The sequence below is a fragment of the Carassius carassius genome, chromosome 4 (genome assembly GCF_963082965.1).
Source record: "Carassius carassius chromosome 4, fCarCar2.1, whole genome shotgun sequence".
Taxonomy (NCBI): domain Eukaryota; kingdom Metazoa; phylum Chordata; class Actinopteri; order Cypriniformes; family Cyprinidae; genus Carassius; species Carassius carassius.
The window spans coordinates 5,426,873-5,498,961 of NC_081758.1; the positions used below are offsets into that span (position 1 = coordinate 5,426,873).

A 72,089-nucleotide genomic window follows, 5' to 3' on the forward strand; every position below is an offset into this window, starting at 1 on the left:
GGGAGGAGTTTCAAGGCAGATGGTGTCATGCCATTATTAGGTCTGGTTTTCTGTCAGGGTATAAACAAGGCTGAAGACAGGAATTGGTGTACCCAAGCAGGTATTTATTGAACAGCTGTTTAAATGGAGAAATGCAGGTAAATAATGGCACTAAAAAGTCTTACGGACTAGAAGGAGCATTGATACCGTTTTTTGAAGGTACTGAATGATGGGACTGGACACACAGAAGACAGACAGGACGTGGTACACACACCACTAAAGTCAGGTAAATGTCAGGTCTTATACCCACCTACAGGTGGAAACTGAAATCTGCTTTATCTGTATTAAGGACTGTTAAAAGATGGACGAATGAAGCAGAGTGGATTTAAAAGCCTGTTTCAACTTCAATGACTGGAGTGTTTCTGAAGCTGCTGCCACCGAACTGGATGAGCTCATGGAGACTGTAACATCATAAATCAGTTTTTCAGGTCTCATCTAACATTCAACAATGATAAGCTATGGTTTACAGCAAAACTCAGACATCTTTGTCAGGCCAAAGAGGATGCCTACAGAAATGGAGACAGGTTGTTCAATCAGGCCAGGAACACACTGAATAAGGAGATTCAGCACAGATGGCGCAGCACGTATGCACAGCGCATGAGCCTCTGAGATATGCTAGTATCGTGAGTTTATTTATAGGAGCAAATGAAGTTTCCTTAATTTAGCAAAGGAAAACCAGTCTCCTCTTGGTTTATATCAAAATCCTCCTTTATTTTCTTTGCAAATCCTCAGTTTGTACTTATAATTATTGACCAACGTTTTGTTTTGTTTTCTCTCTGCATTTTGACACTAATCACGCAACACCGATGGTCTACAACATCCGCCAGAACGACATCTGCATATGACAGATAACAGAAGTGAGAGAAAGTGTTTATTACGTTTAAAATATGGATATTTTTCTTACAAAAACACATCCATTCACTACAGAAGGCCTTTATTCACCCCCCGGAGCATGTGTGCAGCACTTGAGGGTGAGTAAAAACAAGCTAACTTTCATTTTAGGATGAACTAACCCTTTAAGATGGCTGAATACCTAGTGACACCACCAACGACACCACATATGTCCACTTTTGGACACTGATAGTAGACAAATTGAAGAGTTTAGTGATGTGTGTTTTAAAGTGTTTTAAATGAGTTTAAAGTGAGTTTCAGTTTCTACTGAAAAAGATGACTGGTTAATATAATTTTCATCAGTTTTATTAAAAGCAAGGGATCCATTCCCAAATTGATAAACATAAAATAAATATAAAACTGTTATGTACATTGGGGCAGTGGCTTTTCAAAGGCTTTCAGAGATAACATGTTATTACAGCACATTGAAGGCAAACCATAATACAGGAGGAAATAGTTGATTCAGATGGATTTACAGTCTATCTGAATCAACTATTTCCTCCTGTATTATGAAATATCGGTTAAACCATGACAAAATTAATATATATTTTTAAACAGTTTACTAATACAGTTTCATAGTTAACCTCATCACATCATATCACTATAAATCTATCACATATGTCATGTTTTATTGATCAGAAGTCAGTAAGCTGAAGATTTCATCACTGTAGTAAGAAAGTCATGTTAGAAATTAGGGTTAGTTATAAGCATCATGCATCAGTCGCAAACATATTCTTCAATATGAAACAGGTGTTTAAAACAAAAGTAACTTCACAGATTTCTAGGAATGATACATAATGCATAACACTTTCTTGAGCTAACAAAAAATAATATTTTTATGGCCTTTGCTTATTTTTACCACAAGATGGCAGTGAATTGACACAAAATATTAATTCCCTCCAATAATAATTGCTCCAAAAAGAAAAGAAAAAAAAAAGCTCAAAAATTTGCTCTCATTGCTCTACTTTCAAAATACTGCAGATTTACATTTCAACAAGACTTTTTAAAGCTTCTACATGAAACTGCCATCAGTTTGAATGAGCCATTACACTGCTGTTCAGTCAGCCGCAAATGACTAACATATTGAACAACTAAACCAATTTAATCAATGTCCAAACTGCTCTATTCAGTGATTCGGAGAAAATTATGGAAAACCCCCTAATCACTTATTTGATTTTAAACCTAAAAGCACCCTCAGTCAATTCAGTCAAAAAATGCAATGAAGCATTAAAATGGTGGCTTAAATTAGCTTTTGTGCACATTCACATATTTCCACACAATTAACAACACTTAAAATGAATTTTCACAGTCTCTTTTTTGTTTGTTTGTACAGATTTCTTAACACTTTCAATAAATACATCTGTGGAGTTAGCATAGCATCTTCAAATTCAAAAGAAGCAGAGAAATGTAAATAAAAGCAGCCCTAACGTCTTCATTTATATTACAGTGCTGTCAGCAGCTAAATGAAAATGCAATATAAAACTTAACCAAAATGCACTAAGAATTAAGAATGTCAAAGACACAGTGCCAGCTGTGCAACTCTGTCAATGAACATGGACCAAATACTGATAAAGACTTAAGAAAACACAATATCAAAGAATACAAATTCAGGGTCTGCGGGTCCAATTAAGGCAGTAGATGAGGAATACATGACAATGAGAAGCTTGATCTGAACGTCTGGCATGGGAAACAATAGGGAAAATTCACAAAACGCCTGCGCCACATTAGCATCACACTGCATTATCTACCTGCAGTCCAACTTAATCTGGTGCTAATATGAAGCTTATTATTGAATCAACCAGATTCAAAGGTCAGTAGCATTCCCCTGATACAATTAACACCGAGCTGTTATTGCCTGCAGAAAGCAGTCCTTCGGTGGAGCTTAAAGGTATAGTTCACCCAAAAACCAACATTTGCTGTTAATTTGCTCATCCAAGATGTAGGTGACTTTTTTCTTCAGTAGAACAGTAAAGACAGTTTAAGCTGAAACTGTGGTGATTCATAAAATTAAAATCAATAGCTACTGTCACTTAAAAGCCCATATAAAAGTATAAAAGCATACTTAATTTTTGTACGCATACACTAAACATGCAGCCTTTAAAAGTATAGTCCATTTGAGGTGAACGCAAACGCAGATGGTCGACACATGCTCTCCAGAGAGCTTCATCAACCACCTTATACAAGCACTTGTCAGTGCAGGCGTCTGTTGTTGTTGTTCTGTATCTTTATGGCTCATTTTCACAGAGATTCAGTACAGTACAGTACGCATTTTTTTTCCATTTCCATTGTCAGAAGTTGTGAATGGTACCAAAATAGCAAACCATACATACAATTTTTTGGGACCCTTCCATTGGGATACCTAGCAGAGTAGTCCAATACCTAATGGGTGGAGCTAGACTAGACTAGATGGTAGAGCATTGATTGGTTGACAGAGAATCATCACTTGTGCATTCTACAAGGCATCTCCTTCACTCTTTCCGTCATGCTGCTCGTGCGTATTGGGCTTGTTATAGTCCGCAAACAAAAAATATAACAGTTTATTTTATCATTTTGTATTTTCACATGCATACACAGACAATGTCACACTTTCTTCTTCGTGCAAGAATGATGTCAATTGTTACTTTACGGCATACACCACACCTATCAGGCAAGGTTACTGTTGGCCAAAAAATCAAGCTGGATCAGGGTGAATTGTCCCGACTCATACCGTACCGTACTGTACTGTAATGAACTGTACACTCGTTGGAAATGAACCATTAGCTTCATTTTCTATTTTGAAACAGCAGTCCAGGTCAGTGCTGCCACCTTTTGGAACAACTGATAACTGGAAAACCAAGTCAATTCAACGTGTGACCTGTGTTAGAAAGATCGGAGGCCGCACGTACAGTACATGCATACTATTCTGGTGATGAAATTTGTGTCAAGTGCATATAATGTCGTATGCATATAAAACAATACTAAGAAAAATACTAAGAAACATCATAGTACACGATTTGGGAAGAATATTTTGGGCTTAAAAGTAAAAAAAAAAAAAAAAATCATATCAGGCAATACAAAATTAATAACCGTGGTATTAATTTATACCACAGTTATACCACGATGATATATTGTGGTCTTTTGAAGCAAAACAATTTTTCTGTGCAACAAGCTGGACATTATTTACAACATTACTACCTGTAATCGAGCCTCAGGCCAACAGGGAGATCTGATTATTTTCCGTGAGCTTGTTCTTTCAGACAATGACATCATAATCACACAATGACATCATATATATATATATATATATATATATATATAAACGCAAATATATTATTAAAGTACCCAAGCTCATCAGTCTTCTGTCCGAATCAAATTATTTCATCAGTTCAGTGACTGTTGGAAGAACTGGAGCTCTGAAAGAGTTCATTCATCATAGGATCAGATACACCAGTATTTCCAATCAGAGTGACTGTCAGGCGAGGGAGTAGCTTTTAGATCTGTGCTATTTCAGACTATCTGAACTAGTTCATAAAAAAGAAAAAGAAAACGTTCAAAATAATGATTTGTTCACAAACTGGACACCACTCCGTAGCGTTTGCCTGTGGATTACAGGTAATAAAGTTGCAAATAATGTTCAGCTTCTTGCACAGGCTGATCATTTTGTTTCATAACACCTCAATATATCACCAGGAGCCATGTGTATTAATTTTGTGTTGCCTGATATGCGTTTTTTTTTTTACTCTCAAAGTAACGGTAGACTTGCCTTTTATGAATGATCATGGTTTCAGCTAAGAATCTCTTTACTGTTCTCCTGATAAAAAAAAACTAAAAGCACATTTTCCTTTCTGGGTGAACTATTACTATAATCTGTAGATAATGTAATGTTTTTTGCTTTTGTTCTTCTTTTGCAAGTCACTTTGGGAAAAGCATTTGCTATATGCATAAATGATCAAATGGTTATAACTGGCTGTACTTTCAGATGCAGACATTTTAAAGTGCCACTTCAGGTGTCTGGATGCTGAACCATCTCTGTAAATGACATCATGCTCTCCTACTGTTTATATATTTTACTGAAAATTTTTTTTTTTTTTTTTTTTGCAGTGTTTGCACCTGATTTGTAAAGTTTCTTTTGTTGATCAGGTGCTAAAACAGTGCAGGCAGTGTTTGCAAATGAACAACACAATCACTGATTCAGAGATGCGTCCCAATGCATCATTATAAACTCTATCAAACTTCATGTATCATTGGCTGTAAAGCACATGAGGCGTAAAACTGCACCGTATACTGAGATGGCACTTGTGATTTCTCTTTGTGCACATTTCCTCATCTCATGAAAAAGTCCATCCAAAACGTTCCCCATGAAACGTCCTTTCTCTCTTTTGTCATTTGGCCGCGGGTTTCCTCAGGAGTCTGCGACCCCTGGCTCTCTCTCGTCCTCGTCCTCGTCCAGCTCCTGTTCGTCAGAAGGGAGATGAACACGTTGCTCGTCCATTCGTTTGGCCTGAACTCTCTGTATTAGGCTGAAGAAATCCTCGTCTGGGACGGTTGGGGCCCGTGGACCCCCTTCAGGAGGAGAGCAGCGCTGGTCATCTATCCTGGATGACTGAACACATGCACAGTGAAACAATCAGTTCACTAGGTAGAATAGAGCTCTTTTTATTTAACTATTTTCACATGAGCAGTGCTGAGAAGTAACCATAAGTAGTGATGCCACCTATTTGTCCTTTGATTTTGCATAAAGTATATGATGTTATTTATATACTATTATATTAATATTAGTATTCATTAATATTTTGAATAAGCTTTTAATTTCCTATTTGCAGTTTTCATTTAAATTAAAATTGTAATCATTTTGTTATGTGCTTTAGCCATTTTTAATATTATTTTAGTATTATTTATATACTGTTATAGTTTTTATGTATTATTTTCAATTAGCTTTTATTTTTCTGTTTCCAGATACTGTTTTAATTTGACTTTTTGTATGTATATATATATATATATATATATATATATATATATATATATATATATTATATACACGTCAGTGATGCGCGGTTGATCCAAAATGAGCGGCTGCCTGCTGGTGCCTGCGGTCACCTGCGGTTACGAGTCATCCAAAAATATTTTTAATGATATTCGGGTTGTGGTTGGTCGGGTCGTTTGAAATAAAAATGCCAATTAAACCTTTGTCTTTTATATAGTACTAGACACATTTTTGAAATACATAGGCCTACACTTTATTGTCTGAATAACTGGCATGAAGATGACGCACAAGCTCAGTCTGCACGTAGAGATGGAGGCGGCAAAGAAGACATGGTAAAACATGATTTTTGGTAAAACATGATTTTGACGACTTCATTAAGCTTTGTTTTATAGAAAACTTTTTAAAAGATTTTAGTTTTGTATAAATTGTATCTTAATTTTGATCAATGTTTTATCAATCAGTTGCCCGTATTTAATAAATAAGAAGCAAATATATAGCCTAGCAGACAATGTAATAAGACGCCGGCACGATCACTTGCATTGCATGTGAACTAAACTCAGCATGTGCCTCACAGATTTGAGAAATATAGGCTATATATTACAGAAAGCTTGAAATGTCTTCTATTAAACTAAAATATTGAAACCAAAATAAATGGGCTACTCTCTGATGATGTAATCCATATGAAATGTGCATTTCTCTCTGGCGTTCATGGCGAGTCTGCATCGTCAACTTCATCTTCGCAGCAACACAGAAAACACCAGTTTATTACTAAACAATTGAATGACTCCTTGCATATTTTCGAACCAGCAGGCCATTCTGGGTTGAGCGAGACCCCAAGGAATGAGCGAGCGGATCGGGATATTCAGAAATGCACTCTCCGCTCACGAGCTCTGATCGGAACAAACCCGATGCCTCAATGTCTGCTGACCTTGCAGAAACATACAAATAGACATAGCCAGACTAGACTATTTTAGTACAAAATATGAGCTTACTGACAATTTTTTATAATTCTTGACAAAATTATAATATATTAAGTTTTATTGTTGTTTTTTTTTTTTTTGGCCTAGTTAGTTTTGCCTACGTTCCTATGGCCCAATGATGCTACGATGAGCATTTACTGCTTTTTAAAAATGCGGGTCAGGAAGCGGTACAATATTTTATTTTTTCATGGTCCGAGTTGCGGGCGGGTTAGTTGAAAACGTCGGTCGGGTGCGGGTTATTAATACATTGACCCGCGCATCACTGTATATATATTTATATATATATATAGCTTTATTTTAGTTTAGCTTTAGAAATGTAACTTAAACTTAAAACTTAAACTTAAATTAGAAATGCTGATATAGTAATAAATAAAATAAGTTTAAATTGAAATCTAAAACTGAAACAAATTGAGCTAAATAGAAATGTAAAACTTTATGACAAAAGCACAAAACAAAATTACAAAAATGTAAATTAAAGAATTTTTAAAAAATTAAGTTTTAGTTTTGGTAATAATCAACAAAGTTATTTTATTTCAGTTAGTTCAGTCAGTTCAGTTAATTTAAAATTTACAAATATTGTTTTTTATTTTTTTATCGTTTTAGTTCACAGCCTTCACATTGGGAGCACACTCATAATATAGAGCGACATATTTTTAAGCAGCTCAGAACAGAGTTTAGAACAGAACTACCGTCACTGTGAGATAAAACACACCAGACATGTTTAGTCTCAATATATCTGCATATGATTGAAGGATTTCTGATTCACCTGGCACTTTATGAGCATGTTGAAGAAGTCATCGCTGGGCTCCTGAGGGTCGCTGTCTCCACACAGGTGGCCCAGGTTATTGTGGGTAATTCTGAGTCCAGGCAGGTTACTGACGCTCACCCTCTGATCATCCAGACGGCGGCTCTGAGAGCTGGCAATCAAATCGAACAGTTCTTCGGTCTGAGGAGACGTCAGCAGACTGGCATCTGAGAAACAACACTAACAACTCAACCTTTATGATATTAATCGGTGATCATTTCACACTGATGATGAGCAATATATTGACTCTACAGTAAAGTGCCATTTGTTGACATTAATTAATGCATTAACTAACAATGATCAATATACTTGTAACTGCATGTATTAATCTTAGTTAATGTTATTTAACTTAAAATACAACTGTTTATTTTGAGCAGTTATCATGTTAGTTAATGTCCATTAAGATAATATGAACAGACTCAATCTTTGTTTTTTAAAATGTATGAATAAATGTTGAAAATAATTAATAAATGCTTTAGCTAACTGTATTAGTTAACATTAACTAACAAAAAAAAAAAAAAAAGAATTCTAATGTTTAAGGGGTCCTACTATGCTATTTTACAAAGCCTTGATTTTGTTTTGGGGGTGTACTAGAACATGCTTTCATTCTTGGTGGTTCAAAGAAACGCATTATTTTTCACATAATTTACTTCATTAAAATACCTTTCTCCCCAGCCTGGCAAAAACATTTTGGTTAGTTCTGGGTTTGATGAAGGCCCGCCTTCCGAAAAATAAAATGTGTTGTGATTGGTTAACTGTCCCAGTGCATTGTGATTGGCAAGCAGCTTATACTGTGTGTCAGTACTGCCATGCCCCTTGCCAAAGCAGCAAGTTCCGTCTGTTCCGGTATAATTAAGGATTGCGTCAATATTGCCATATCATTTTGAGCCGTGATTCATACCCCGAGAATACTGAACAAGAGGATCGCGCAGAACCTATTGCAAAACAGATTAGAGGGGTAACATTATTGTTTTTTTTTATTGTTTTTTTATACGATTGATACATTTTAGATACGATGTCAACAATCGCTTAATGCTCAGAACAGAGTTAAAAATAAATTACAAATAAATTAGTTTCTTCAACATGGCGAAAAATTGATGCTACAGCAACACTTCTTTGTCATCGTTGTCCTGTCTGATGCACTCAACCAAGTGTTCTCACCACAACCTAGCTCCACCCCACACGCAAACCATTCCAATTTCCAAAGGCGGGAATTATTTTAATGATATTCCAATGGGCCACTTTGTGACATCACAAAACCCCTGAAAACAACGCTGTAGTCCAAACAAGCCATTTGTTGTAGTTCTTCACAGTAAAAAAATGTTGGGTTGTTTTTTTAACCTAACCGTTGGGTTACACATATTGGGTCAATGTGTTGGGTTATCTTAAAATTTGTTGGGTCATTTTTTTTCGTCGTTGGGTTATTTTGAGTTTTAACCCAACTGTTGGGTTAAACATGTTTCCCGCTTCACTCTGGTTCAAATTTTAACGGTCATCAGTGGCAGCCTGCATGATTATTAAGGGTAAGTAACTGTTAATATAATCGTATTATGTATTTAACTGTTATAAGATTAAGTAATATGTCTGATACGTTAATTATTATTTTTTTATACGTTAAAAAAGTTTTTATTCCCTTTAGTCCGTTTGTTTTCCCCAGAGAATCAGATCGATTGCATTAATACATTAAAAGACAAGTATTACTAAAAGTTAATAAAAATGAATGAACCTGCAATTTTCTGTTATAAAAGTTCAAAACCTCACACGAAAGAAAAGCGCGTAATCGTGAGGCAATCCGCTCTTTCAGCGGAAATTTATACAAGTGCCCCAAATTTACATAACGTTACTCCTACAACCAACCTTTAAGAGGGGAGCATAAAACAGAAGCCATAATTTGTCTTAGCGCACCAGCACTAATTAATTGTACAGTAAAAGTGTTTTTATGGTTTATTCGTACTGAATATTGTCATGCATCTATCAGAATACCCTATAATTACAGCAATTTCTCTTATGAAGCTAGATTGATTGACATGGTTTTTAAATGTGTTGTACTAAATGTTTTTATACTTATGTTTTAGACAATGGACTTTTTTGTGAAGGAAAAATTTCAACAATAGAATTCCTGCCTGTTAATTTAAACATTTCAAGGTAAGTAACCTATTTAAATTCGGAAGCACGCGCAGCGGTTCCTTCCCCCTCTGTGAACTCACAGCTGCAACTACTTATCTCCGAGGAGATTAATATTGTTTGTGTGACTAAGCGGCTTGCGTGTTGCCGAGGCAACGTGTGTATTACATCATTTTCAGTTTTGATGTGAATCTTACCAAAACCAGACCGTCTTTACTCGTCTGATTGGTTAACTGCCTTAATTCTGAGGAATTAAATTCAGTATCTATCTGACTATGAGAAGTTAGATATGAATTATACCAACAATGCAGACCATGTTTACTCGTCTGATTGTTTGTTTGCATTAAATTCTGAGGAATATAATGACATTCATCTCAATCTGAGAAATTATATATACTGGAGGGGCTGCTGGGCATTGCCGCCCGCACTCCCCCTGCGTCGGGACCGGAGGCTGAAGCAACGCTCTGAACCAAGGTTTTCTCAGCCTAAGTCGGATCTGAGGGCCGTACTTCAGGCTGAGAGGCTCTCGATTAAGAAGTCCTGACACGTATTCGGTCACGACTGCAGACGGCGGCCCCTACTGGGGTAGAGCGGTATACACCGCATTACACGGTGCCCATCTCGCCTCAGCGCCCTCTGGGGGCCGGTCTGCCAACCCTGCCAGAGTTCCAGAGCGCAGCGGCCTCCAGCGAGCAATGTTCTCAGTATTTTCCGCCCGCGTGCGTAGCGGAGCGGAGATGCTCGACGCCCCTTCGGGGCCTCTTACACCAGAGGTCAGTTTCGAGAGACTGATTCCCTTAGTAGATTATTTAGCAGCGTGGAAAATACTGCCAAATGTATCTCAATGGGTCCTGCATACAGTAGATAAAGGCTACCGTATTCGGTTCGGCTCTGCACCGCCGAGATTCAACGGGGTCATTCCGACGATAGTCGGCCCCAGGCAGGGTCTGGTTATGTAACAGGAAGTGAAAACCCTATTAGAGAAGGAGGCCATCGAGGTGGTCATAGTTCATAGTTCCAAAGAAGGATGGGGGGTTGCGTCCGATTATAGACTTGAGGGTCTTAAATCATTCAGTTATGAGATTGAAGTTCAAAATGCTCACGATCAAGCATGTTGTAGCTCAGATCAGGTCCGAGGACTGGTTTGTCACAATAGATCTCAAAGATGCATACTTCCACATATCCATCCTTCCACAACACAGGAAGTTTCTGAGGTTCGCTTTCGGGGGCGAAGCCTACCAATATCGAGTACTTCCTTTCGGCCTTGCACACTCACCCCGCACGTTCACAAAATGTGTAGACGCGGCTCTGGTTCCCCTGCGCATGCAGGGCATCCGCATTCTCAACTTTATCGATGATTGGTTGATTTTAGCTTAGTCAGAGCAGGTTGCGGCTCGGCATCGAGATGTCGTTCTCGCACATATGGGGGAGCTGGGTTTGAGACTGAACGCCAAGAAGAGTGTACTTTTTCCGGTTCAGAGAACCAGCTATCTAGGCGTAGTATGGGATTCGACCGCGATGCAGGCACGATTGTCCCCCGCTCGTATCGAGTCGATCCTCATTTCAGTCTAGAGAGTCAGAGAATTCCAGCCACTCACTGTCAAACAATTTCAAAGATTGTTGGGTCTGATGGCAGCTGCGTCCAACGTGATACCTCTTGGCCTGCTGTACATGAGACCCCTACAGTGGTGGCTCAAGACCAAGGGATTTTCCCCGAGGGGCAATCCACTTCGCACATATCAAGGTCACACGGCGCTGCCTCCGTGCCTTAGACATGTGGAAGAAACCTTGGTTCTTGAATCGGGGCCCGGTGCTGGGAGCTCCTTGTCGCCGTGTAATACTAGCGACGGATGCATCCCTCACTGGCTGGGGTGCAGTCATGAGTGGCCACCCTGCCCGTGTTCTGTGGAGCGGTCGCCATCTGACATGGCATATCAATTTTCTAGAAATGCTAGCAGTTTATCGTGCACTGAAGCACTTCCTCCCAGACCTAAGGGGTCACCATGTGTTGGTGCGCACTGACAACACATCGGTGGTCTCTTACATCAACCACCAGGGAGGTCTGCGTTCGCGCCCCTTGTACAAGCTGGCGCACCAGATCCTTGTGTGGTCCCAGAGCAAACTCCTCTCATTAAGAGCAGTATATATTCCTGGGAAACTAAATAAGGGAGCAGACATACTGTCGAGGCAGGGGCCGAGGCCCGGGGAATGGAGGCTTCACCCCGAGGTGGTGAAGCAGATATGGAGAGTTTTTGGCAGGGCTCAAGTAGACCTTTTTGCGACTCAAGAGACATCTCAATGTCCCCTTTGGTTCTCTCTAGTTCATCCAGCTCCTCTGGGACTGTACACTATGGTACAGACCTGGCAGAGGCTTCGTCTGTACGCCTTTCCCCCTATTGCTCTGCTCCCGGGAGTTCTACCGAGAGTACGCCGGGACGGGGTCTGTCTGTTATTAGTAGCCCCGTTCTGGCCGGGCCGAGTATGGTTCGCAGACCTGGTCTCGCTACTCGACGGCTCTCCATGGGAGATACCGATCAGGACAGACCTACTCTCACAGGCGCAGGGCACGATAATTCACCCTCACCCGGAGTTGTGGAAGCTGTGGGTGTGGCCCCTGAGGGGGCACAACTATTAGCAGCTGGTCTCTCAACCGAGGTTGTTGAGACCCTCCTCCAATCCAGAGCTCCCTCAACAAGGAAACTGTACGCCCTGAGGTGGAAACTCTTCACCTCATGGTGCAGAGACTGCCAGCTAGACCCAGCAAACTGCCCAGTTGGTACAGTTCTGGAGTTTCTACAGGCCAGGCTCTCTGCAGGGTTGACCCACTCCACGCTGAAGGTTTACGTGGCGGCCATTGCGGCCTACCACGCCCTTCTCGATGGCCAGTCTTTGGGAAGACACCCCTTAGTTACACGTTTCCTCCGCGGTGTGCTGAGGCTGAGACCTCCAGTACGGTCCCGTGTTCCCCCCTGGGACTTGGGTGTGGTGTTAGAGGCTCTTTGAAAATCTCCATTCAAACCGATTCAAGATATCTCAGACAGACATCTGACTCTTAAAACCGCCTTTCTGTTGGCCATTACCTCTCTGAGGAGAGTAGGAGATTTACAGGCCCTCTCAGTGGCCCCTACCTATCTTGATGTTGCACCTGGCATGACCAAAGTGTTTATATACCCTCGAGCGGGATATGTTCCTAAGGTGCCCTCTATCACACCACAACCTGTAGTGCTGCAGGCCTTCTGTCCTCCTCCCTTTCGGGAGCCCGACCAAGAGAAGCTAAATTGTGTGTGTCCAGCTCGAGCTGGATGCATACATCCACAGAGCTGCCTGTGGAGAAAAATGGACCAATTGCTTGTATGCTAAGCCCCCCCCAAGAGGGGTTTTCCTGCTTCTAAGCAGACTATTAGTCGTTGGATAGTTGACGCCACTTTGAGTCCTCTGGTCGTCCCCCGCTGTCGGGAGCCAAGGCTCACTCTACACGGGGTATGGCGGGCTCCAAGGCCTTTCTAGCAGGTGTGTCCATGCTGGACATCTGCAAATGCTGCGGGGTGGTCCACGCCTTCTACTTTTGCAAGATTCTATGGCTTAGACATGCCAGTCACTCCAGGCATTTCAGTCCTCTCGTCCTAAGCTGTGCTCTTCGGATAGACACTAGGCAGGAGTTTGGTAGTCTGGCAGCGTTGGTACTCGTTCCCCAAAGCGTTTTAGACACAGCTCGAGTTCCTGAAGAGGAACGTCTCTAGGTTACGTATGTAACCCTAGTTCCTCGAGGGAACGAGACGCTGCGTCTCGAGGCCATACCCCCGGCACCCCTGCCGGCGCTTGCTGGTACTCGAAGCTGAAGCCAGCTGCGCGGCTCGTGCCTTTATAGCTTTCTGGTCGCTTACGTCACCCCGCCCGTGACGTCACGCTCTTCTATAAGACAGATTAGATATGATATTCAGAGTCGCTCACGCTAAACGCGTTCCCCATAGCGTTTTCGACGCAGCGTCTCGTTCCCTCGAGGAACTATGGTTACATACGTAACCTAGAGACGTTTTCAATTTTACTTAGACCTATGACTTCAAAAAATTATGAAAAAAGGCAAATGAGGTGAAATAAGTGTATTGCCGCATTCTGTCCAACAAAGGTTCCTTTCATTTACAGTGTACTTTTGTTCGTCCCTACAAGTCCAAATCAGTTAAAGGGTAAATGGTGGTAAAATGTACTCACATTAGCCGCAAATATTGCCACACATTTTCTGGAGGGAGTGAAAACTGGTTTAGTCTGTCTCTTAGTGCAAATGATAGTAGATCCCCACAAAGACTGTAAAATTGTAAACTGTAAGCTTAGTTTTTTTTTTTTTTTTTTACTTGTGCTTTTTCTGTACTTTTGTCATTTAAAGGCCTTCGTGCAGAAATTGTCTTTAAAACCTCTCCTGCCATCTGCACCATACCACACAAATGGAAAAATGGAGTGCACATCATACACTGAAATGAAGCGGTCCTTCATTGACATTCAACCTGTAAGTAAAAGCAACACTTAAAATTACAGTGCCCTGTGTAGTCAAGTCACCTTTATTTATTTTGTATAAGACACACGTTGTACAATACAAATCGTTCCAAGAAGATATTTTGAAAAAAATGATGACAGAATTAAAATTTTGGGGTGAATTATCACTTCAACCAATTTAAATTCGCTATAACTTTTAACTCCTTTAAATTCACTAATTTGTAAAGTGAGTGTATCAATTAAATATCATCACAATGCATGTTAACTGAACTTTTTTTAAATTCTTTTAAGGTTGGAACTAATTCGTGCTGTACTTGAATCACGAGACAAGCCAGAATCCACATGTCCTGGTGCTTGGTGACAGGGAAAACTCCTCCCAAGTTTTTATTATTTTAAACGGGGAGGCGATGGAACAGAAGACTATACTACAAGCAGTCGATCTGTGTTTCAAACTTTTCTTTGTATATGACATCTACTACCTAAAGCCCTCTACTCCCATTTGAGAGTTTTTGGAACACACAGTCGTTAATGGTTTCTTCTGCACACTGTCTCCTCCTTAAAAATTTTGTATTTAGTAATCAGTAAAAAACTTTTTTATTTAATTGATCATCAGTAGGTCCAGCAGCTGGTATATATATATATATTTTTATTACTTGATTTTATGATTATTTTTTGTTTTATTATTATGTTATTTTCATTTTATTTGAAAGTCGTAATATTTGCCAAGTATGGTAACCCATACTCAGAATTGGTGCTCTGCATTTAACCAATCCAAGTGCACACACACAGCAGTGAGAAGTGAACACACCCCCAGAGCAGTGGGCAGCCATATCCAGCACCTGGGGAGCAACTGGGGATTCAGTGCCTTGCTCAAGGGCACTTCAGCCATGGGTATTGAGGGTGGGAGAGAGCACTGTTCATTCACTCCCTCCCATTTACAACTCCTGCCAGCATCGAGACTCGAACCTGCAACCTTCGGGGTTACAGGTCGAACTCTCTTAACATTATTTAGGCCACAGCTGTGAACTGTATTTGCACATTTGTGTGTTTTGATATAAATATGAATTGACACATTTGTACATCTTGAAAATGTCAGTTGTATGCTTACATTCTTGTACATTTAAATAAAATATTTTAAAATATATTTGTAAATGTGTTATTTGCATATTAAAATAAAATCTGTAATTTATAACAAAGTAGTTTCAAAATATGGTTGTATTAAGTCATTTTTAATAAAAATACTGATGTTAATTAATATAAATAATTAACTCAACTGTTGGGTAACTTTTAACCCAACAGGATTTCAACCCAATGGGATGAGTTGAAATAACCCACAGATGGGAAGGTGCTATACCAACCCATAGTTGGGTTACAGGTTGGGTTATTTTTAACCCAAAATTTTTTAGTGTGTAAAAAAACAAAACAAAAAAAAAACACTTAAATGGATTTTGAGATTTGTAACTTTGTAGATCTTTTTTATGCCCAAATATACACACTGACTAAAATTCAAAAAGTGAAAAGCATAATAGGACTCCTTTAACAAACATTATTGTAAAATGTTTTCATCATAAATTTGCCTTAATTTGCATCATAAATCTCATAAAACTTTTACTTTATGTACATAAAGCAGTGTTAACATTCTTCAAAATATCTCAAAAATCTTTTTTCGTTTGAAACAACAATAAGGCAAGTTAAGGTGAGTTAAACAGCACGGCGATCTCTTTTCCTTTAATGACCAGTGAATCTTCAGCAGATTCTGTGCGATCTTACGTTGTGACTGAACAATCATGTCATTCAGTGTGTTTCGATCTGCTCCTCCTGTGTTCTCTCCATCGGACGGCTCGTCCAGCTGACAGCGCTGGTCATCCATACGGCTGCTCTGAAACTTACTCAACAGGTCAAAGAAACAGTCCTCATCTGATGCGTCACGAGCCAGTTTCTGCAGAAAACCGCAGAACATTAGCTTATTCTTATTACAAAGTCAGCTGGAAGCAAACCCTGCAGAAACAGTAATCAGACCGGTTTCATTCACAGCATCACATCAGTGTGCAGCATTCAAAAGATAATGTAACATTCATCCATCGCTCTTACAACCTTTAAACTTTGAATTAAAAGACCCTGAATCACATTACACTACAATGTAATGTGACACATTTAGTGACAATGCAGTATTAGAGATTAATGCAATTCGGGTTCCTTGGTCATGTGTTGGTGTATTCTGTCCTGACTAGTGAGCGCTCATGTGAGCTCTTATCTACATCTCCACAGCCCTGTGTGTGTGTGTCATGATGACCTTTCAGTGGTCAGATACACATACACACATTTAAACACTCTCCACAGTGGGGTAGAGAAGCTAAGACCAAAGCAATACATTTACAGGTCTTAATAATTTCCTAACAAAAATCAAACAGTGGTTTAAATATACTGAATAAAATACATAAACACACATCTTAGTCTTCTTCATTTGAATGTCACCTTAAAAATACAAATATTCCGTTTGATTCAGTGAACTGGGATCAGTCAATAGCAGCGTGAAATGAGGCTGCGAGTGACCTAGCCCTTCCACAAACCAGACGCATATAACGGCACATTCCACCATAACAGCGCTGTCCTGTATCAGCATGCATACTAAGAACATTCGACCACTATAACCTATGATGACAAAGCTTAATCATCACATCCCAACTCATCCAACAACACCAGACCAAGTTCAGGCTCAAGTATCCTGACACCACAATCTTGACAATGCAACGCAATACAACGCCAGCAGATCTTATAATATGATAAATATATACTTATGGTTCGATTAATTAATCCACAGCCTGATCATCCAATCATAGACACATCTCTCTCTATTCCATCAGTGTGCGTCCTATCTTTCTCTCTGTTTCCATCTTTGTGTCTCACTGTGGGAAAACAACTCATTAATTTGGCTCTGATTATGGGACGGTCAGGGGGGGGTGGGTGGATGGTGGATTTAGGGTCAGTAATGAACAGCGACTGTTAAGACTACTACATACTGCTAAAACACAATCACATACAAATATATGCAAATACAAAATCATGCACAGGAAATCCTCACATGTCTGTCCTCCGTCTGTGTCTGGTCTCTGCTACACCTTCCCTTCACAGCTTGTCTGTCTCTGTTCAGCAATCACAGCTGTTCGTGCATTTAATTCAATAATTCCGTTACACCCAGGGTGAGATACAGAGAGAGAGAGAGAGAGTGGATGGACCGTGAAAGGTCTCTGTCCAAATAACATAATCACGGTTTCCATAGAAACCCCTGACCTTGGTGTCACGGTATTTGGTCATGCACATAAACCCTAAAACACTCGCTGACTCCTTGTGTGTGTGTGCGTGTTGAAGGTAAAAATTTTTCCTAAAATTAATGATACTCCCACGTGACAATTGATCACACTCTGCAAAATTACTGCTTTTGTGTTGTAAGGATGTTGGGGGATGAAATTGCATAATATATGAAGAAGCTTTAATTATGAACAAACCAAAGAATCAAGCAGCCACAATACAATCTAAATAGTAGTCAAAGTCTATATACTGTATCTGTCTTCTGAAACATCTGAAACTGGGAAAGTCACATGCACACAGATGCATTAGCAGCCACACAGCTGGTGTGTATTGATTAACAGAGGAACACAGGGAGCCATTGCTATCAAGTGAAACCTTTAGTGCAGCACTTTAAAGCGTAGAGTGAATTAACACCCTCAGACAGATACATCTGCACGCTTACACTGTACTATTACTGTCAGAAAAAAATAACTATTCATCTCATTAAAACACCTCACCTCAGCAGTATATATCTAATAGATAGATAGATAGATAGAGACTCACTGGAGGTGTGACGTGAACAGTGATGTCATCCATGTCCACAGGTGAGTCGAGCCACTGTCTTTCATCTGACGACTGACTGTCCGCGTAACTTTTGCTTCTGCTGGACTGAAACAGCTGGTTCCTCGACCTCCTTGAAACACCATCAACATCTGGAGCATCTCCATTCTGCCACACAAAAGCAGCACAAATCAGCATCACAGCAGCAAAGATGTGGAACATTTCTCAAACTTTCTAGAAAATTTGGAAACTTTCCATGATTTTTGGAAAATTTCGGAAAATTTCAGGGTTTTCAGAAACCTTTGGAACGTTTCTGGAAATTATCCACCCCTTTACAACCTTACATCACCATCACATGTATGTAAGATTCTGGTAGTAAAATATCCAAAAAACACTTGAACATTTTTATATATTTCATGCAGTTGTGTACTTATGTAAATCCAGAGAAATTCTAATTTTAAATAAATTATGGCTGGTTCCGGTTTATTGTCGCCTATTAATGACGTAATATCCTTGTAGAAACTAAGGCAACACACGTGCACAAAAATGCTGCATTTAAACTAAATCCATTACGGCTGACTGCAGCATTAAATTTAGATTAAACTTTAGATTCTTTTTCTGCCATTTTGTTGAAAGACTAAAATATAAATATAAAAATATTTTGATTCAGGTTCATGTCCTGCATGGCAAAATCCTGGTACCCCAGTTAGATGTTGAGCATGCTGATCACCTTTTCAGAGCTGTATTTCCACAAGTCAACACTGTCCATGCTATTCTTCTTGGTGAACTTGGGTCTGGCTCCTGTTGCAGAAAACAAGTAAAAGTTGATGACATTATTATTATTATTATTATTAGAACATTATCATTTGTTGTGTAACAAGTGAACAGTGAAATTATACAGACATGCACAAAGTCAGGAGTCACTATTTGACGAAAAAGGTTGAACTCTGCTGTCTGGTTGGGTCAAGTTGTCTGTTTATATTTGGGCAACATGAAATTTGACTCATATCATTCATTATTTGTTCATCATCAATTGCTGTTAGTCTAAAAAATGGTTAGATATTTGTTGTATATTACCTTTCACAGTTTTGCTATTAAAGGGTTAGTTCACCCAAATATTAAAATTATGTCATTAATAACTCACCCTCATGCCGTTCCAAACCCGTGAGACCTCCGTTCATCTTCGGAACACAGTTTACACGGAACACAATGGAGCTCTCTGTCCCTCCATTGAAACTGTGTGTACGGTATACTGTCCATGTCCAGAAAGGTAAGAAAAACATATTCAAAGTAGTCCATGTTACATCAGAGGGTCAGTTAGAATTTTTTGAAGCATCAAAAATACATTTTGTAAATCGAAATGTAAGTCGAGAACGAGTCAATCTTTCGTTCGTTATCTGGCTCGGCTCGGTGGTCATCTTCAGTTCTCTCTTCACAACAGTTCAGTCAGTGTACTGTTTGAGTACATGAATTACTCCGGGATATTGGTTTATTTTGACTCCAAGGGAGTGTCAGCCACATTAAAAAAGTTAACAGCTTAAGTCATTTGTGGATTAATGCATATTGGAGACGCGAACAGTTTAAAACGATTCAGTTCGATTTGGTGAACTGGTTCAAAAAGATCCGGTTACATCGAGTGATTCGTTCGCGAACCGGATATCACTACACTGCAGTGAACGTGCTCACAACAGACCCGAAAGAGAAGTCAGTGCTGAATAAAGTTGAAGCTATTTTTGGACCAAAATGTATTTTCGATGCTTCAACAAATTCTAACTGACCCTCTGATGTCACATGGACTACTTTGAAGATGTTTTTATTACCTTTCTGGACATGGACAGCATACTGTACATACATTTCAATGGAGTAACAGAAAGCTTTCGGACTAAATCTAAAATATCTTAAACTGTGTTCCGAAGATGAACGGAGGTCTCACGGGTTTGGAACGACATGAGGGTGAGTCATTAATGACATCATTTTAATATTTGGGTGAACTAACCCTTTAATTAATAGTTTTGTGTTTCTGCATTGATTGACTGTTTAAATGTCTCTGAAAAGACATTTTTAACAGAGAAATGCTGTTAAAGATGGCTCTGTTCAGTATGTCTTATTTAAAACAAAAGTATTCTTTTAAAATGATTAAAAAAATGAGCAGATCAGGCAAGTAGTGTTACTATGAAACATTGTTTCTGCCACTGAATAAAAATTGTAATGGGGGGGGGGGGGGTAACTGCAGGTACTTTTACACAACAATGGTGTAGTCAAAAACTGAAAGGTTTTTCCCTTGCGTTTTAAAAAAGTTTCACGCATACACCACAGCCCTTTCAAAAAGTTTTTATAGTTTTGTTATGTGTACACTGCAGGATGGATGAAGTGTTTTATATGGATGTAGTATACTTGTCATCTGCAGATACGAATCATCTGAGAGTCTGTTACCCTGCACTTTAAACTCAGATTCAGACGGTGAGAGATCGGCGTCCTTCACCCCGAGAGCCTCCATCAGCTCCTCCACATTCATCCTGGCCGTCATCTCTCCATTCCTGTCCCCGATCTGAGAAATCAAAGCACACAGTTACACACAAGCAAAGCAGGAGATTTGCTGCTGGACATGGAATCTGTCTGACCTCTCTGGAGATGTCCAGGTGTTTCCGAGTGTAGTGCAGAGCCTGACGGTAGTTTTCCAATGACACGTAAGCGTTGCCCAAACTCCAGCAGGCCCGGCCCTCCCCGACCCTACCAAACACACAGAACACTTTACTAATTAAGAGTGGCGCTGATGTGAAGGTGAGTCTGTGTTTGTGTGTTTTCATGGTTCACACCTGTCACTGAGCTCCTGAGCGATGAGCAGGTGTTTGAGGTGATAATCTATGGCTCGTCCATACTCCTGCAGCAGCGTGTACGTGTTTCCCAGACTGTAACATGCTTGAGCTTCCATCACCTGATCCTTCAGCTGCCGAGAGAGCTGCAGAGTTTTCCTGAACAACAGAGCAAACCTCTATGAAAGAAGTCTCTTCTGCTCACCACGACTGCAAATTCTGAAATATTATTAGAATTCAAAATATCTGATTTCTATGTCTTTCAAAGCTAAATTCCCCGTATCATTACCCCAGTCTCAGTGTCAAATGATCCTTCAGAAATCATTCTTATTCACTGATTTGATGCTCAAGAATTTTCTGGTCAGGATTCACAAATGAATAAAAAGCTCAAAAGAACAGCATTTATTTACATTTTTACTGTCTCTTTTAAAAAAAATTATTGTGTCCTTGCTGAATAAAAACACTTTAACTGACCCCAAACTTTAAATCAGTAACCTAAAAAAAATAGTAATAGTAGAAAAAAAAATAGTTCTCAAATCTTGTCCTGCAGAGTTTAGCTCCAACCCTGATCAAACTCATCTACCTGTGATTCTCTAATGATCCTGAAGACACTGATTAGCATGCTCAGGTGTGTTTGATTAATGTTAGAGCTAAACTCTGCAGGAAAGTGGATCTCATGGGTCAGATTTGAGGATCCCTGCTATAGATGTACCAATCTAAAACAGTTAATTTTCCCCCAACAAAACTAGTTTTAATGAGTAAAATAAATAAATAAATAAAAAAGTTAAGAATTGCAGCTAACCACTTTTTACAGTGTGTGTATCCTATTGTCTAGATAAGCAACATCTCACCTCTTCTCAATAAGCCTTATTATTAACATATTTTTATGTAAACTACAACTGTGATGCAGCTATTTACTTTTATTTTCATTATTGTATTCATTCATTCATTTTGCTTATCTATCTTTTGAGTGTGTGCTTATTTTTGTTTGTCAAAAGTAAAATTTTCAGCCAATGCTTTTTAATGTTCTCCTGTTTTTTTTATATCATCACCTTTCCTTAAATAAAAAGGCTGGTCACACGTGACTCATCCTCTAGATGGTGCTGTAGTCATGGTTACCTGTAATAGTCTGTGGCTGCATTGAACTGGCCAAGGAAAATGAGAGCGTTGCCTAGGTTACTGTATGCTCTGCGCTCAGCAGCCTTGTCGCCAAACTCCTTTGCAATGGAGAGACGCTGGAAAAACAAGGAGGGATTGTGTGTTACTCTGAATCACAGATGCCTGTTATCCTGAGCTGCTCTCTCAGCCGCAGCAGAGAAACTGGGAGCAAAATCCCAGTTAGGTGAGTGAATGAGCCGATGGTCAGTGCTGATTGGTTCGTACCTCTCTGTGGAACTTGATGGCCTCAACGAAATTACCCAGCAGGTAATGAGTGTTGCCGAGGTTACCGAAGGCTCTTCCCTGCGCTGCTCGGTCTCCCAACTCCTTTACCAGAGAGAGATTCATCCTGAAACAGACAAAAACAGACTCATTTGCAATTCTCTTCATTCAAGTTAAAAACACATTCAAATACAGTATGGAGTTTCAATAGAAATTACATTAAAGTAAGGCCTTATTGAAGTAAGATTTATAAAAATATATGCATATAAAATGACCAACCGTCTGGTTTATAGTTTTAACATAAACGAATAAACCTAAAGTGATGCATATCTGTTTTTGATTTTGGAAGAGCACTTGTCCTTGTTCTCCATGTTTTCCTAGTAAATGGACACACAGAGGGAGCTACTAATGACTATTTGAGGCCGTTTGTCCTCCGTCTGACACATCTGGTCTCTCAGCGTCTCATTTATGTTGCATTTAATCTTCTGTATCTGCTAAGTGTTGCTGTTAATAATGAGCCGCGCTGCAGTCGGGCAAACAGGTCTCGGTGGGTTCTGCGTACTGATGCTCAGATGCTTCAGTAAACTCTCCATTGCTCGTGTGTGTGCGTGTGTGTGTGTGTGTGTGTGGGTGTGTGTGTGTGTGTGTGTGTGTGTGTGTGTGTGTGTGGGTGTGTGTGTGTGTGTGTGTGTGTGTGCTGGACTCACTCATAGAAAGCCGTGGCTCGCTGCAGCGTGTCTCTGACGTCAGGAGGAAGCTCTCCAGGGTCCTGTGAGATGCCCCACAGCTGCTGCTTTCCTTTGGCATGAAACACGTTCCCCATGTTATACAGAGCCCTGGCCTCGCCGACCTGCACACAGAGGCCATTTGTACACTGCTTATTGCTGGTTTACATTTGCGTGTATTTTTATTTCAACTGACCTCCAGACTCAACAGTACAGAAACCTTTGAGAAACATCACACTGGCTTTGCTCTGAAATCAAGTGTGCCACCTGCCTAGACAGCAATTTATAATCAACGAGATAAATCACATTAAAGAGGTGCAATGGCTTGCAAACGCTGCATTGTAACCTTGTGTATAATTGTACTAAATGTACTTAAAATCTGAAAAAAGTATACTTTTAAGTATTATTATGGCAATCATAGTTGCTCCAAACTAAGATATGTTGCAAAACGTGTATTATTCATGGTCAAGGCAATCCCAGAAGGTTTGTGTTTACATTTGCATTGCATTTTCCAGACGCTTTTATCCGAAGTGAGTTATCAGCTCATGCATTCCCTGAGAATACAATTGCAAATCATATTTGCGATTTTGTTTGGTTATCAAATCCATCAGTGTGTGCTCCAGTAACATATACAGTCTCCATTCAATGAGTTTCTCATCACTTACTCCGATCTAAAGAATTACTGATGGTGGTTTTCTCACCTTGTCTCCTTGTTCTTGAGAAATGTCTAGGTGTCTCTGACAGCACACAACTGCTTCATCATACCGGCCCAAAACCTTCAGAGTGTTTCCCAGATTCCCGCTGGCTTTCCCCTCCCCGATCCGGTCCCCGATTGTCCTGAATTACAATGCAACTCAATTTATTTTCCTTGGACACAAACTTGCATGAAACTGAAGTGGCTATGAATGACAGTCAAGAGTCAGTGTTCTCACCGGGCGAGCGTGAGGTCGTGCCGATGGTACTCCAGGGCTTTGCCATACTCCTTCAGGTAGAAGTAAGCGTTACCCAGCTGGCTGTAAATGGCACTGAGAGTCTTGAGATCTTCTGTTCCCACCTGAACAGCAGCTTCAAAGAAGGCTGTACCGCCTTTAAAATCTCCAGCTTTACACAGTCTCTCCCCTTCCAGCGCCAGCTCCAGACAAGATGCCTCCATCCTGCAAACACAAGGGATTAATCGATGAAGCTGACAGGCTTTCTCTGAAAAAATGCCATAATGTGGTCAAGTTTGGTGTAAAGCTGAAGACTGAATTGCACACTAACATGGCTGGACTTATTAAGACTGTTGGATTTATTATTGACAGCTGGTGTTGATCATCACCAAAAAGCAAATGAACATGCATGATTGATACACATCAAAAACTGTCTGTTTTCAGAGACATTTTGAATAATGAATAGATATTATATGGAATCGAGCAACTACATAGATTCAAAGCCAATATGCTTGTCTATCTTCTATGAAACGTTTCAGGAAATATATGTTTTAGGCTTACAATTAGGGTTAGGTGCTTCTACAGCCTTTTTAATCAGCTATAATTTTCCACTGATTTGGGGAATAAATTATGGTTAGGGGTCGGTTTAGGGGTAGGGATTGGGTTAAGTCTATATTTTTGGACAATAATGTTGATCCAGGATCATCAAAAGATGTTGATCCAGGAACATGTCGTACTTGGCAAAATCACGGGTGACCTGCACCGAGCACAAAAAAAAGATGGAATCGTATCTTTTCAGTTCCTATTTGTGCCACTTCCATATTTGGTACTAAATCCGATACAGGTCAGATGTTTTACAATGCGATTGCTGATTGTGAACAGTCATATCGGAATTCATTCAACTTTTCCGTCACTCTAGACCGACATTTGTCATAATTCTGCACCATGGGAGTCACTTCAATGATTTGCAAACCCAAAGATATCAAGACAAGTTACAAAAGGTATAGTCAGTGGAAGAAAAGTGCCATGGGATGGCCTTCAAATCCGTGGGTTAAAGCGATCCTGCTAACACAATATTAACTCCACATTAACAGTAAAAAAAAATCTGAGCAATATCGAAACTGACGAGACTGACCTTTAACATTGAAATATGGCTGAAACAATGTTGATACAATGTTTAATGCTGAACGGTTTCAATCAGTCTTCATTCTCATTATAGTTCAACACAATAGGGCTGCACGATTATGACAAAAATCATAATTGTCGATTATTCCCTTGAAATTGTAATTTACAATTTTTAATTACGATTATAAAAAATTAACATTGAATGATGTTTATACCATTGTTTGACGCAACTGCATGCCGTATTTTTATATGAAAACAAAAAAGCTGAAAACACTTAACTGAAAAATGTTTAGTGCTTTTCTATAGTATTAAGCCTCAGATGTCAACTATACATTGGATTGGTTTCTTCTTTAAATTATTAAAATAAAAATATGAATGGTATTATAATATTATGCTAAAACTAAAATTAAAATAATGGGAAAAACCCTTAAGATAACACAAAAAGAAAAAAAATGCATCTCAAGCACTCAGAATAACATATATGGACTTTGAACGATTAATTGAACCTTTGAACGATTACATAATGCTGGCATCCATAATTGTAATGGCTGTTAGAAATTTGATTATCTGTGCACCCCTAAAACATTTCCTCTCTCTCTCTCAAAGCCTCACAGCTTCAATGGTCTGAAAGCAATTATATCTAGCCATACTTTGACAAGCTGCTCACTGGTTTTGCTTCTTTTCCATTAATGTCTGAAACAGTCCTGCTGGCTTGGCTACTGTAGAACAAGAGAGAGAGATTTATTGTGCGTTGCGGTCAGGAAAGTATTTTAGCTGGCGCAGTAAATGGGCTCACATCCAGCTTTGCTTTGTTTTTTTTTCCTCTCTGGATTAATCTGCAATAAAAATAACACTTTAAAGAAAGAAACACCCCGTGATTTTTACATTTTCTGAAATCAAATAAGTGGTTTTTGACTTTTCATAAGTCGACACCATGACAGTGTGTCACTATGCGGTTGCTAGGGCTGGATTGGGTGGATACTAAGTGGTATAAAAAGAGACCTGCGCCCTGTGTCTCAGTGATCTTCTGCTCTATAGATATGGCCAGGGTTCGTACACATCTTTACCAATAAATTTCCATGACTTTTGAGACAATATTCATGACCTAATCTAGAAGAAAAATCTTAATTCAAATTTATCAAATTAATGACTATTAATCCTACTTACTTACTTTAAATTGTTTTAATAATAGGTACAAGCTACGACTGTGCCAGAGGTTACTCCACACAGAGAACATATCACGTCACTGAATATTGTAATGTATTTAACCAATATTAACCAATGTTATCAGCTTATAATATTATCAACTCAGGACCTGAATTCCATTTAGGAGGCCATTTAGGTCTAAACAAGTAGCCTAGTATTGACCATATGCATGGTTACTTTCTGGTTTTAGATAAACCAAAATTGCACGAGATAAATTGCACCAGTGAATCCGCTAAATTTTTCTGCGACTCTTTGCTATGATTAACAGTGATAATGGAATGAAACGAAAAAGTTGATGTCAAAATAATTTAGAAATATAAATTATATATATAATGAGTGATCCTCTTTTACTGGTTTTAATTATAATTTCATGTAATTTTCATCTTAAAAGTCTTTGTTTTCCAGCAGGAGATTTTGGCATTTTTTCAAGAAATCATCATGAATGAAAAGTGAATCTGTGATTTTTACTGCATAGCTGTAGATTTGAGAAATAATAAAAATGTTCTGAAACATATTATAAGTGGTTAAAAATGTATTAATGGCTATGAAGGTAAGTTATTGATTATCAAGAAAACCATTATGATGTCATTTAAGAGATAGTATTGCTAGCTAGCTTACGTTAGCCTAAGCAGTTATGAGTTGTAAGCATTAAATGACATGTCATGGTACTCTCCTGGGATTACCAGGCTCTGCATATAAAATTATATGTTGTTAAATAACATGAAACTGTATGTTAATGCCGCTATCATTATTTGCGGTGTTGCAATTTTTTTCTTTCTCAGTTTCTGACGAGAACAAGGCATGAGTGGTTTATGTGAGGGTCTCAAGAGTCTGTACCTATAGGGCCTATATACCACAACATCAAATGATGTTTCACTGGTTCATCTTTGGAACACAATTTAAGATATTTTGGATGAAAACCAGGAGTGCCAAGTTATATATACTGTCAAGAAGTGATGCCGGTAACGCGTTACTTAGTAATGCGTTACTCTAATCTGAACACTTTTTTCAGTAACGAGTAATCTAACGCATTACTATTTCCAAACCAGTAATCAGATTAAGGTTACTTAACCAAGTCACTGTAAGTTACTATTTTCGTCATTTTCCTTAATAAAAATATATATTTATTTCTTCTTGCATCTCAGGGAGTGAAGTCACGTATGCGACAGGTCACCTTTTCAGCATGCATGAAGTTCACGTCAATTGTACGTACCACCCAGTGACACAAATGGCGAGAGGCGAGAGATGTGCGCTTTCTAGATGGAAAGACAGTCACTATTTTGAGTTTGTGTCAGCTAAAGATGACAACATTAAGGTCCGTTGTACACTCTGTGCTGGCGGCGACAAAGTGTTATCTAGCTACAAAAACACTATGTCGAATTTGAAAAAACATTTGGAGTCGCATCACTGCAGTCAAACAGCAAGTCACACCAGGTGATGAGAAGCAGAGAGCAGGAGGTCCCCGACCACCCAAACAACAAAAGCTGGACTTCGGTGCAAAACCAGTAAGTGAGGGAGAGTTGAAGAAGTTAGTCGGGCAGTTTGTTGTGGAGGAAATGCTGCCATTAAATACGGTTGACTCGCCATCGTTTCGTGCCATAATAAACAAGATCCCTACCACTGTCAATGCCGCGCTGCCTCACAGAACAGCTTTTTCTTCTTACATGGAGGAGGAGTATGCAGTGATGGAGAAAAATCTAATTTTTTTATTAAAACAAGTATTTATGTTGAGTCAAGAAAGACTACCTTTATTTTTTATCAAAACAAGTATTTATGTTAAGTCAAGAAAGACAGCCTTTATTTTTTGTAAAAACATGTAGTTTTTCATGAAATAGTTTTTAAGTTCAATTTTAATTGTCAGGAGATAGAAAAAATAGACTTCCGATAAAGTGAGTGTTGGCAAAACCGATTTTCATTTGTTATGTTGTCGGCAGCTACTGAATGTAACTAATAAAGTAACTTGTAAAGTAACTTAGTTACTTTTAAAATCAAGTAATCTGTAAAGTAACTAAGTTACTTTTTCAAAGTAACTGTGGCAACTCTGCTGTCAAGTAAAAAGTATTATATAGAAAAGTATGAAAGGCATCGTCAGAATAGTCCATCTGCCATCAGTGGTTCAAGCATAACCACTTATGAAGTAATACAGAGCAATACCCCCAGAGTCACCCGAGAGGGGGGGGAGGATGAGAGACTCGTCACGACAGACACAACGGTAACGGCCAGGAATGAAATACGGACACAGAGACGGCTCACCCAAACAACTTTAACCGGGAGGGCATTGGAAGTAAAGTGTCATTGCGGAAAGACCTGCAAGAACAAAAGAGGGCTTAAGATACACCAAAGCCGAACCAACTGTGGAAAAGAGGGATCACAGGAGCAGCGCACAGCGGTAGCACCTGGTGAGACGCAGGAGAGCTCCAGGCAGGAAGCACCCCACAGTACTGGAGATCTCTTAGCACCTGTGTCACCTCAAGGGAGCCACCCCCACCCTGCGAGGGAACAGATCAACTGGCCCAAGATGAGCGATAACAAAGAGTGGTACCAACTAGACCAAGACCTTGACAAAGTGCTAGAAGCCACACTGGCAGGGACGGCTGAGCAGAAAGTCAATACTCTCACAACAATAACCTATAACCTGGCAAGGGAGCGTTTTGGAATTCAGGAGAAGAAAATCAACATCAAGTCTGTACATCAGCCAAACAGAAGAGAGAGGGAAATTCATCGACTAAGGGGAGAAATCAAGACTCTCACCAAGCAGTTCAAAAGAGCCCTTGCTGATGAAAGGGAAGGCATCAAGGACCTGACGAGTCAACTCCGGGAGCGCCTCTGCAGACTCCGAAAAGCAGAAAGCACTCGGAAGAAGAGGAAGGATAGGGAGAACAAAAGATCTCAGTTCACCAAAGACCCTTTCAGATTCACCAGAACACTGTTGGGAGAAGCAAAATCTGGAAGGCTGACCAGCCCCAAAGGAGATGTGGAGGCGTTCTTGAGGGAGACCCACAATGACACCTCCAGAAACCAGGCCCTGGACGCCAACCCAAGCATCAGCAGTATAAAGATCCCAGAAAAAGAGCTCAACGTCAGTGAACCATCCTGGAGGGAAGTCCAAGAGGTGGTGAAGAAGGCCAGAACAGGGTCTGCCCCCGGCCCAAGCTGTATACCCTACAAGGTATATAAGAAATGTCCAATGCTTCTCCGGAGGCTGTGGAAGCTGTTCCGGAGGATCCGGAGAAAAGGTACCATTCCATCAGGCTGGAAGAAGGCAGAGGGCTGTTTTGTGCCAAAGGAAGAGAACTCCTCAACCATTGACCAATTCAGAACAATCTCACTGCTAAGTGTAGAAGGCAAGATCTTCTTTTCTGTATTGGTCAAGAGGATGACCTCGTACATGACAGAGAATGGATACATCAACACTGCCATCCGGAAAGGTGGAATTCCAGGCTTCTCTGGATGCCTGGAACACACCGGAGTTCTCAGTCAGATGATCCGTGAGGCTAAAGCCAGCAAGGACAACCTGACTGTTGTCTGGTTGGATTTGGCCAATGCCTATGGATCAATCCCGCACGCCCTCATCCATACAGCATTAGACCATTACCACATCCCGCAGCACATCAAAAGAATGATCGCCAGCTACTTTGGTGGAATCCAGCTACGATTAAAGGCGGCCAATTTTACAACTCAGTGGCAAAGCCTGGAAAAAGTTATCGTAACTGGCTGTACAATCTCCCCTATCCTCTTCATCATGGGAATGAACCTCCTAATAACAGCTGCGGAGAAGGAAGCACGGGGTCCTAAAATGGAGTCAGGAATCCGACAACCCCCAATAAGAGGTTACATGGACGACCTTACCGTGACAACCACAACCCATATGGAGGCGAGGTGGGTGCTAACTGTTCTGGGCCACATGGCAACGTGGGCCAGAATGAAGTTTAAGCCAAAGAAATCCAGGAGTTTGGTGATCAGGAACGGGAAGTTGACCAACAGGTTCAAGATGCATGTGCAAGGGGAAGTGATTCCATCAATAGAGGAGAATCCAATCAAGTGCCTCGGAAAGTGGTGCGATGACTCACTTACTGACAGGAATAACATAGCCAGTACGGAAAAGCAGATGGAGGAATGGCTGAGGAGGATCGAAAAATCAGGGCTCCCTGGGAAGTTTAAAGCTTGGCTCTATCAACACGGACTGTTGCCAAGAATCATGTGGTTGCTGACTGTGTATGAGGTCCCGATGACATGCGTTGAAGGAGTGGAGAGGAAGATCAATAAGTACATCCGAAAGTGGTTGGGAATCCCTCCAAGCTTCACTTCAGTAGGCCTCTACATAAGATCAGGGCAGCTCCAACTTCCTCTGTCATCTGTAGTTGAGGAATTTAAAGTCGCAAAGTGCAGAGTCGTAATGACATATAGAGACTCACAGGATGAACAAGTCAGACATGCAGGCGTCATCACAAGATCAGGTCGCAAGTGGGCAGCTGATTCGTCTGTTGCACAAGCTGAGAGCATGCTGAAGCTACGTGATGTCATTGGAGCACCATGCTCTGGAAGACAGGGTCTTGGAACCTCACATTTTCAACAGTGGAGGAAGGCAGGAACCAGTGAAAGAAGAGCCATGATTCAATAGGAGGTAAGGGACCTGGAAGAGAAAGGACGAAGATCAAGGGCAGTGGACCTAGCTTCTCAAGGGGCCTGGACCAGATGGGATTTTCCCAAGAGGAAGATTACCTGGGCGCACCTATGGAGACTGGAACCGTTCCGAATCTCCTTCCTGCTGAGGTCAGTGTATGACACACTCCCAACCCCAACAAACTTGCACAAGTGGGGCATGAGAGAGGACCCATTGTGCAAGCTTTGTGGGGAGAGGGGCACCATGGCACACATCCTGGCCGGGTGTAAAAAAGCACTCACCCAGGGAAGGTACAGGTGGCGCCACGATAGGGTGCTCACGACACTCGCCCACACCTTAGAGCAGGAGAGGAAAAAGAAATGCCAGCCTCTTCGGAAAACAACTTCAATCCAGTTTGTAAGAGAGGGGGAAAAGCCACCAACCACAGCAACAACAAGAACCAGTCTGCTACAAAAGGCCCAGTCATGGGAAATGAAGGTCGATCTGAGAGAAAGGCTGCAATTCCCCCAGTTTGTCCAGACAACCCTGAGGCCAGATGTGGTACTGTGGTCTGAAGAGGGAAAAAAGATCATCCTCATAGAACTTACAGTCCCATGGGAAGAGGGATGTGAACAGGCCTTTGAAAGAAAGAACGCCAAATACCAAGACCTGCTGAACGACTGCAGGGGGAAAGGATGGCAGGCTTGGCTGTTCCCGGTTGAGGTTGGCTGTAGAGGATTCCCTGCTCAGTCAGTGTGGAGAATGCTAACAGCCATTGGAATAACAGGGAAGGAGAGAAAGGCAGCAGCTCGCAGGATGGGGGAGGCAGCAGAAAGAGCCTCTTGCTGGTTATGGAGCAAGAGGGAGGTGTTGAGCTGGAAGCCAGGAGGGGAAGATGGGCAGTGACTTGGCCACCACTGCCGACCCACCATCTGGAGGGTGTTGCGGATAAGGGTCGAAACACCCAATGAACGATGGGTACCGCCTAATGACATCAACCCCTCCTGGCCAAGGCTACATTCACTTAAGGTGAATGAAGGGGAGAAGCATTTTCGAATGTATTTGTAGCTTGAAGACATTATGAAGCAACGAGAATACTTTTTGTATGCGATTAAAACAAAAATAATGAATTTATACAACAATTTGTTTAGTCTGTGTCTCTTCACATTAGCTTAGCACCATTTTGGAGAATATGAGCTGAACACAAGCAGTGTTATATGATTTCTAAGTATATTTAAGCTTTGATTTGAAAGAAAACGGCTGACACAGAAGAGTGTGCTTTTCATACTTTTCTGAGCTGACATGATGCTTGTAATTCTTTTCTGGACCTTGACAGTGTGTTTTACTTGGCAGTCTATGGGACAGTCACCAGCCTCCCAGTTTTCATTCAAAATATCTTAAATTGTGGTCTGAAAATAACAGTGTTAATGTTGTCAAATGAATCAGTTATCAAACAAATATAATTACATCTAAAAAACAGTTCTACAAAAGACAACAGTGTCATCATTCAGATCAAGTCAGTTCAATGTTGATTCAGTTCATTTTAATAATAGTGTTGACTGCAATGTGAGTGTCATTAATCATTATCCTGCTCAATTCAATTAAAAATTTTGAATTTAAATAAACTCTAATTTGAATAATTATATATATATATATATATATATATAGAGAGAGAGAGAGAGAGAGAGAGAGAGAGAGAATGAAATAACATAATATTTATTATATGTATATTAATTATATTATTATATAATTACTTATATATCAATTATATTAATATATAAGAGATATGTAATAGAAATAATTGTAAATAATTGTATAATTGTAATAGTATAATTACAAGCTTGATATTTTAGACTAATAATCGGAAATGAAGATGCACTTTTTTATGAGAAACTTTAGTAACGCATTCTCTCACAGTATATGAGTTTCATGGTTAGGCCTAAAAATTAGACTGAAGCGCATTCAGGTGAGAACGTGTTGAATGCATGTGATTTTCAGCTTTTAAACCCCAGTAAAGGCAATATAAAAACAGTGACGCTTGACTGAATAAAGAACACTTGCTAACTCAAAAATGCTGGTCAAAGTTGCCATTATACAGGCACTTTATATAGCATCTTTTTGCAAGTTTGTGCAGATTGATCAGCTCATTATTCTTCCTTAACTGGATAATAGGAATATCTATAAAGCATCCACCTGTACCTGCATTTAGGTTTGGTGCGTGTCTTCTCAACATAGAGCCCGAGCTCCTGGTTCAGAGGTCTCAGCGTGGCTTGTGGTCTGGGGCCGTGATGAACCAGACGACACAAGGCTATCTGTGCCCCACTCAGAGGAAATGCTTCAGTCGACATCATACACAATGTACAAAAATCACAGTCACAAAACAATGCAACAAATCAGATCCGCAAGGTCAGCTACAACACCTGAAGATCTCAAGATGATGGTTCACAATCACATTCCACAAGTCCAGGTTAATAGACAATCGGATAGTTCTCAGATTTTCTCAGTTGGATCCATTGAAAAACATGCACACTGGACTCTCCAATAGCATCAACAAACTTCTCTGAAATTTCATAAAGAAAACTGCTAGTTAACACTTCCTTGCTGCACTCCAAATATCCAATTGGATCAAAGAAACTCATCCTGCGTGAACGCTGACCAGCATGATGACTGCTCCCGTGAGAGCTGGAAGCTGCCCTAATTCTCCTAAAGGACACCTAGGGCACAGGCCATCTAATCCTGTTCCTGCTGACCCAAAGAGCTCAAACGTAGGAGACGGTCATGACAAAACCTCCACAAATGCAGTCAGTGCACCAAAAAAACAAATCGGTCAAAACTTCTATAAAAAAATAAATAAAAATAAAATAACTGAAAGCATGTAATCTGCCTAAATTGGTCTGATATTGTTTACAGACGTCTATGAATGATTTTGTGTTTCAGATGACACAAACATGAAGCTCTTCATACAAAACCACCAGAATGATAAATCAAATTTCTCTAGAATATTTGTGGCATGACTGCGAATGACTTACAAATCAAACATATACCCAGCTAACAGGGAACATTCTCAAAACTTTGGCTAACATTCTGGCAGGTTTCTCTTGAAATGTTTGTTCAATGTTAATAATGCTCAAAGCATTATTTTATACATTGTTCATTTAACCTTTTTCTGAAATGCTTTAGTTGGACGCTAATCCAAAATGTTTATGTTAAATGTTATTTTAATGCTCCCATGATGTTTGGAAAATTGGAAATTGGAGAATTTTCCTTTAATGCTGAAATAATCCAGAAAAAAAGAAGTGAACATATTTTGTTAGCTGGGTATACATCCCAGTTCTGTTTCTTGAATCTAATAATAATAATAAAAAATACTGATATACAGTCCAACAGAACTGTTTGTATGTGATTGTTCTAGACTGACTGTCTGTCAAGTCAAGTCATCTTTATTTATATAGCGCTATATACAATACTGGTTGTGTCAAAGAGACTTTTTTTTTTAAGTCAGATCATTGATGATTCAGTGATGTCCTCATTCAGTTCAGCTCTCTTCCAATAGTGTCTGTGCAATCAGTCAAGTGTCCCTAACTAAGCAAGCCATAGGCAACAGCGGCAAGCAACCAAAACTCCGGGGGGCCTGTTCTCCTCTGGCCAGACAAAACCAGCATGGTGTGGTTTAATTCCAGCCTGCAACACAGGTCTGTCTGTGCATTAGTGGTGGGGATTTTCTGCAGGTTGAGGTGAGTCATTAAATCATTCACAAAAGAGATTTGCTAAAAAACATTGGAATCATTAAGGAACAATACAAGCTGCATGAATGAGTAATTAAATAAATCACCCTTACCACCCAACCCTGGCTTAGAGGAAAGCCACTACACTTGATTCATTAAAAAACAAAACAAGTTGCATGGATGTTAGGGTTAGGGTTAGTGAATTATTCCCTCAGTTAAAAGCAGTTAAAAGTTTGTTAAAAACACTAAATGTAAATAACTTAAAATGAACAAATTTTTGAACTGTTATATAAAAGCAATGTCACATGTGCAAGCGCTTAATTACCTTCAAATGCATGCAGTGCTCTTGCTCAAGTCATGTGTTGTATTTTGCTTTATTAGTACCAGCTGACTTTACATTGAAGTTTTTAGATCAGGCATGAGGCACACACTGAGAGTCTTAGCAGGTCGTGCAGTTCAGGAAGCACTCACAAAAAGGCAGTCATTACCCTGACATGCACACGTTTGATCTCAGCAGCATCAGCGTGTGTGAGACATCCATCTAGTGTCACTCCAGAGTGTGTCACAACCTCGCTCTCTCAATCATGTTAAAGGTCGAGATCCTGCATGAATATTTAACACTGCACACTTTCAAACGAGCTCCATCATCACAAAAGTTGAGGACACCAGATCTTATATAGTGTTGAGAGATTTTAGACACTGTTTTAGAAATGTAAATAAATTCTGAATTCTAAAGGTGTGGGATAAATTTGCTTTGGTTGCTTTTCTTTGATTAATCAGACACCGGTCTACACAGGTGCTCTTTCTAATGGTCTTGAGGATAATTTGCTGGTTAATCCCAAATTACAGTTAATGAGATTTGGAACAAGGATTAAATAGGAGTATTTAGTAATTAGCTGAGTGCTCTGACATTATTTCACTGAATAAAAAAGGTTATGCACTCAATGACACAGTCACTAGGGCTGAGTCACCAGTCTATGTAGTATGTTTATGCCTTGAATACCAGGACTGTGTTTGCCATAATGTGCAGTACACAAGAGAGACAGATTGAGGAAGAATTCATCATTAAGAAGCATTTTTTGAGCACAGTTTGATGAGGTCAAGTGTCAGCAATGTGGGACACAGTGTGTCACAACAGTGGGACAGTATATAGCAGGGCTATTCAAATCTTGCCCTGGAGGGCCAGTGCACTGCAGAGTTTAGCTCCAACCCTAATCAAACACACCGGAGCCTGTTAATCAATGTCTTTGGAATCTTTGGAATGGGTTTGATCAGGGTTGGAGCTAAACTCTGCAGTGCAATGGCCCTCCAGGGCAAGATTTGAATAGCCCTGGTCTATAGGTTTGGTTGCTACCAGTAATAGTCTGCATAAATACACTTTATAAAACTAGTTTGCAGTATGTACAGTCAGTAGCACACCATTCAGCTGCTAAAGAGTTAAAAAGAGTAAGGTCAAAGCCAAGGATACAAACTCTAGTGTACTAGCCAAATAAAATACCTCCCCCTAGCCAGGTCGAGCAGCTTACAGAAACAAAATGGACTAAAGGAAGCTAAATAAAATGAAACAAAATGGTATGATTTGCACTTCTAGATTCCACAGGGTCTGCAGTTTAATTAAGTTTGCTTCAGATTTAGTGCTGGAATTTGAAAGGATTTTAAACTTCTAAAACATATGGATTATATCTGGCCAAATAGGCCCAACATCTGAAAAAAAGTGTAGAATTTCTAATTCCTGATTCCTCAACCTTAATGTCAATCAGGTTATATCAAATGAACAAAGAAAAAGCCACATACTCCTGGAGAGCCATCATTCCTGCAGCTGAACCTGTCTCTGAACTGTTCGTTCTGACAATTACTGCATAATGAAATGATTTGAGCTGTTTCTTACCATCACTGTGACTCAAACAGACTCAAAGTTTGAAAGCAGGAAGTTTGACCTCTCAGGACACAGTGGCCTATGTGTCCTCATGACCTACTACTGATATTACAACCTGTTCAAACTCTAGAGGCATCAACAGCTGAATCAAGGTCAAGAGCCTCGCGCAGCACAAGTAATAAACTCAAGGTACAATATTGATGAACTTAAAACGCTATAGTTTTCAGTTATTTTCCTTATGCATTTCTTGTTGTTAGCATTTTGCTATTTAAAATATATAAATACACTAAACTCAGCAATATAAAACATGTATCAAACAGATAAAAGTACAACTTATTGCAAAAACTCAATACAATACAATACAAATGACTTGTGGTGCTTTCCAAGTCTTCTAAAGCCATTTGATATCATTATGTGAGGAGCAAAGTGAATCTCAAGATTTAAACATCCTATCACCTAAATAGGGACATGAAAAGTTTTGACACCTGCTGACTGATGACAGAACACTGAACTTAAATGTTATTAATTAGCCTAATTATTCATTATAATATGTAATGTAAAAGCAATAGTTGTTTTTCATAAGATATCATCTAAATAGCATGTTTCTTATTCATCACTATGATGGTTTAATAAATTAAAAAAGTATTCTACATATACTAAGTTTACCTTTTTTTTCAAATTAAAATAAAATAAATGAATAAGCACAAGAACACTGACTATAAACAATGTGAAGTGATATTTTCCAGTCAAAACCGTTAGTAGTCAATTTGATATATCAATAGTTTAATGTGTGAAGGCTCTAAATGTTACGTAGTTATCAACTAAGATAAGAAGACAAATTACAAACATAAAGGTGCACTAATATTTGAAAAAACAATTTCAGCCAGTGTCGGACCAAGTCCCAAACAAACTTGCTGTCAATTAGAAATAAGGGGAGTGTCTATTAATGACAGGGAGAAGAGAGCGCACAGGGCGGATATCGGCAGATCATATAATAGTAATAAAAAGTAACAAACAACTATTGGAACTTTACAATGTATATTGATCATAAAAACTCAAATTTGTTGAATATGGGGTACAAGAACCATAACTGAAAATGGATCACCAAGTTTCAGATTAGTTCTCAATAAATATAGTAAATACGAAGCACAATAAGTTTTCAGTAGCTTTATTTATTTATTTAAACAAATATTAAACCAATCCTAAATTTGTAGCCTTGAAAATTACCAACAGCTAATTACCATTACTAACCAGAAGCTGAACCCTGAATTGCTACCTTACACTAACATTCTGTTCACAACTGAGTGGATTCTAGTCGCATCAAACAAGCTTTGTGTCAGCATTCAAAAGGTCTGAGTGTTGAAGGTCAATGCAAACTCTCCCATTATGTTGCCGAGCCTCTTTACTGTGATCCTGACAGACATCTGTAATGAATGAAGCTCAGACAGCAAACTTGAGTCAGTGGAGGCTGATGACTCACTGCTCTGACATCACACACACTGAGTGGAGAGAGATTTCTATGGCCACTATGAGGTGTGACGTACACACATTTACCATAACTCTGAACTGACGTTCATGATCTGCTAATCTCTCTTTGTTATTCACAGCGCTGTCTTCACGTCTTGGAAGGTATTACTGTTTCTTATTGCTTATGATGACACAATGCTGTTACCACAACATACTGCTCAAATGAGATGTGCTGCATGTCAACAATTACACCATCACTGTCAACCATAACATATTCTTCAGACGTCAGGGATTTTGTTCCTCGCTGACCACGTAGAAGCAGGAAAATGTTCTACATTCTGATCTCATACATTATAAAATTCCCCTAAACATTCATAGGAATACTGAAAGCATAATGTCAGTGCTTTATCTGAAATCAGTTAAAAATCAGTTGTTCAACAATGTTAATTCGGGGGATACACACACACACACACACACACACACATTTTCCTGACTTTCAGAAGGCAAGAAGCAGCAGCAGTGAGATCTGGCAGAGTGGCGTAACTGTCCAACACGTATGCAAAGACCAGGGCAGAGTTGCAAATACTACTGCTAAACATGCAAATGTCTCTGTCAACAGAGAGAAACTGCCTGTGTGAGATGAATATCGCTCTCCTGGCATGTCTAATCTTTCTTGTGGTCTGTGAAGGTGTAAAAACACACAATGAGCCCAAACGCTGCCAATCTGTGCACTTGCTGCCAATCTGACAACACTGTCTTTAGGAGAATCGTGCCCACGTCTACAAAGCTGAAGGCAGGCCCTTCATTGCGCAGATGCACGCCGGCAGACCCTCTCCTCCCTCTGCTGGTTTTCTTCCACCTCCCCCCATTAAGAGCAGCTCTTTCTCTCGGTCAGCAGCAGATCAGACCCCATCCCCCCTGCCTTCAGCTCCTACCTCGAGTGGAGCCGCTTGCTGGCCAGATCTGAGTCCGTGCAGCTCGCCGACTGAGCCATTGGTGAGCTGTAGGAGCCGTAGAGAAACTCCAGCTGCTCACTGCTTCCCTCTTCCTCTGGGGCTCTGAGCAGACGCACTTCAGTCCTCTCTGTGAGTGTGTGTAATGGCAGCTGCCGAGGAAGTGAGGTATTGTGCAAATAGACCATAAAAGGCAAGTCCCTCCTCTGAGTGGCGATGGTGAGCAGGAAGCACAGTGTGTCTATGTGAGGATGTGAATGTATGTGCTACATTCACACTCACATTCACACAGGGCAGTAGTTGGTGTTTGCGGGGCCCCAGTGCAGGTTGTACCAGTGGGCCCTGTTTGAAATTGTTTAATTTGTATGTTCGTTCTTTTTATTTATTATTGCTTTTTACACAATGTTTCAGTTTTTTTCAAGTTTGTAGGTGTCCAGGTACAGAAACCGAATAATCAAATGTAAAATAGCACTGCATAGTCTTCAATGTAAAATAAAATATACAGTCAAACCAAAATGTATTCAGATACCTTCAACATTTCTCACATTATCACAGTTTATTTGCTATAGTTTGGAAAATGGTCATAAAATATGACAAAAACTCAGAGTTAAACTGTGTCAGAACAAATTCATCTAGATAATGTCAGATAACTTCGATAGAAAGGTATGCAATGGATTACAATCAACCAAAACTTCAGACAACTGTTAGTATGACAATATTTACACAACTATCAAGACTTTGTTGACCAATTGACCAATTACCAAGTAATGCATAATTTTGTTCTGACTGTGGCGTGAAAAGGTTGCATTTAGGCATTCAGGAAAAAACACATAAGCAAAACATGGTGCTTTGTATGGTGCTGAATAATTTTTGGTCCCAATGTTATTATTATTATTATTATTATTATTATTATTTAATACATTTCACTAGTAGTCCACTGTATGAAGTATATTTGGGTATATTTTGCTATACTCACTTGCATAAATGTATTATAGTGTTCTGCACCTACTAGTAAAAAAATATATATGAAATTATATCTGGTGTCTGAATAATTGTTGGTTTGACTGTGCATTAATTCTTGTTAAAACTTCAAAGTACAAGATCAGTGAGTGATTATCTTTCTTTCATTTTCATGGATTAACATTACAGCAGCTAGTAGCTAAAGTAGGTCCGGTCACTTTAAGAGACAATGAATGAACCCAATATAATACACATCCCATTTTTTTTTCCTGTTTACTTTCACTTAAGACATAACCGACAGTTTTTTCGAACATACTTGCCAAGACGGGTATTTTGACATATTTTGTATGTATTTGTCGATGCAAGAGCAAAAAGAGGTAAATTCGGTGTTCAGGTGTTTTGAGACGCCTCTCTCTGCGTGAGCCCTGAACACCAGAACACCGCGGGTGCTGAATTGGGCTCTTTTTTTTTTTTTTTTTTTTTGAAGCTTACGCAGATACAGGCATTAACAGTTCATGTTCCGAGAGCCTATCGTGATCTGCAGCTGCTCAGGACTAGATATATAGGATAAGTGACATTAAGCATCAGGAGAGTACAGTTTTTTAGCTAAGTAGGTGTTTGTTTAGTCTCTTCTTGAAGGCCTGAACATTCTTTGAGGTGATTTCACCTACTACAGTACAGGGGAGGCAGTTCCAAGTTGTTACAGCCGAATGAAGAAAACTCCTCCCCAAGCATTTGGTGTTGGACTTGGGGAGTTTAAGGGCGTGACTTGGTCGTGCTTTCCGAGTGGTTCGACTAAGGAGATCAGGTGGGGGTGGCAGAGCTTTGAGATCCTCTGGACAGTTTTCAGTGTGCATGTTAAAAAGCACAGTTGTTGCTGCAACAGTTCTACGTTGGTTGAGCTGGCTGATTGCATATTTCCTTAGGGCAGTGTCCTCATCCTCCCCAATGATTTTCAGTGCCTTTTTCTGGATGTTGTCAAGCTGCCCAAGGGTGGTCTGTGATGCGTTCATCAAGGCAATGCATGAGTACTTCATGGTACTCCTGACTTGTGCCTTGTAGACATTGGCCCTACCTTTTACATCAAGCTTGTTGGCCAACCTACGCAGAGCTCCAAGACGCTGTCTAGCACGCTTGCAGATGTTTGACAGGTGATTAGTCCATAGCAACTTCTTATCGATAAATAGTCCCAGAATATTCAACTGCTCAAAAAGGTCAATTCTGGTTGCCCCCCAAAAAAGGTCTGGGCAGGATGGAAGCCTCTTTCTCAACAGAACCGTAGCCTTGCATTTGCTAGGCTCGCATGTTACCTTCCAGGTATCAGCCCACCTGCGAATATTCTCCAGGTCTTTATTTAGGGATGCTGCCACATTGGGACCATTAAGTGACGTTACTGGAGCTTAAATGGTGGAATCATCCGCATATAGAAAAAATGCTATTATCGCACTGTTCTACAACATCGTCTATGAAGATGGAGAATAATAGCGGGCGAAGAATGGATCCCTGGGGCACCGAGGCATTGATTGGTTGAGGTGATGAGGACTTACCAGAGAGCACGACCTGGATGGACCTTGCTTCCCGGTAGTTCTGTAGCCAAGAATGTAATGGCCCAGTTATGCCTTTAGCAGAAAGCTTATCCAGAAGGCCGTTGTGCCAAACCTGGTCGAACGCTCCTTTAATGTCTAGTGCAACAATGTACACCTCACCTCCTTTGTCTAAGATGTTGTTCCACGTCTGCGACAAAACTGTAAGGAGCTCTGCTGTGCTGTGGTTTGGTTTAAATCCATACTGTTTATTAGAAATTAGTTTATGGCGGAAGAGGTAGCCCTGGAGCTGTTTATGAACTGAGGATTCCATCACTTTGCTAAGGACTGAGAGGAGGGATATGGGATGATAATTTGTTGCGTCTGATTTTGAGTCTCTTTTATGTATTGGTATCACTCTGGCGTTTTTCCATTGTTTGGGGAGAAGAGAAGTTGAAAGAGACGACTAAGGGGGCTGGCCAATTCTGCTGCACATTCTCTAAGGACTTTTGTTGGTATTTCATCAGGTCCCATTGCCTTTGCTGGGTCAAGGTTGCGAAGAATGTTTCTAATGTCTTTGGGTTTGAAGTGCACATAGGCAAAAGAGGATGTTGGTCGCTGGCACTGAGGAAACGATTGCGCAGATGCATCAAGCAAAGTACACTTCTCTGCAAAGGTTTGGCAGAAGATGTTAGCCTTTGCACAGGCACTGATGTGGGTGGTACCCTGGTGTTCAATGACAGGGATGTCTGTGAAACCACTTCTGCCTGAAATTGAATTTACTATTCCCCACCATTTTTTTGAGCTTAGTGAGTTATCTGCAAGATCATTCCTCAATTTGGTGTAATACTCCCTTTTTGCCCTCTTTTCAGCTTGATTGAAAGCTGCTCTTGCCTTGAGGAACTTCCGTTTCATAGCCGGGTCATCGGAGATCCGCATGTTGTGATAAAGCTTTCTTTTTCTCATGGCTAATCTTCTGCACTCTGCGTTGAACCAGGCTTTATCCCCGGGCTTTTTGGTGATGGTCTTGTTGGGAATATATAATGCCATGGCATGTCACAGTATGGAGGTAAAGTTTGTGCAGATGATTTCAGGATCTTCGTCCTTGAGAATGCTGGGCCAGTTAATGTTAGTAAGGTAACCTCTCATTTCCCAGAAGTGAGCCTTGTCATATCTCCATACTGTTCTCTTGTATGGCTTATCTCTGAAGACTGGGATTTGTAGCTGTATTAGAACTGGGCTGTGGTCAGAGGATCCCATTTGTGCTAAGGTAGTAGTGGTTGCTGGTGTGTCTGAGAGAACTAGATCTAGAATATTATCTCCTCTAGTTGGTTCCCTGACAATCTGATCTAGTCCCAGAAAGTTGGCGAGTTGTAAGGCTCGCCGTCCAGCAGTGTCTGTTATATTACTGCCCAGCCACTCGTGGTGGGGTACATTGTAGTCGCCTATGAGCATTACAGACTGTGCTCTATTTTCGTCCATCACTGAGAATGTGTTCTTGTCAAGGTAGTCCAAGATATCACAGGAGGCACTTGGGGGGCGGTATATAGCACCTATCAGGAGTGTTCTGGTTTTCAGAGTAACAGTGAACCACATGAGCTCAAAGTCATCAGGGTCTCTAGCTGGATTGTGATAGATGGATATTCCTTCTAGACAGTATACTGCTATACCACCACCGTTTTTTCCAGTGCGGTCTCTGCGACAGTTGAGCGAGTAGCCAGGGATCTGGATGGAATCAGCCCCGTCTGGAATGGTGGAGTCAAGGAAGGTTTCAACTATGATGACTATGGAGGGTTTCTTCACTGAGCAACAGTTGGCAAGATCCCCAATATTGGACCGTAGTCCTCTGATGTTCACTTCAAGGATAGTCAGTTCGGATTTGCTAATTCATAGCCGTGGTCCATACGTTGGTCGGCGTTGGGTAATCCAATTGTTTCGAGGCTTTCTTTCTAGTTTTGTAGCAGAGGTTTGACGGCACAGGGGGAGCTAACCCCTGTGCCCATTTGTACACACCTGAGCAGTGCGGCAGGAATCAGTGCATACATGGCCTGATCCGAAAGCATCATGCCTAAGCAGAGGACTCATAACGGATCTGGCCCCAGGAGGAGCCACTTGGCCAGGGACGGGGTGATCGCACTATTAGTGATCCCTACTACCCCTACATCTCTTACACATCCTTTTCTGTTTGTTTAAACTGCTATTCGTATTTGTTTGTTCAGGTGCAGGAGGAACTTCGAGGAGAACTTCGCAAAGGAGAGCTTGGTCCAGTGTTGCTGTCCGCTAGATGCACCGAGCACAGCGCGGTAGTAACAGCTTCTCAGTTGAGCTTTTCCTCGTCGTGTGTTTTAATGCTTTAATCTTTTGAATGTTTAAATCGACAAGTGGCATGGCTTAAAATACGTGAAAATGATAAGCTTTCGTGAACACCAGCAGCAGTGGCCTGCCAACTGTCCTGAGCGTCTTTTTAGGCTGGCCTAAGCCAGGCGGTTGAGATCGCCGGGGGCCCCCCCCTCAGCCGTGGGCCCCTATAATCGTCACCACCTTTTACCCCACTAGCGACGGCCCTGCATTCAAACTCATACAAACATATCAGAACTTATTTCTTAATCACATTCCCCAGCATAAATATATATATATATATATATATATATATATATATATATATATATATATATATATATATATATATATATATATATATATATATAGCATATTTGAACATACATCTATTGATTTTTTTTATTCATCTGTGTCTTATTCTTATTTTTGTCTATGCACTGGAAGCTTAAATAACTAAGACAAATTCCTTGTGTGTATAAGCATACTTGTATGTGATAAATCTCATTCTGGTTCTCACAGATCTTGTGTTTCATGCACGCATTCAGAAGGTGGGTTATCTGGTGGGTTAGCTGCCAAACGCTCTTTTTTTTTCATCTGAGCATAGAAGCCAGCCCTGTTGGAAGTTTCAGGAATTCGTTTTTGGATAAGCGGATTAATTTTTTTTTTGAAAAAAGTTTTTTTTTAGGCTTTCTGGCCCAAGACTCCAAGGATCACAGCTCGAAAATCGCAGAGAATAGTAAAAAAAAAAAAAAAGACAAACTCAAACTTTCCTCCTCACTGTGCATAGGATGATATAGAGACAGCCTGTTCCAGGCAGATTTGGAACATCTTAAAGGGTTAGTTCACCCAAAAATAAAAATTAGCCCATAAATTACTCACCTTGAAGTCATCCTAGGTGTATATGACTTTCTTCTTTCATAAGAATCCAATCAGAGTTATTTAAAAAATTGCTTTGATCTTTCAAGCTGTTTGATGCCACTCAGCAGGTGTTTTACTCCATCAATCCATGAGAAGTACAATAAAAAGTGCATCCATTAAAAAAAAAAGTGTCTCACATGGCTCCGGAGCAGAAACAAAGGCCTTCTGTAGCGAATCGATGCATTGTTGTAAGAAAATTATCCATATTCAAAATGTATTAATCACTTTAATCCAGCTTGCACTCACAGTTCTGGGGGAATGACGTATGAGGTCAGCTTTGCGAAAACCAACGTTTGTTAACAGGAACAAAGGAAGCAAAGTTTCCTTACTTTAGCAAAGGAAAATCAGTTTCCTCTTGGCTTGTATCGAAATCCTCCAACATTGCTCTTTACAAATCCTTGTTTTGTACTTCTAATTAGTGAACCTGTGTTTTGTTTTGATCTCTCTGCTGCATTTCTTCTTGCGTCACTTCTGAGCGTCACATGCGCATAGCTGACCTCATATTTCATTCCCCTGAACTTCTTCATTTACAGCTGTGAGCACAATCTAGATTAAAATCTTTATTACATTTTGAATATGGATATTTTTCTTACAAAAATGCATTGATTGGCTACAGAAGGCCTTTGTTCACCCATCATGGTGGAAATGAGGATTTTCAATGCTTTAGAACTTTCGATTTTGTGCATCTCAACAATCTGGCACATCAGAACTATATTATTTGGTTTTACTCTACATCTGTTAATTACACAAAGCAAATGCATATATAAAATATGACTTCAGATTACATGTACATTTGCATTTCAGTCATTTTGCAGACACTTTTATCCAAAGCAACTTACAAATGAGGAGAACAATAGAAGCAATCAGACCAACAAGATTCAAGATTTTTATTCGTCACATACAAGATTATATATAGCATATATAACCAGCAGTGAAATGTGAGTCAGGTCCGCTCCATGGACAGTGCAATTATTAAAGAAAACAACACAGATGAAAATATACATAAATATAGCTATGTAAGAATGAAATAAAAGTAAACAATCAAAATATAAGAATAAAATATAAAAAAGATGTATATTGTAGAATTAAATATAGAACGCAATATAATGTGCATGAAAGTAAACTGTAGTCTTAAATATTAAGATATACAGGGATGTACAATGTGCATATGTGCATTTTACTGTAGTCTTAAATATTAAGATACACAGGAATGTACAAGAAGCAAATGTGCAAACAGGGTGACACTGTCAATGTGTCTATGTGAGGTAGTGAATGATGAATATCTTACTGAATAAAGTGAACATTAAGTGGAGGCATGAGGATGTTAAGAGGCTGGTTTAGAGTTTAGGAGCCTGATGGCCTGGGGGAAGAAACTCCTCCTGAGTCTCTTGGTTTTTGCCATCAGGCTACGGTAGCGCTTACCAGATGGCAGCAAATTGAAAAGATGGTTACTGGGGTGGGTGGAGTCTTTGATGATTTTAGCAGCTCTGCTTCTGCAGCGTTTGAGGTAGATGTCCGGCAGAGAGGGGAGAGCAGACCCTGAAATGTGCTCAGCTAAGCGCACAACTCTCTGCAGGGTTTTGCAGTCTTGACTGGAGCTGTTCCCATACCACACTGAGATGCACTGAGTCAATACGCTTTCTATAGCCCCAGAATAGAAGTTTTCAGGATTGCTGGTGAGACCCTGAATTTCCTCAGCTGTCGCAGATGGTACAGACCTACTACAGACCTCTTGATGGTACAGACCAACAGGAGAGCAACAGTACACAAGCGCTGTGACAAATCTCAGTTAGCCTAGCAAATACAACCTAATTTTGCCAACATTCCTTTATTATTTTCATAAATCAGTTAGTTAACCACCACAGACTTTTATTTCTTTATTGAGTGGGTAGGTCTGTAGGTATCTAAGAGTAGGGTTCCTAGACAGAAGCCCTCTTTGGGCTTAACTGGAGATCTGGAGCCCTCCCTGGGTTTAAATGGGGATCAGGAGCCCTCCATGGGCTTAACTGGAGATCAGGAGCCCTCCATGGGCCCTCCATGGGCTTAACTGGGGATCAGGAGCCCTCCACGGTCGGCTGGAGCCGACACTGGAGCGAGCCCTGGGGCTGGAGTGAGCTCTGGAGCTGACAGGCTTGACTGCGGAGCAGTCGGCGAGCTTGACATCAGGTGGCCAGAGGGCTGGAGAGAGCCACAGCTTGCGGGGATGACAAGGGTGTGGCCGGCATGCTTCACAAAAGGGCGGTTTCTCACACTGCAGGGAACACACAAAAAGAACAAAAGAAAACAAAAGACTACTCAAAAACAAAAACAAAACACGGGAGAAGGGGCACTGCTTAAGTCAAGCTTACTGTCTAGATAACCGCGGGTGGCGCCCTTTCCGGGACCCATGGTGGATCCAACCGCTCTGGGTGCCATTGTAAATCTGGCAGCTCTGAAAGGAGTCAAGTCAAGTCAAATCACCTTTATTTATATAGCGCTTTAAACAAAATACATTGCGTCAAGGCAACTGAACAACATTCATTAGGAAAACAGTGTGTCAATAATGCAAAATGATAGTTAAAGGCAGTTCATCATTGAATTCAGTGATGTCATCTCTGTTCAGTTAAATAGTGTCTGTGCATTTATTTGCAATCAAGTCAACGATATCGCTGTAGATGAAGTGACCCCAACTAAGCAAGCCAGAGGCGACAGCGGCAAGGAACCAAAACTCCATCGGAGTTGGAGAATGGAGAATGGAGAAAAAAAACCTTGGGAGAAACCAGGCTCAGTTGGGGGGCCAGTTCTCCTCTGACCAGACGAAACCAGTATTTCAATTCCAAGCTGCAGCAAAGTCAGATTGTGCAGAAGAATCATCTGTTTCCTGTGGTCTTGTCCTGGTGGTCCTCTAAGACAAGGTCTTTACAGGGGATCTGTATCTGGGGCTCTAGTTGTCCTGGTCTCTGCTGTCTTTCAGGGCAGTAGAGGTCCTTTCTAGGTGCTGATCCACCATCTGGTCTGGATACGTACTGCATCCAGGTGACTGCAGTGACCCTCTGATCTTGATACAGACTGGATCTGGTGGCTACAGTGACCTCGGAATAAGAGAGAAAGACAAATATTAGCGTAGATGCCATTCTTCTAATAATGTAGCAAGTACATAGGGTGTTATGGGAAGTGTTCCCGGTTCTGGTTTACCTAATTAATGCAGCCTAGAAATCCTTTAACGGATTTGGATATTAAAAGCATATTAGTATGTTATGTGTAAGCCAGGTTAAAGAGAGTCTTTAATCTAGATTTAAACTGCAAGAGTGTGTCTGCTTCCCGAACAATGTTAGGTAGGTTATTCCAGAGTTTAGGCGCCAAATAGGAAAAGGATCTGCCGCCCGCAGTTTATTTTGATATTCTAGGTATTATCAAATTGCCTGAGTTTTGAGAACGTAGCGTACGTAGAGGATTATAATGTAAAAGGAGCTCATTCAAATACTGAGGTGCTAAACCATTCAGGGCTTTATAAGTAATAAGCAATATTTTAAAATCTATATGATGTTTGATAGGGAGCCAGTGCAGTGTTGACAGGACCGGGCTAATATGGTCATACTTCCTGGTTCTAGTAAAAACTCTTGCTGCTGCATTTTGGACTAGCTGTAGTTTGTTTACTAAGCATGCAGAACAACCACCCAATAAAGCATTACAATAGTCTTACCTTGAGGTCATAAATGCATGGATTAACATTTCTGCATTTGACATTGAGAGCATAGGCCGTAATTTAGATATATTTTTGAGATGGAAAAATGCAGTTTTACAAATGCTATAAACGTGGTTTCCTAAGGAAAGATTGCGATCGAATAGCACACCTAGGTTCCTAACTGATGATGAAGAATTGACAGAGCAACCATCAAGTCTTAAGCAGTGTTCTAGGTTCTTACAAGCAGAGTTTTTAGGTCCTATAATTAACACCTCTGTTTTTTCAGAATTTAGCAGTAAGAAATTACTCGTCATCCAGTTTTTTATATCGACTATGCATTCCATTAGTCTTTCAAATTGGTGTGTTTCACCGAGCCGCGAAGAAATATAGAGCTGAGTATCATCAGCATAACAGTGAAAGCTAACACCATGTTTCCTTATGATATCTCCCAAGGGTAACATATAAAGCGTGAAGAGTAGCGGCCCTAGTACTGAGCCTTGAGGTACTCCATACTGCACTTGTGATTGATATGATACATCTTCATTCACTGCTACGAACTGATGGCGGTCATATAAGTACGATTTAAACCATGCTAATTCACTTCCATTAATGCCAACAAAGTGTTCAAGTCTATGCAAAAGAATGTGGTCAATTGTGTCAAACGCAGCACTAAGTAGTAGGGAACACAGGAGGCCATGGTGGCACAAGCAGTTCAGGAGGCCATAGTGGAGTAGGGAACACAGGAGGCCATGGCAGAGTAGCCTCTGAGGCTGTGGCCCCAGCCCCCGCTTCAGCCTCTTTGGCTGGAGCCCTAATGGAATGCAGAGTCGATATAAAAAACTGGAAGACGAGTAATTTCTTACTGCTAAACTCTGAAAAAACAGAGGTGTTAATTATAGGACCTAAAAACTCTTACATGTATTAACATAGAACACTGTCTAAGACTTGATGGCTGCTCTGTCAATTCTTCGTCATCAGTTAGGAACCTAGTTGTGCTATTTAATAGCAATCTTTCCTTATAAAGCCACGTCTCTAGCATTTGTAAAACTGCATTTTTCCATCTCAAAAATATACCTTAATTACGGCCTATGCTCTCAATGTCAAATGCAGAAATGTTAATCCATGCATTTATGACCTCAAGGTTAGATTATTGTAATGCTTTATTGGGTGGTTGTTCTGCACACTTAGTAAACAAACTACAGTTAGTCAGAAATGCAGCAGCAAGAGTTCTTACTAGAACCAGGAAGTATGACCATATTAGCCCAGTCCTGTCAACACTGCACTGGCTCCCTATCAAACATCGTATAGATTAAAAAATTTTGCTCATTACTTATAAAGCCCTGAATGGTTTAGCACCTCAGTGTTTGAATGAGCTCTTGTTACATTATAGTCCTCCACGTCCACTGCATTCTCAAAACTCAGGCAATTTGATAATACCTAGAATATCAAAATCAACTGCAGGCAGCAGATCTTTTTCCTATTTGGCGCCTAAACTCTGGAATAACCTACCTAACATTGTTTGGGAGGCAGACACACTGTGTATTAATTAGGTAAACCGGAACCGGGAACACTTCCCATAACATCCGATGTACTAGCATCCGGCTAGCTCAATAGCATTATTGGGTATGTCGCTGTGTAGCCATGTTTCTGTGAAAACCATGACATTGCAGTCCAAAAGTCTCTTACTGTGGGTGACGCGAAATCATAACTCATCCATTTTGTTCACCAGTGACCGCACATTAGTGAGGAAAATGTTGGGTGAAGCGAGCCGGGGTGGTGTTAGCTTTAGCTTAGCTCTTACCAATATCCAAATGCTCCTGTTGGGTGTATGATGTTAAAGCAAAGCTGTTCAGTTCGATCAGACCCTAGATGAGCAGGAATAATACTGTAAAATTGCAAAAACTGGAGAGACGCTGAGCCTCGCGATGTGTATGCACCTCCATCTTGGTCTACATGACCAAGACTTGAGGGCAAAATCATTGAATAACTGTTCAGCCACTGTTTTTGCTGATTTTGAGGTTGTGTCATAGGCCTGTGCAAATCGGGGGAAGTGGTCAACGATTACCAAAATGTACTCGTAACCCCCTTGCAGTTTTCCAGATGAAAAAAGTCAATGGACACTAATTCGAAAGGGTGAGTCATTTTGATACTTTTAAGGGGTGCTCTTGTCTCACGGCATGTTTATTCTTTTTTTTTTGATGCAGGAGCAGGTTCTCAGGACATAGTTTTCAATGTCTTTCTGCATGTAGGGCCAAAAGAACCGATCCCTAATGAGGCCCTGATGACCTCCCTAATGAGGACCTGATGAGGCCCTGATGACCCTTCTCATTATGCATTTCCCTTAGAACAGTTGTTTTGAATTGGTTTGGTAATGCCAGCTGTGTCCGCTGAGATGTGTGGCAGAACAGAATGTCATGTTCATCCAGCTTCAGTTTATCCCATTCTCTCAGAAGAACTTTGCATAATGAGTTGACCAAACACCACTGCTGAAAAGGCTTAGATTCTGTTTGCAAGTGTTCAGTGATTACTCTAATGTCCTTGTCATCCTTTTGTGCTTGTCTAATTTATTCTTGTAATAGGGGTTTGAGGAGTCCCTCATTTTCCTCCCCACAGTAAACTGTAGTAAACTGTGACAGGCTACAGAAAGGGAGACATCTGGATTTATTCTGGAGCTCCACTGCTTGAATCACAATTCCCACGAAGTCAGATGAGAACTCCTCAGTACATTCTCTCATTGTTGTTTCCAGATCTGCTGGAAACTAAACTAAACACTGTAAAGGATGGTGCATAATACAGATAGTCTCTGAATTTTTTAGTCATTGCCCATTTTAGAGCTAAGAACTCCAGCTTGCCACTGTGCAGATGATAATTTTTCTCTGCCGCTGTCAAAGTCCGGGAGCCATAGGCAATTACTCTCAGCTTGCCATGGTCATTTGTTGTTTTTTTACTTTGTGTCTTCATTTTCTCTGTGGCTCATCACCATCAGCCTTACCTTTTAGCAGGTCATAGAGGGAACTGGCGACCCGGGAGAATTCTTTAATGTATTGTCGATAATAGCTGAGCAGACCCAGAATCTTGCGTCACTCTCCCAACCGTGCATGATGCATGTCTGTTCTTTAAGTTGCGTTACAGCAACTGTGTCCGCAGTATCAATACGACTGCCATCAGCTGAGACAATTCTGCCCAGATAGCGCACCTCCTTCTTAAAGATCTCACATTTTCTTGGTTTTTACTTGACTCCATGGGATTGCAACCTCTGCAGCACTCTCCTTACTGCTTCCATCTGTTCGTTGAAGGACTCAATAAAGACCAGGATGCCATCTAAATAGGGTATGCATATTTTTTCCCTCAAACCTTCCAAACTTTCCTCCATAAACCATTGGAACACTGCAGGCTCATTCATGAGGCCGAAAGGGATAAGGATCCATTCATAGAGGCCCCACAGTATTGTGAATGCATTTAGGTATCTACTTTCTGGGGACATGATGCCTTGATGGTACACCTTTCCCTGGTCCAGCAGAGAGAACAATGCATTGCCCCCAAGGCCATCTAGGATATCCTGCAGCCTGGGTATTCGCTGGTGATCAGGGATTGTTTTGCTGTTCAGGTCCCTATAGTCAATACACAGCCTGAGGCTGCCATCATTTTTATGGATGTAGACAACTGGGGACTAGTAAGGGGAATGATATTTGGCCACCCATCCTTGAGCAATCAGGTTGCGTAAGTAGTCCTTAATTTCCTGGTATAACGGTTTAGAGACTGATGTGTTTGTGTGGGTAAACAGGGGTGTTATCATTTATGAAATAGTTGCAACCCTGGAACACAACCAATAACATCGTCTGACTTCGAGGCATGATATTCTTCACACAACATCTGCTTGACTTGTTGTTGTTGGAACAGAGTTAAATGGCTCAAATCAACTGGAGGGTCCCATGAATCTCTGTTGGCATCTCATTCCATTGTTTCTTGTAGAACCTGAGTGACAGAGGCTGTGGCTGCAGACTGTGGATTTGCTATTGGTAAGACAGACTTAACTGGCTGCAAAGTTCCTAGCTCGGTTCTACCGCTGAGCATGATGTCATGGTCTGTTCTATTCTGCACAACGAAAGTAATCACTGGGCGGGCTCCCCTTGACAGAATGTGGATGGTATCAAAAAGTTCAAGGCCATCAGGGTACAGTGGGTTAACAGGTGGTTCAAACAGCAGCACACATAAGTCTTGTTCCACATAAGGAACTTTTACTAGACACTGAATTTGCATAACAGTTTGCTGGTGTCATGGTTCTTATTGTCACAATGCTGAAGGAGAGAGAGGACTCAATTGCGATGGCAGACAATGTCTTTAAGTAACTCAAATCTTCATAGGGTGAGATAACTCAGGCTATCACAAAGCGACGTCTCAAACAGAAATGTCTCTCAATTAAACAAAGGAGGTTCATCAGTCTGCCGGTGATTGAGGCTCCTGGGAGAGCAGGGAACGGGCTTGGGTGAGCTGATGGGGATAGCCAGCGACAGTCAAATCACATCAGCGGGAGGCTGGGTAGAAGAGAGGTTAGCGAGGGTACAATGCACACCAGACAAGACACGACACGATACGACAAGGTAGGGGAGAAGAGCCAGGATCAGGAGCGTATGCGAGCATAAGGAAATACTCTGGTGGAGAACAAAGGGGAGAGAAGTCTAGAAATAGACTGTCTAATCAGAGTAAGCAGGTGCAGGTGTAGAGAGAGGGGAGAGGGGAGCAGGGAGAATGAGAGACAGTTGTGAGTGATGATGAGATGAGTGGAAGGATGAGTGAAGGGGGCTAACCAGAAGAGGGAGAAAGAGACAGGAGGATACCCGGTTCATGACACTTACTATGTACTTCCCGAGGCCCTCTGTAGTCACCAAATTTATGAAGGTATGTACACTTTTCTTCTTTATGCTAGGGAAAGCATTCCTGACAGTTCTGTAAAAACACACATTAGTCACATCATGAGATCCATTTGTTTCATTTCGTCTTATTATTTGTTCTATCACATTATACGTTATATAAATGATGGGTCTGGACAATTCTTGGTCCTTCAAGACAAGCACAGGAATTCATTGGTTACAGGGGATGCCAGCTTGAAGGTCAATTCCACCCATCCACTGTATGGGATGTTTGTTCCAATGGTTGCCACCAGCCGCAAACTGTCTGCCACTTTGGTTGCCTCAGAAATTTTTCTCAGTGTCACTGCAGGTGCGTATTTGGCTTTCCACTGCTCATCTATAATGCATACTTGCATACTAGTCTTTTTTTCCTGTAGATAACAGGTCACAAGGCATTGTTTGCTCACTAAGCATGTGATGGCAGAATGCTGGTTAACTTGAAAAGGGGCAGTTAAAATATTATCAAGTGATTGAAACTCAAGCTGTCTCTGATGGCCCACGCTACATTTCTCATGTTTTTGGGACTTCCCTACTGCTTGTGTCACACCCTGTCCCTTGGGGGCAACCCGCTCTTGTTTAACGGAGCTCCTACTATCTGAGGTCTGGCACCTTTACTCTTACAGCCGGCTGAGAAATGCTCGTTGCTGCCACAGTGGTAACAATGGGTGCAAGGTTCTTCTGCTTTACGTTGCTGGCAATGAAAACAATGTCTCGCTAGTGAGGGACAGGGCTGGCGGAACGGATGAGGGTGCTGTTGTGGTTGCACCATATACTGTTGGGAATAATACTGCAGTGCTGCAAAACTTGATTGCAGAGTTGCATAATTGAGGGACATGGGATGCTTCTGAGGAGAAGGATACACAAATGGCTGTCCGTGATGAGTATCTGGTATTGAATAATGCTGACGAGGCTGGAGAGAATGAAACAGTGGACAACTGAACTGGGTTTGCAGGTGGGAGAGGTATTTTCTGTTCCCTCACCTTTTGATGGCTATGTGAGTACTGGTGTGGAGACATGTATGGACCTGCCTGTTGTTGATTTGTAGCTGTATCTGGTTTCCAGGTATGATGATCTTGGACTTTGGTCCATCCTGATGTCTGCTGGGAACCCTGAGATGAGATCTGATGCTGTGGGGACACTGTTTCTGCTGGTTTTGTGTTATAGACTGCAAAACACTGCTGAGGAACTGATAAGGGCTGTTGAGATTGTCTCTTTAATCTGCACGATATCATCACTCAGGCTTTTCAGTTGTGACATTAAATCAAACTGTTTGGACTGGAATTTTTGTTCAGGGGCAGGTTTGTTTGGCTGTACAGCATGAATGGTAGATTTTTTTTCATATTTTCGTCTTTTTTTCCTTTCAGACTCATTGGAACAAGCCACATTGAGTATCTCCAACAACACTTCATCTGGAATGGTGGGATCTGACAGGTATGGTTGAAGGTCACTTTGGATGCAGTCGTTTTGGAATACAATCAAGACGGAACTAGGGCAGGGTCATATTTTAACCCAGAGTCATCCTCCTGAGAAGCAAACAAAAGTTTTTGCTTAAGATCAAGGGCTCTTATTAGGAAGCTTTGTGGTGTTTCTCTAGAGCGTTGACCTGCTTATATAGTTCAGTAGCATTTTTCCTGAAAATGAGAACGAAGTATCCATCTCAGCATTGGGAGTGTCAACCCTGTCTTTCCCTCTAGATAGCTCCGCAGCTGAAGCCCTGGTGTGATAGCTCTGATGACAGAAACTTCTATTTCCTGGTTTGCATAGCCCTTATTGAGTCCACTTCTTCTATCACCTTCTAAGAGAAGGCTCGGCTGGTGCTGGAGCTGAGGGAAACCACTGACCAGCTGGTGAGAGCAGCGGGCACCCAGATAAGAACGGGAAGAAAGTGGAAAGCCCAAGAAGAGGTCGACATGGCAATCGGCAGGCTGAAGCACCGGAAGTTGGTCGGCAGAGTCCAGGAGGGTCGAGCAGGCCTTGGGAGGGGCGATATTCCCTTGTTCTGGTCAAAGGCTTCCAAAGAAGACCGGAAAGCCATAGTGGTGGCGGAAGTGGCAAGAACTGAGCACGAACGCCTTAACGTCAAAGCGGTGTCCCAGGGCCAGCAAGGACGTTGGACATCATGGGAAGGTCTCACAGACAGGTCCATGTCATGGTCCGACCTATGTAAGATCCCCCAAGCTAGGCTCAGCTTCCTGATCAGAGCAACCTATGACACCTTGCCTTGTCCCCGAAACCTCCACCAATGGTTTACTGCCGAAGAGACCTGTTCCCTTTGTAACACCAGCAACACAAGCCTCCAGCACATCCTGTCGGGCTGCACGACGGCATTGTCCCAAGGCCGCTATAGGTGGTGACATGACCAAGTACTGAAGAAGCTGGCAGAGGTGTCAGAGTCATGCAGAAAGGAGGCGAACGGTAGGCCTTCCGCTCGAGGACGACATTCCATCCAGTTTGCGAGGGCTGGAGAGAGTGTCAGACCCTCCCGCCAGAGAGATACAGCAAGGCTCCTCTCACCGGGAAGTGAGTGGACCATGAGGGTCGACTTGGGAAAGCAGCTCCAGTTCCCCAGGGAAATAGTGGAAACATCCCTGCGGCCCGACCTCATCATATGGTCAGAGGCTTGCAAGACTGTCCTCCTTGTGGAACTCACTGTACCATGGGAGGGGGGGTGGAGGCCGTGTATGAGCGGAAGCGAGCCAAGTACTCTGATCTGGCGGCAGAGTGCAGGGAGGCGAGCTTGAAAGCCGTTATCTGCCCTGTGGAAGTGGGGTGTAGGGGCTTTGTAGGTTCCTCAACCGTTCGCCTACTCGGCGACATGGGATGCACAGGAGCGAGGCATCGGAAAGCCATGAAAGAGCTGGCAGAGGAGGCAGAGAAAGGCAGCTTCTGGCTGTGGCTAAGGAGGAAGGAGAAGGGTTGGGGGGCAAACACCTAGGGCATCAGCAGGGGGTGGCAGGGAGAGATCCCTGCCATCGCTCCGCCACCACAAGATGTACTGGGGTTAAAGGAGCGAAACATTGATGAGTTGTGTTCCCCAGCTGACGACCCGTTTAGGCTCACAGAAGTGTTCAGTGAGGTGTCACGGCACACCAGTACATAAGGCACTGGAGGAGGTGCGTCAGGCAGTGATGTCCAGCAGGAAAACCAACACCTGTATCTTGATATGCACAATCTGGAGGAATCCAGTGACTACTGTGAAAGGGCAGTTGGCATCCAGGGAAGTCTGGAGGACAACCAGGAAAGACTGGATGACTGCAGGAAAGTCTGCACCGGGAGTGGAAGGCTAGTTACCTAACCCACTAGTCCCATAAAAGGAACACCCTAATCTCACTATGAAAACGAATAAGGAAAAACAACCCGAAGGCCCTCCGAGAGGCGGGGTGGAAGAAGGGCCAAGACAGACAGATTTCCCGGGAACGACTGGAATGGATACGGACAAAGATTCTAGGATCACGAGAAGATGCAGGTGTGGGTGGGAGAAAGAGACCACCTTCAGAGGGTTGCGGATTTACCAGGGAAGGAAGAAGTGTGTAGAGGGAGGCCAACAGCAACATTGCACTGCAACCACAGGTCAGACAAGAGGAAGCCAAGGCCAGGTCTCAAACCACAGCGCTGAGGGTCCACCATTGCTGTAGAAAGGCAGGTGGAGGACACAGGAGGGCCCGCGATGGACGCCAATGCCTCTGAGAGTGGCACTGACGAAGACACACACAGAGCACAAAGCAACCCCAACAACCATGAGCAAAGCCATAGGAGAGAGAGGAAAGAACCCGGAAGGAGGCAGATGGTCAAGTGGCCAAAAGCCAATGAAGTTGCGGTCTGGTACAAGCTGGACAAGGACCTCAGCCTTATCCTGGAGCACTCATTGCGTGGCTAGGTGTAAAACAAGCTGAACTGTATCGGAGACATCCTGTATGATGAATGCATAGGCATATTCGGAGTAACAGCTGGAAAGCGGAGAGCTTGCCCAGTGCAGAAGGGGAGGAGGGAGAGGGAGATCGGACAGTTGGTGAAGAGGCGACGTCAACTCCGGAAACAGTGGAGGAAGGCAAGCAGAGAGGAGAAGGAGGGCCTGAAATCACTGTGGGACGAGGTGAGGAAAGAGCTTGCCGGCCTATGGAGGGCAGAGCGCATCCGTAAGTGCAGAAGGCGGAAGGAGAAAGAGAGGAATAACTTCTTCAAAAATCCCTTCAAGCATGCCAGACAGCTGCTAGAGGACAAGAGAAGCGGAAAGCTGGAGATTACCAAGTCTGAGCTGGAGAACTACATAAAGGAGCAGTGCAGTGACCCAGAGAAGTCAACTTCGCTGGGATCTCCTGGGTATGTTACTCGCCCAGCTCCCCCAACCTCCCTCTTTGATGCTCTCCTCCCCAAACTCAGCGAGGTAACAGAGGCGGTCTGAAAGGCAAGAACAGCCTCAGCCCCAGGCCCTAACGGTATACCATACAAGCTGTACAAGTACTGCCCAGGGGTCTTGAGACACCTCTGGAATCTGCTGAGAGTGGTTTGGAAAAACCAAGTGATCCCGTCAGAGTGGCAGAGAGCTGTCACAGTTTTCATCCCAAAGGAGCAAAACTCCAGTACGATCGGCCAGTTTAGGAGTATCGCCCTCCTGAATGTCGAAGGGAAGATCTTCTTCTCCATCCTGGCCAAGAGGTTGACCAGCTACCTCACAGGATACGGGTACATTGACACCAGCTGCCAGAAGGCAGGTGTGCCAGGCTTCCCAGGGTGTGTGGAACACTCAGCAGTAATATGGGAGCAGATCCAAAGGGCGAAAAGAGAGAGAGGCGACCTGCACCTAGTGTGGCTCGATCTTGCTAACGCATACGGGTCAGTCCCCCACCAACTCATCGAGTTCGCCTTGGACTTCTTCCACGTCCCAGTCGGTATAAGAGCCCTGGTGGCCAAGTACTTTGGAGACCTCCAGATGTGCTGTACCCACCAGGACTTCACAACAGGCTGGCAACAGCTGGAAGTAGGCATTGCCATGGGATGCTCAGTCTCGCCCATCCTGTTCATCGCAGCCATTGAGATCATCCTCATAGGGGCTAGGAAGATGGTCGGAGGAGTGAAACTGCCGTCAGGACAAAGGCTACCAGCAGTTAGAGGTTACATGGACGATATCACCACCATACTCCGGACAGCAGCATGCACAACAAGGCTGCTGAAGAGGATTGACGAGCTTGTGGGCTGGGCGAGGATGAAGATCAAACCCTCCAAGTCACGCAGTTTGTCGATCAAGAAAGGAGTCAGAAATGACAACACCATCTTTGTCGCAGGCGGTGAGTATATCCCGTTGCTGAAAGATCAACCTGTCCATAGCCTGGGTCGTACCTACACAGCAGAGCTCTCAGACAGGCAGATGGGGGAGACGGTGAGGAAGCAGCTTGCAGATGGCCTGGCCAAGATCAACCAAAGCCAACTCCCCGGAAAGTACAAAGTTTGGTGTTACCAGGCCATACTGTACCAAAGGGTGATGTGGCCACTGAAGATGAGCGAAATCCCCTCATCAGTGGTAAACAAGATGGACGGGCTGGCAACTCGTTCATCAGGAAGTGGCTGGGACTACCAAGATGCTTCTCGCAGGTAGGCCTCTTCGGGAGGAACACGCTACAACTACCACTGCGATCCATCAGCGTGGGATACAAGCAAGAGAAGGCTCGGCTGGTGCTGGAGCTGAGGGAAACCACTGACCAGCTGGTGAGAGCAGCGGGCACCCAGATAAGAACGGGAAGAAAGTGGAAAGCCCAAGAAGAGGTCGACATGGCAATCGGCAGGCTGAAGCACTGCGAGTTGGTCGGCAGAGTCCAGGAGGGTCGAGCAGGCCTTGAGAGGGGCGATATTCCCTTGTTCTGGTCAAAGGCTTCCAAAGAAGACCGGAAAGCCATAGTGGTGGCGGAAGTGGCAAGAACTGAGCACGAATGACTTACCGTCAAAGCGGTGTCCCAGGGCCAGCAAGGACGTTGGATGTCATGGGAAGGTCTCACAGACAGGTCCATGTCATGGTCCGACCTATGGAAGATCCCCCAAGCTAGGCTCAGCTTCCTGATCAGAGTAACCTATGACACCTTGCCTTGTCCCCGAAACCTCCACCAATGGTTTGGTGCCGAAGAGACCTGTTCCCTTTGTAACTCCAGCAACACAATCCTCCAGCACATCCTGTCGGGCTGCACGATGGCATTGTCCCAAGGCCGCTATAGGTGGCGACATGACCAAGTACTGAAGAAGCTGGCAGAGGTGTCAGAGTCATGCAGAAAGGAGGCGAACGGTAGGCCTTCCGCTCGAGGACGACATTCCATCCAGTTTGCGAGGGCTGGAGAGAGTGTCAGACCCTCCCGCCAGAGAGATACAGCAAGGCTCCTCTCACCGGGAAGTAAGTGGACCATGAGGGTCGACTTGGGAAAGCAGCTCCAGTTCCCCAGGGAAATAGTGGAAACATCCCTGCGGCCCGACCTCATCATATGGTCAGAGGCTTGCAAGACTGTCCTCCTTGTGGAACTCACTGTACCATGGGAGGGGGGGTGGAGGCCGCGTATGAGCGGAAGCGAGCCAAGTACTCTGATCTGGCGGCAGAGTGCAGGGAGGCGGGCTTGAAAGCCGTTATCTGCCCTGTGGAAGTGGGGTGTAGGGGCTTTGTAGGTTCCTCAACCGTTCGCCTACTCGGCGACATGGGATGCACAGGAGCGAGGCATCGGAAAGCCATGAAAGAGCTGGCAGAGGAGGCAGAGAAAGGCAGCTTCTGGCTGTGGCTAAGGAGGAAGGAGAAGGGTTGGGGGGCAAACACCTAGGGCATCAGCAGGGGGTGGCAGGGAGAGATCCCTGCCATCGCTCCGCCACCACAAGATGTACTGGGGTTAAAGGAGCGAAACATTGATGAGTTGTGTTCCCCAGCTGACGACCCATTTAGACTCACAGAAGTGTTCAGTGAGGTGTCACGGCACACCAGTACATAAGGCACTGGAGGAGGTGCGTCAGGCAGTGATGTCCAGCAGGAAAACCAACACCTGTATCTTGATATGCACAATCTGGAGGAATCCAGTGACTACTGTGAAAGGGCAGTTGGCATCCAGGGAAGTCTGGAGGACAACCAGGAAAGACTGGATGACTGCAGGAAAGTCTGCACCGGGAGTGGAAGGCTAGTTACCTAACCCACTAGTCCCATAAAAGGGACACCCTAATCTCACTACGAAAACGAATAAGGAAAAACAACCCGAAGGCCCTCCGAGAGGCGGGGTGGAAGAAGGGCCAAGACAGACAGATTTCCCGGGAACGACTGGAATGGATACGGACAAAGATTCTAGGATCACGAGAAGATGCAGGTGTGGGTGGGAGAAAGAGACCACCTTCAGAGGGTTGCGGATTTACCAGGGAAGGAAGAAGTGTGTAGAGGGAGGCCAACAGCAACATTGCACTGCAACCACAGGTCAGACAAGAGGAAGCCAAGGCCAGGTCTCAAACCACAGCGCTGAGGGTCCACCATTGCTGTAGAAAGGCAGGTGGAGGACACAGGAGGGCCCGCGATGGACGCCAATGCCTCTGAGAGTGGCACTGACGAAGACACACACAGAGCACAAAGCAACCCCAACAACCACGAGCAAAGCCATAGGAGAGAGAGGAAAGAACCCGGAAGGAGGCAGATGGTCAAGTGGCCAAAAGCCAATGAAGTTGCGGTCTGGTACAAGCTGGACAAGGACCTCAGCCTTATCCTGGAGCACTCATTGCGTGGCTAGGTGTAAAACAAGCTGAACTGTATCGGAGACATCCTGTATGATGAATGCATAGGCATATTCGGAGTAACAGCTGGAAAGCGGAGAGCTTGCCCAGTGCAGAAGGGGAGGAGGGAGAGGGAGATCGGACAGTTGGTGAAGAGGCGACGTCAACTCCGGAAACAGTGGAGGAAGGCAAGCAGAGAGGAGAAGGAGGGCCTGAAATCACTGTGGGACGAGGTGAGGAAAGAGCTTGCCGGCCTATGGAGGGCAGAGCGCATCCGTAAGTGCAGAAGGCGGAGGGAGAAAGAGAGGAATAACTTCTTCAAAAATCCCTTCAAGCATGCCAGACAGCTGCTAGAGGACAAGAGAAGCGGAAAGCTGGAGATTACCAAGTCTGAGCTGGAGAACTACATAAAGGAGCAGTGCAGTGACCCAGAGAAGTCAACTTCGCTGGGATCTCCTGGGTATGTTACTCGCCCAGCTCCCCCAACCTCCCTCTTTGATGCTCTCCTCCCCAAACTCAGCGAGGTAACAGAGGCGGTCTGAAAGGCAAGAACAGCCTCAGCCCCAGGCCCTAACGGGATACCATACAAGCTGTACAAGTACTGCCCAGGGGTCTTGAGACACCTCTGGAATCTGCTGAGAGTGGTTTGGAAAAACCAAGTGATCCCGTCAGAGTGGCAGAGAGCTGTCACAGTTTTCATCCCAAAGGAGCAAAACTCCAGTACGATCGGCCAGTTTAGGAGTATCGCCCTCCTGAATGTCGAAGGGAAGATCTTCTTCTCCATCCTGGCCAAGAGGTTGACCAGCTACCTCACAGGATACGGGTACATTGACACCAGCTGCCAGAAGGCAGGTGTGCCAGGCTTCCCAGGGTGTGTGGAACACCCAGCAGTAATATGGGAGCAGATCCAAAGGGCGAAAAGAGAGAGAGGCGACCTGCACGTAGTGTGGCTCGATCTTGCTAACGCATACGGGTCAGTCCCCCACCAACTCATCAAGTTCGCCTTGGACTTCTTCCACGTCCCAGTCGGTATAAGAGCCCTGGTGGCCAAGTACTTTGGAGACCTCCAGATGTGCTGTACCCACCAGGACTTCACAACAGGCTGGCAACAGCTGGAAGTAGGCATTGCCATGGGATGCTCAGTCTCGCCCATCCTGTTCATCGCAGCCATTGAGATCATCCTCATAGGGGCTAGGAAGATGGTCGGAGGAGTGAAACTGCCGTCAGGACAAAGGCTACCAGCAGTTAGAGGTTACATGGACGATATCACCACCATACTCCGGACAGCAGCATGCACAACAAGGCTGCTGAAGAGGATTGACGAGCTTGTGGGCTGGGCGAGGATGAAGATCAAACCCTCCAAGTCACGCAGTTTGTCGATCAAGAAAGGAGTCAGAAATGACAACACCATCTTTGTCGCAGGCGGTGAGTATATCCCGTTGCTGAAAGATCAACCTGACCATAGCCTGGGTCGTACCTACACAGCAGAGCTCTCAGACAGGCAGATGGGGGAGACGGTGAGGAAGCAGCTTGCAGATGGCCTGGCCAGATCAACCAAAGCCAACTCCCCGGAAAGTACAAAGTTTGGTGTTACCAGGCCATACTGTACCAAAGGGTGATGTGGCCACTGAAGATGAGCGAAATCCCCTCATCAGTGGTAAACAAGATGGACGGGCTGGCAACTCGTTCATCAGGAAGTGGCTGGGACTACCAAGATGCTTCTCGCAGGTAGGCCTCTTCGGGAGGAACACGCTACAACTACCACTGCGATCCATCAGCATGGGATACAAGCAAGAGAAGGCTCGGCTGGTGCTGGAGCTGAGGGAAACCACTGACCAGCTGGTGAGAGCAGCGGGCACCCAGATAAGAACGGGAAGAAAGTGGAAAGCCCAAGAAGAGGTCGACATGGCAATCGGCAGGCTGAAGCACCGGAAGTTGGTCGGCAGAGTCCAGGAGGGTCGAACAGGCCTTGGGAGGGGCGATATTCCCTTGTTCTGGTCAAAGGCTTCCAAAGAAGACCGGAAAGCCATAGTGGTGGCGGAAGTGGCAAGAACTGAGCACGAATGACTTAACGTCAAAGCGGTGTCCCAGGGCCAGCAAGGACGTTGGATGTCATGGGAAGGTCTCACAGACAGGTCCATGTCATGGTCCGACCTATGGAAGATCCCCCAAGCTAGGCTCAGCTTCCTGATCAGAGTAACCTATGACACCTTGCCTTGTCCCCGAAACCTCCACCAATGGTTTGGTGCCGAAGAGACCTGTTCCCTTTATAACTCCAGCAACACAAGCCTCCAGCACATCCTGTCGGGCTGCACGATGGCATTGTCCCAAGGCCGCTATAGGTGGCGACATGACCAAGTACTGAAGAAGCTGGCAGAGGTGTCAGAGTCATGCAGAAAGGAGGCGAACGGTAGACCTTCCGCTCGAGGACGACATTCCATCCAGTTCGCAAGGGCTGGAGAGAGTGTCTGACCCTCCCGCCAGAGAGATACAGCAAGGCTCCTCTCACCGGGAAGTGAGTGGACCATGAGGGTCGACTTGGGAAAGCAGCTCCAGTTCCCCAGGGAAATAGTGGAAACATCCCTGCGGCCCGACCTCGTCATGTGGTCAGAGGCTTGCAAGACCGTCCTCCTTGTGGAACTCACTGTACCATGGGAGGGGGGGTGGAGGCCGCGTATGAGCAGATGCGAGCCAAGTACTCTGATCTGGCGGCAGAGTGCAGGGAGGCGGGCTTGAAAGCCGTTATCTGCCCTGTGGAAGTGGGTTGTAGGGGCTTTGTAGGTTCCTCAACCGCTCGCCTACTCTGCGACATGTGATGCACAGGAACGAGGCATCGGAAAGCCATGAAAGAGCTGGCAGAGGAGGCAGAGAAAGGCAGCTTCTGGCTGTGGCTAAGGAGGAAGGAGAAGGGTTGGGGGGCAAACACCTAGGGCATCAGCAGGGGGTGGCAGGGAGAGATCCCTGCCATCGCTCCGCCACCACGAGACGTACTGGGGTTAAAGAAGCGAAACGTTGATGAGTGGTGGTCCCCAGCTGACGACCCGTTCAGGCTCACAGAAGTGTTCAGTGAGGTGTCATGGCACACCAGTACATAAGGCACTGGAGGAGGTGCGTCAGGCAGTGATGTCCAGCAGGAAAACCAACACCTGTATCTTGATATGCCATGCCAGACTGGAAAATGGGAGCCGATCTTTCTGCCCTAGATCTCCTATGAGGCCAGAAATCTTTGTAATCAAATATTTGACTCTATTCTCAAAAAGACAGCACACAACAACCACAAGAAAATTATAAAGGAGCTGCATGACTTTGGTATTGAACCTGCTCGCATATCAAAAGTAATGTTTGTAAGCGACCAGGGCGCAAACATAAAAGCTGCCCCTAACAGCTACAAGTGGATGCCATGCACAGCCCATGTCATTAACATCATTCTCAAACACACATTTGATGTAAAAGAGAACACGCCAACATACATGCAAGCCTTGTGACATACCTCTAAAAATATGGCACTGTAGTACAGCTCCCACACACCGTGACGCAGGAATGCGAAATGTCCAACAGCGTCACCCACAAGTCCCTTATAAGATGTTTCAAGCGGAGGAGAGAAACACTGTGTACAACCAGGCCAGAAGACTTGTCAGGAAATTTGACAGTGAGCTGCTTTCACCTCCAGCAAGTGTGAGGGAACCAGAGCTGATGTATTGCTGAAATATTGTGTTATTTTATTTTTAGTTGATGAAGCCAAGTGAGTAAAAAGAAAAAGAGATGAGTTTAGTGAGTTCTTCTGGGACGGAGAGGACATTCTAAGCTTCTGGCAGTCACAGTCAATCACCTTTCCTGTGCTTGCCAAGGTGTCAAAAATGATTCTCTGTATCCCAGCTGGAGTTTAGGGGAAATAGATTAAACCCTCGTACAGTGGACGCCATTCTTTTTTTTGCACAGCGAACGTAAGAACGCTAAATGAACATTTCCGTGTGTTAAATAAAACAAAAGTTCAGTGGTTATGTAGCATAGGCTGTAAACTGTAGGCCTATACAAATCTGAAATAAAAAATAGTTTAGCCTATTAGATGAATACAAACGCTGCTTTGTAAATTTTGAAAATGTTATTGATATGACCTGATTTTTGGTTCAAATTTATAATCATATGTTGTTGCGTGTTTACAGGTCGATGTTTCAAAGCACTTTCAGGCTGAAATAACATCATTTAATTTACATCACAATGCCTAGTATGTCCATTTATGGCCACGGGTGTGGGGCGGGGCGGGTTGTAAAAATAGATACAGTGTTGCAGGGTGGGTTAGGGCGGGTTGGGGCGGGCCAAATAATTTCATAAAAGCGGGACCCGCGGGTTGAAAAAAAACCTGACCCGCGCATCACTAGTTCACTTATATGATTGTTGCGTTTCAGAGGAACTCTGAAAGCGTGCTGCAATGGGTTAAGGCTAGATGACGTGCAGCAAAAACTACTGTGCATGCACACATCAATATAGAGTAATTTTTCTTACACAGAACTTGGTAGCCTATATATAAAATCTTAAACTTGACTTTGTTTCATGAAGTTGCCCAAAAAACATTTCTCATTTTGATGTAGTTAAAACATGATGTTCTAAAAGAGCCTAAACTAAATTAAACCTGAAATAAAAATGTATAAAAACATTATAAAAAAAATTATATATATATATATATATATATATATATATATATATATATATATATATATATATATATATATATATATATATATACATTTATAAAATTAAAAAACACAACTAAACTTTAACTAAAATAAAAATGGAAAATAAGTAAGAAATACGTGACGATGGGCCGTTGAATTATTGGAAAAATAATGCACACCGGAGTTGGTGATGCGGCCACGACACAAAGCGGATTGATCAGATGATATATTTTAAGGCATTCGTACAGTTTTGGTGCTTAAGCTATTGTGAGTAGGAATAATTTCTTATGCATCTCATCCAATGCCTCCGTTGCTAATTACAAAATGTAATTTTAGACCTAATGGAGGCTTGAGCCGTTGATAGCAGACTAATGCAGATAAAAGAATTTATTAGTGAAAGAGGAGAGAGAGAGCGAGAGAGAGTATATTACCTCTATGACTAATGTGTGTCTATCAAAATTGTTCTGCAGCAGCGTCTCTACTTACAGTGAAACTTTAATGTAATTTTTTTCATGAACAGCGCCGTTGTTACCTCGCTTGTGAGAAATATCATGTAGCTTTTGAAATAAAATCGACAGAGTAGCAATAACAACGTTAGCACATGTATGTTTCTGTACTATAAGTTATGTAGACCTATGTGCCTCTGTGAGAGAGAGAGAGACAGAGAGAGAGAGCGGGAGACATAAGAGTACGTGCTTTAAAAAAAACACTCAAATATTTTTGAAAATAGGGTCATATTCCAACTTAGTTAAACAGTTGAGTTTTACCGTTTTTTAATCGATTCAGCTGATCTCCAGGTCTGGAGGTAGCACTTTAGCTGTTGCTTAGCATAGATCATAGAATCTGATTAGACCATTAGCATCTCGCTCAAAAATGACCAAAGAGTTTCTATGTTTTTCCTATTAAAAACTTGACTCTTCTGTAGTTACATAATAACTTATAAACAACACAATAATATTATGCAGCACCTAAAATTAGGCTACCGTTAGAAGTTAGCTGGGGACTATTTTCAGGTGCTGTATAATATCACTGCGCCTGCTGCACCCATGGTACAGCAGCAAAATTCATTGATTAGCCATATCAGCCTAGAAAATTGCAACTTTTCATTTTCTGTTGGTCTTAGTACAGGATGTAACTACAGAAGGGTCAAGTTATAAATAGGAAAAACATAGAAACTATTTGGTCGTCTTAGAGCGAGATTCTAACAGTCTAATTAGATTCAATGATCTATACTAAGCTACAGCTAAAGTGCTACCGCCAGACCAGGAGATCAGCTGAATGGATTTGAAAATGGGGAGTTGGAAAATGAGCCTATTTCCAAAAATAGTGGAGTGTTCCTTTAATAAAGCGTAATTATGTGGAAATGCATGGAAATGATCTGTCGTTTTTTTATCATATTGCTTACTATATTTATTTGTCTGGCCAGTTTTGTTGTGGTTTTTGGTTATTGTGCTGTTGTAAGATCTTTCTAATAACAAAATTTTAACAATTTGGCGAAGTGATATGGACATGTAAAGCGGTCCAGAGCTGCCCGGAACTACGTTTGCTGTGTGTTTCCCTGAAAATAATTGCAGACCTTAGAATGTTCGTCAAGCAATCAGATTCAAGCATTCATCAGCCCTGTAGTATAATAAAAGTTCATTAAAAATACTAACAAAAACTATATCAATGACAATTTTAAAAGAACACTGACCAGATCAGAGTTGCTCATTGGAGTGTGGAGGCGAGTGAAAATTATTTTTTTTTTTCAAACTGCGGTGAAACTACTTGGGGGAAATTACTGGGAAAAATATTCATACACGTGTGTGTGAATTATTAAGTTTTAACTTTATTAAATATTTATTAATTTTTTATTTTTAGAAATAAAAGTTGATAAAACGTTGCTAAATCATGAGTCAGAACATGAGTGTTTGAGAGTTTTTTGGTTCAGTATGTGATCAGACAAAGCTTGATGCTTTGACCTCTTTTGGAACCATCAGCACAGAAGAAATATACTAACTGACCACTTTTTGTCTGAAACTTAAGATATTCGATATCAAATTCTTGTTTTTTGAGCTGTTGTATGGCATATCAGATGGCAATAATGCTGTGATTCTTCTTTTGCTCTTCATTATTCTTGTGAGGTCAGAGGCTTGAATTGAACATGATTTCCTTCATAATGCTGGCTTTGGATGACAGAACATCTGTGGCTTGTGTTCAGAGCCTGTGGGCTCTTCTGGGGCCTTTTTGTTTGAGTTGTCACAGATCTGTTTTTTTCCTGAGGAATTCGTGGGAATAATGCACATCTTTGTGTGCATGTTTGGACAATGAATGTTTTTTTTTTTTCCTGCGTGTGTCATAATCACACCACCCAATACACTCATACCCAATACTGCACCCACTTTTAAATCTTTCATGACACAAATCTTCATAACGCTCCTCAGTAACACTGATCTTGATTAAAGGCAGCATTCACAGTGTGTGAAATTAGAGCAAATAAAGTGTTTAGCCTATTTGCGTGTGTTGTTGGATATTGTCCACTAGAGTGCGCAATGGATCTGTACTAGCCATTATTTTTCTCAAAACCAAACTTAGGTTACTTAGTAATAAATTAATAGAGGGGAAATTACCATTATAAAATATCTATGACAAAATATCAGTGGTAAATACAATTAAATAAATAAAACAGCATTTACAGTAGTTAAACTGGACCATTGAAGGTCAGCAGCAAAGACATCGTTAATAAAATGTGATAATATACATAATGGATTATTTCTGTTATTTAACATTTCCTTATTGCATCATATTCTGAGTTTGCATTTCAGTGTATTTGTTAATTTTTAAGAAATCCTGATTCTGTTTTTGTTCAAGTGAAATGAGTAAATGCATGTTCACATTTCGTCTAGAACCACAGTAACATCATGTTTACGCGTGGGTCCTAACAATGACATCATCAGAGAGAAATATCATCAAAACACCCTCACTGGAGAGATTGTCAGGGACTGTTCATAAGGGATTGTCTTTGACTCTGAGGAATAATGTAGTTCAATCTGTCGTGGCGCGTGGCGTTCCCACATGCCCTCCTATCGTTTTAGTCTGTAACATCTTGTGACATGGGCCTTTTGACCCCGAATCACCCCTCCTCTTCCCCATCATAAGGAATTAATTATTGTATGTTTGGGAATAATCTGCTCTGGAAGCCTATCAGTCAGAGTGCTGGACAGGACAGTAGGGGTTTAAGGAACTTTTTATTTAATGAATCTTAAAATCATCTGTTCTTTTAGCACAGCAGCAGGATTTTGACAGACTTGCTCTTTTAATACCCTCCATTTAAGAAAATGCAAATGCAGGGCAAATATGAAATATGTGAGCAGCTTGGGCTTAAAGGATCATTATTTAATGAGCCCTGGACTTTTGTCTTCTAATAAAGGTCAGAGTCAAGATAGCAGTATGTTTCCAGGGTTTTTCCTTCAGGTTTAAAATAGCATGTAAAGACACCGTTCACAGGTTTCATCTGCACATTCAAGAAAGGTATACATTTCTGTACCGTAAACACTATTATAGTGTAATCTGCACTTCAGCAAACAAGCTGGAAAAATAATCTCTTTAAAATTAGAGTTTAACTGAATGCTGCTATACAATAATTGTATTGTATTATGTTAAAGAGAGTCACGTGGTGATAATGTTACCACACATCAGTAAACAAACATGTAAAATATCCCCAGTATTTATTATTATTCATAATGCACGTATACTCTGTTTTGAAGATGTGTAACTTCACAGGTGCCATAAAAAATGGGTAATTTAACATGAATTATAAGAGAGAGCTTTCACGCAACCAGACCTATTAATATTAGAGACTCATCTAGATCAATTTTATAAAAACCACAGAATTTCGTGTCAAAAAAATAATGCTGAAAAGTATTTTATTATTATTATTTAGAAATAATCAAGATAATGAGGAAATCATGCTTGTAATTTAATTTAAATGTTCAGTTTGTGTGGGGTCAAATGTCAAAAGTACTCTAAAAGTGTGAATGCAGACAGTATAATTATACATTTTAAAATAAATTACATAGAACTTTAGTAGTTTCTATTTTTATGTATTCATAATTATTATTGTTTTTGTTCCTCTAATCTTAAATGTCAAGAAAATAAATCCCCATCACTTTTTTATGTTTGTATTTATTTATTTATGTGTTTGTTTGTTTGTTTGTTTGTAAAATTGCTTTTACAATTACCTTAGAATAACCCTTATATGTAAATATATACATATAGTTATGATAACATGAAAAAATGCATTGCAGAAGAGAGGATCCACCGTATTGTGTTACTTATATTCGTATGACACAACAGGTGACGATTGAAATAATGTTTTGAGCTCTTTGTCACACAGAAAATGTCCTTGTTTATCTTCAGAATCAGATATAAGATAATGAGATGCTTCGAAGAAGAGAACAGAAAGCTGTGCATGTGGACAGTCTGGATTTGTTTTCTCTCACATTGTCTAGAAAGAAAAGAAAAAAAAACAAGCTGTTTTGCTATCAAGTGTATCTTTTAATCCATGGCTTGCATATTATGTCGCAGCACAGCTTATTACTGTACGGATCGAGGAGAAAAACCTAAGACAAAATAAGATTTCAGTAAGCTGCTTGGAGGTTTAAAATGGCCAACAGAATTTTGATTTCATTTGTTTCGTTGTCCATCCAATAAAAACAAGAACCATCTGTCCTTCTTTCTTTTCATTTAATGCTCCGCTCTTGTTGTTATGTTTCTTCCGATCATATTTCTAGTACTGTTGTTTTCTCAGCAGAGTTTTGAGAAACATGAGGATGATATATTCCCTCAAACAATGAGTCCAATATGTAGAGCCATTCAATCCAAAGACAAGACAAGGAAAAAAAATTCAGGTTATATTGACGATGGGTTTTAATTTGTCTGTGATGGTTGTGACTCTGTGACACTCACAGGATAGTCAAAATCAATGTTTTAAATTTCAATTAAATTAATGTACGATATTTTAGTTTGATGATGTTTGCATTTAACATTTCAGATTTTAGGGAATTTTATGGTAATAAATTATGTGTATGCAGTGTGTTAACCCCTTTTTAAGCTATGGCCAGAAAACATAAATGTTGAATGATTTGGAGCAAAGAGTTTGGTCTCTTTTAAAAGAAGACAATTGCAGATTTTTGTTGAAGTGAAAAAAAAGAATAAATAAAGAAGTTACAGAAGTTTACATTTATTGTTATGAAAAATGCATAAGAATGCTGTTTACAAATGTTATATAAAATATATTTGCCAAAACATGTTTTACTCTAAATCTAAATGAGTTGTGTTCCAAATTTGAAGTTGATTTCTCAAAAAAATGAGCTTTCAGTAAGATTTTGTTTGGGCAGAGAGTAAAAGTGATGATTCTGGTTTTGTGTATTTTGACCATGGTGGGAGAGTCCATGATGTGCAAATGAAAAATTTTCACTTGAAAAGTTTTCAAAAGGATAGAGCATTAACATTTTAGTGCCACTCACTGGACATTTCATTTCAAAACTGGCACAATTAATACAACAACCAGCATTGTTCAGAAAACTGTGGCAATTTTAATGAAACTCACTCATTTCACTTTTGGTATTTTTGGCAAATCCCCCATTGTCAAAATAAAAACCTTCAGACATTCAGTTGGATGTAAAACAGCTTCTCAGCATGTAATGTGTAATTTTATATTTCAACCACAGATGGCAACAGAGAGACCAAAGTTCAGTGCTGAAGCTATCATTTATGCTTAAATACCATATTCAGGTCATACTGGCCTTAAACTCTTTTGGTATTTTCCTGTATCAAGCTGTAACCACCATCGACTTTGAGAGACCGCATAGCGGACATGTCTCTCTCAGCATTCTGATTAATGTTCAATCATTTTTGATGTTATTTCAGTAGGCCATTCTTAAACCAACTCCATTTGTAAACATATGCTTAGGGCCTATAACAAATAGTTTTAGAGTTTATATTGACCCGAAACATTCCAACTTCCAAATATAGCCTATATATTTAAATTCTGGTAGTGTGACTCAGTTCCCATACCTGTGGATTTTATTTATTTATTTATTATTATTTTTTTAAGGTTTGGTTATTCACTGTAGAAATAATGAATCTGATGGCTTAGAATAGCATGATTCTCCTTAACAGTCATTTGTATCTGTAACATGTCTGTCCAGAGTTGTTTAAATGCAAAATATGAGAGATCATATTCATGATGCTTGACTTGGCAAACGCCTCTAATAGAATACTCCCTTTGTTTTGCTTTGATATCAGAAGAAACTCTTTCCAGGGACATTTATCAGCAGCTAGTAAACATTTTGAAATGCTAGACACTTCTTTTAGGTGCAGCTCTAGAATATCTGATCAACTCTTGGGTCCTTTTGTGGAGTCTTTTGTGCTATAGAAAGTGTGAGCAATGTCTGCATTGAA

The 72,089-nt window shown here is 41.8% G+C and overlaps 2 protein-coding genes across 3 annotated transcripts; one reads left to right on the top strand and one right to left on the bottom strand.

The window, feature by feature from the left end:
- Positions 1–4,994: 4,994 nt before the first annotated feature.
- LOC132132840 (G-protein-signaling modulator 1-like) lies at positions 4,995–39,144 on the bottom strand. 2 transcript variants are annotated; one of them, XM_059545371.1, is made up of 14 exons: positions 38,924–39,144; positions 23,990–24,211; positions 23,759–23,894; positions 23,040–23,182; positions 22,336–22,459; positions 22,072–22,187; positions 20,956–21,111; positions 20,761–20,869; positions 20,573–20,687; positions 18,870–18,940; positions 18,143–18,307; positions 16,061–16,229; positions 7,640–7,845; positions 4,995–5,512 (listed from the first exon to the last, which is right to left on the bottom strand). In XM_059545371.1, the coding sequence occupies exons 1-14, from the start codon at positions 39,127–39,129 to the stop codon at positions 5,312–5,314; spliced, it is 2,139 nt and encodes a 712-aa protein (XP_059401354.1). In that variant the 5' UTR covers positions 39,130–39,144; the 3' UTR covers positions 4,995–5,311. The 2 variants fall into 2 exon arrangements, with proteins under 2 accessions (XP_059401354.1, XP_059401360.1); XM_059545377.1 differs by lacking the exon at positions 38,924–39,144 and adding an exon at positions 33,120–33,582.
- Positions 28,836–30,938, top strand: LOC132140120 (uncharacterized). Its single transcript, XM_059548958.1, has one exon. It carries the CDS (start codon positions 28,836–28,838, stop codon positions 30,936–30,938), a length of 2,103 nt encoding a protein of 700 aa, XP_059404941.1.
- Positions 39,145–72,089: the final 32,945 nt, after the last annotated feature.

Coding starts and splice junctions, on each gene's coding strand:
- LOC132140120 (XM_059548958.1), top strand. CDS start 28,836: ATGAGCGATAACAAAGAGTGGTACCAACTAGACCAAGACCTTGACAAA.
- LOC132132840 (XM_059545371.1), bottom strand. CDS start 39,129: ATGGTCTATTTGCACAATACCTCACTTCCTCGGCAGCTGCCATTACAC. Junction 16,230..18,142: donor CTGTTCACGTCACACCTCCA/GTGAGTCTCTAT, acceptor GGTTTTCTGCAG/AAACTGGCTCGTGACGCATC. Junction 7,846..16,060: donor CATGATTGTTCAGTCACAAC/GTAAGATCGCAC, acceptor GTTGTTTCTCAG/ATGCCAGTCTGCTGACGTCT.